Raw genomic sequence first — 72089 nt, forward strand, 5'->3', positions numbered from 1 at the left:
GGACCTTGTCAGGGTCAGTTTTGATGCCATCTGAAGAGACAACATGCCCTGCGAACGAAACTTCTCTCTTTAGAAACCGACAGTAAGTTGGCTTCAGCTTAAGAGCAGCAGTTCGTATCCTGTCAAATAATAACCGTAGGCGATGCAGATGTTCCTCGAGGGAAGGGGCCCAGATAATAATATCATCCACATACGCAAGACAGTGTGGCGAAGTCGGTTGACTGAGTGCTAGATTCATCAATCTGGTAAATCTAGCTGGCCCATTCGTGAGTCCAAAAGGCATAGCCCTCCATTGGAATTGTCCACAATGGGTCGAGAATGCTGTTTTGGGTCTGTCCTCTTCTTTTACTTGCATCTGCCGATACCCAGACGCCAAATACAGACAGGAGAACCATGGGCCACCACCCAGCGCTTCCAAGACATCATCGGTCCTCGCTAACGGTATTGCATCTTTCTATGTACACAAATTCAGCTTGCGGTAATCAATGCACATACGGTAACTTCCATCATGTCTCCTTACCAAAACAACCGGACTGCTCCAGGGGCTCTGCGAGTCTTCAACTCTACCATTCGCTAGCAGCTCGTCCAGCTGTTGCTCTATGATCTCCCCCTGGTGCGGTAGTATGCGACGAGGAAGCTGCTTAATGGGAGCATGCTCACCACCAGTATTAATGTCGTGTTCCATAAGATCTAATCATCCTAAATCAGAATCGTTACTTGCAAATATGTCCTCATATTGGTCTATCAGTAGGGAACATTGACTTTTCTGCCCATCTGAAAGCCCATCTGAACTTGGCTGGATAACTTTTGCCCTTCTATTCTCTCTTTCTGTACTTTCCTGCTTATCATCCTCAATATTTCTGTCTATAACTGAGCAGTATGGATGGTTAGGTGCTGCTGGACTAACGCAAATTTCTGTAGGAGTAGCACTGCCACTTACACCGCTGACGGTATGGTATTAAGCAACAGGGAGAGGTGATCGTAAGGTGAGAGCTTTGTCGGAGAAGTTGGCCACCCGAACAAGAGTCTGTCCTGCCTCTGGCACTTGTAGGGAACGAGCCATACTTATCTTAGAAGTCCCCTGTACTTCTTTTCACCCCTCCAGGATTCTAGAGCCTCCGGAATTCTGTTCGTAACCTCCATCTGTTCTAGTTCTTATCTCTTGTTCATTCCCCGGTTCTAGCTGTACATCTGCACATAAAAAGATTCCACAAACACGTAGGGTTTGCCAAACCTAACCAAACCAAACCCTAAGCCTGACTCAAATCCTAACCCTAACAGTAACCCTAACCCTAACAATAACCCTAAGCAATTACTGTTGTAGCCTTGCAGCATCTGAGTGGAATTTCCGACTTACGATGTTTTGAGCATTATCGAATGGAAAACATATTTTTATTTGTTTGCAATTAAACCGGGCGATTGTGAGTTAAAGCTCACAAAAAAGTGTTTTCGCCTTTTGGTTTCTAAAATACGCTGCTTTCAGCTGTATAGCACCAAAAACATGTTTCCAGCGTAACTGCATCGAAGAAATGTTTCTGCCTCTTTGTAGCTAGTCAACCTAAGTAGAACTTGATTTCACTAAACCAGCGTTTTCGTTTGTTTTCGGCTAAGTTACCACTGTCCTCAGCATTATCTTTCTGCGAACAATGCTTTGTACTCTTTTGTAACTAGACTACGGTTTTTCACGGTTTATCGCAGGAAAGACATGTTTTGGTCTGTTGGCAACTAAATTAAACTGCTTTAAGCTTTATCTTACGGCAAAGTAGCGTTTTCCCTCTTTTAAATGCTAAAATACGCTGCTTTCAGCTTCATTGCACCATAAACATGTGTTCGTTTGTTTTCTGTAAAATTGCCCTGTTTCCAGCGTTATTGCAACGGGAAAAGATGTTTTGCAAGGCTGCAGCGAGTCACAGTCATTTTTACTTGATTTTACTTAAAACTACGTTTTTGCTTGTTTTTTGCTATGGTAAGCTGTTTTCAGCATTATGTTTCTGAGAGCAGGCTTTTCCTTTTTTTCCGAGTTAAACGTCGCTTTTGACCCTTTATCATACGGAATACATGTTTTGGTTTGTTGGCAACGAAATTGGAAGCTTCGAACTTTATGTCAGAAGAAGCAGCGATTTAGTTTTTCGCCAGAAAACACGCTGCCTTAAGCTTCATAATACCGAAAATATGTTTTGGCTAGATGGCACCAAAATTGGGTTCTTTGAGCTTTATATCGCAAAAAGCAGCGTTTTTGCGGTCTCCTTGCCATAAAGTTGTGTTGTTTCCATGGTTATTGCACGGGAAAAAGGTTTTCTTCCAGTTTGCAGCGAGTAACCCTGCTGTTCTCTTGATTTTACTCAAAACCACGTTTTTTCTTGTGATGGGCTGAGTGACAACAGTTTTACTAGTTTTTGGCTAGGTTACGTTGTTTACAGCATCATCTTTGTGAGAAGAGTCTCAATAGCGTTTTCTTTTTTTAATTGCTAGAATACGCTGTTTTCAGCTTTATTGCACCAAAAACATGTTCTTGCTTTGGTTACCGTCAAATTGGGCTTTTTCCAGCGTAATTGCACCGGTAAATGGATTTCTTTTCCAGTTTTTTGCGAGTGACGCTGATTTTTACTTTAGGGTACTCAGAACAACGTTTTGACCTGTTTTAGTTTAGTTACCCTGTTTTGAGCATTATTTTACTGAGAGCAACCATTTTCTCGGTTTTGTAGGTAAACTACACTTTTGACTTTTTATCTTACTAAAAACATGTTTTGGTTTAGTTGCAGCTAAATTGGAAGCTTCCAGCTTTATGTCAGAAAAAGCAGCCATTAGTGTTTCGTTGGAAAACACGCTGCTTTGAGTTTTATAGCACCGAAAATATCTTTTGGTTAGTTGGCAACGAAATTGAGCTTCTTTGAGCTTTATATCGCAAAACCCAGCGTTTTTGCTTTTTCTTGGCTACAACACGTTACACTCAGCTTTATAGCACAAAAACAAATGTTTGGTCTGTTTGCCGTAAAGTTGTGTGTTTTGTGTGTTTTGCAGTGGTATTGCACCGGAAAAAGGTTTTCTTTCAGTTTGCAGCGAGTCCGCCTAGTTTTTCCTTGATTTTACTCAAAACAACGTTTTTACTCGTGTTTGGCTAAGTTATGCTGCTCCAGAATCCTCCTTCTGAGAACAACCTTTTCCTCTTCTTTCGTGAGCAGACTACACATTTGACGCTCTATATTACCGGAAAAATGTTTCGGTTTGTTGCCAACTAAACTAGGCTGCTTTGAGCCTTATGTCACAGAAAACAGCGTTTTTTCCTTGCTGTGTTTAAAATACGTTGCGTTTAGCTTTATTGCAGGAAAAAGATGTTTTGGTTTGTTTGCCGAAACAGAGGGCTGTTCCCAGCGTTATTGCAACGGAAAAAGGTTTTCTCCCAGTTTGCAGCGAGTCACGCTGATTTTTACTTGATTTTACTCAACAAATCGTATTCGCCTCTTTCCGGCTAGGTTACGCTGTTTTCAACAATATGTTTCTGAGAACAGGTTTTTCCTTTTTTTCCTACCAAAACCGCGCTTTTGACCTTTTATCTTACCAAAACCATCTTTTGGTTTGGTTGCAACTAAATTAAAAGCTTCGAGCTTTATGTCACAAAAAGCAGCGATTTAGTTTTTTTGCGAGAAAACACGCTGTTTTAAGTTTCATTCAGACGGAAAATATGTTTTGGTTATGTTATATGTTGACAACGAAATTGGGCTTCTTCTTGAGCTTTACATCACAAAAAACAGCGTCTTTACATTTTTGTTGCTAAAAGTTGCTACATTTTTGTTGTTAAAAACTCAACTTTATAGCACAAAAAATATGTTTTGGTTTGTTTGGCGTCAAACTGGGCTCTTTCCAGCCAGCGAGTGACCTTGATTTTTATTTAATTGCCTTCAAAAGAACGTTTTAGCCTGTCATTGGCTCAGTTACACTGTTTTCAGTACTATCTTTCTTAGAGCAACCCTTGCCACATTTTCCTACATTAAATACGTTTTTGAGGCTCTACCTTATCAAAAATATGCTTTGGTGCGTTTGGAGCGAGTTGGGGATGGTTTGAACTTTTTGTCACATCGAAAGAGTGTTTTTTTGCGTGTGTGTTTAAATAAGCTTCTTCTAGCTATATTGCAGGAAACATGTTTTGGTTTGTGTGCCGTAGAATTGCGCTGTTTCCAACGATATTGCACGGGAAAAAGGTTTACTGCTAGTTTGCGGTGAGTCACGTAGATTTTTACTTGATTTTAATAAAAGCAACGTTTCTGCTCGTCTTCTGCTAAGTTACGCTGTTTTCAGCATTATCTTTTTGAGAGCAACCATTTTCTCTGTTTTGTAACTAAACTGCACTTTTGACGCTCTCTCTTAGAGAAGACATGTTTTGTTTTTTTTTTGCAACTAAATTAGAAGCTTCGAGCCTTATATCAGAAAAAGAGAGCAATTTGATTTTATCGTTGCAAAATGCGCTGCTTCAACCTTCATAGCACCGAAAACATGTTTTGCATCTTTTGCTAACCAGAAAATTGGGCTTCGTTGAGCTATACATCACCAAAAAAAGCGTTTTTGCCTGCTTGTTGCTAAAACACGCTGGAATCAGCTATATAGCATAAAAAGCATATTTTGGTTTGTTTGCCGTAAAATTGTGTTGTTGCCAGCGTTATTGCACCTGAAAAAGTTTTTCTTCTTTTCGACTCACCCTGGTTTTTACTTTATTTTACTCAAAACAACGTTTTTACTTGTGTCTGGCTAAGTGACGGCGTTTTAGAATCCTCTTTCTGAGGAAAACCTTTACCATTTTCTTCTTTTCGACTCACCCTTGTGTTTACTTCATTTTACTCAAAACAACGTTTTTACTTGTGTCTGTCTAAGTGACGGCGTTTTAGAATTCTCTTTCTGAGAACAACCTTTACCTCTGTTTTCGTAACCAAACTACACTTTTGATGCTCCATATTACTGGAAAAATGTTTTGGTTTGTTGGCAACTAAATTAGATTATCTTTGAGCCGTATATAACAAAAACCAGCGTTTTTGCCTTTCTGTGTTTAAAATACGCTGCGTTTAGTTTTATTAGAGAAAAAACATGTTTGGGTTTGTTTGCCGTAAAATGGGGCTGTTTCCAGCGTTATTGCACCGGGAAAAGTTTTTCTGCCAGTTCTCAGCGAGTCATGCTGATTTTTATCTCATTTTGCTCAAAAGAACCTTTTCGTTTGTTTTGGGCTAAGTTACGTTGTTTTCAGCATTATGTTTCTGAGAAGAGGCTTTTCCTTGGCTTCCTACGTAAACTGTGCTTTTGACCCTTTATCTTATCGAAAACATGTTTTGGCGTGTTGGCAATGACATCGGATGTTTCGAGCATTTTGTTACAAACAAACAGCGATCTCGTTTTTCGTTTTTGAATGCCGTTTTACGACTCTCATAGTAACGAAAATACGTTTTTGTATGTTGGCAACAAAATCGCGCTGCTTTGATTTTTATATCACAAAAGAAAGCGTTTTTGCTTTTTCGTTGCTAAAACACGTTGGACTCAACTTTATAGCACAAAAAACATTTTGGTTTGTTTGCTGTAATATTGGGTTCTTTTCACTCTTATTGCACCAAAAAAAGGTCTTGCAGTATGCAGCGAGTCACCCTGATTTTCACTTGATTTTACTCAAAACAACGTTTTTGCTTGTGTTTGGCTAAGTTACAACGGTCTTGCTAGCTTTTGGCTAGGCTGCGCTGTTTTCAATATCATCTTTCTGAGAACAACATTTTCTTCTTTATTTTTGTTACCAAACTGCCCTTGTAAATTACGATGCTTCCAGTTTGATCGCACCAAAAACATGCTTTTGTTTGTTGGCAACTAAATTGGGCTGCTTCGAGCTTTATGTTGCTGGCTCCTTGCTAAAATACGGTGTTCTCAGCTTTGTAGAACCAAAAACATGTTTTGCTTAGTTTGCGGTCAAATTGGGCATTTTTCAGCATTATTGCAGCGGTTAATGGATTTCTTTTCTAATTTTTAACGAGTGACGCTGAGTTTTACTTGATGGCGCTCAAAAGAACGTTTTAGCCTTTTTTTGGCTAAGTTACGCTGTTTTAAGCATTATCTTTCTAAGAACAACCTTTACCACTTTTTCCTACATGAAATACGTTTTTGACGCCCTAACTTACTAACTTACATGTTTCGGTTCCTGTGCCGTAGAATTGCGCTGTTTCTAGCGATATTGCATGGGGAAATGGTTTCCTGCTAGTTTGTAGTGAGTCACGTAGATTTTTAGTTGATTTTATTGATTTTACTAAAAGTAACGTTTCTGCTTGTCTCCTCCTAAGTTACGCTGTTTTCTCGGTTTTGTAACTAAACTACACTTTACACGCTCTATCTTACCGAAAACATGTTTTGGTTTGTTCGCAACGAAATTGGGCTGCTTTGAAATTTAGATCACAAAAAACAACCTCTTTCCTTTTCGTTTGGTTGCTAAAATACGTCACTCAGCTTTATAGCACAATATACATGTTTTTATTTGTTTGCCATAAAATTGAAATTCAGCCTTATTGAACAGAAAAAGGTTTTCATCCAGTTTGCAGCAAGTCACTTTTAGTTTCACTTGGTTTTAAGCGAAACAACGTTTTCGTTGGCTTTCGTACCTTAAACGCCCAGTTTAGGTACGAAAAAAAAACGAAGAGGTTGTTCTGGCAAACATAATACTGAAAACAGCGTAACTTACCCGAAAATAAACGGAAACGTTGTTTTGAGTAAAATCAAGTAAAAATCGAACTGACTCGCTGCAAACTGGCAGAAAACAGCCCAATTTTACGGCAAACAAACCATAACATGTTTTTCCTGCAATAAAGCCAAACGCAGCGTATTTAAAACACAGAAAGGTAGAAATGCTCTTTTTTGTGACGTAAGGCTCAAGGTAACCTAATTAAGTTGCCAACAAGCCAAAACATTTTTCCGGTAATATAGAGCGTCCAAAATGTAGTTTGGTTGCGGAAACAGAGAACAAGGTTGTCCTCAGAAAGACGATTCTGAGACAGCGTAACTCAGCCAAAAGAAAGCAAAACCGTTGCTTGAGTAAAATCTACTGAAAATCAGGGTGACTCGCTGCATACTAGAAGAAGACCTTTTTACGCTGTTTTCACTATTATGTTTGCCAGAACAGCCCAGAACAGCCCCTTCCCCCTTCGTACCTAAACTGGGCGTTTAAGGCACGAAAGCCAACGAAAACGTTGTTTCGCTTAAAACCAAGTGAAACTAAAAGTGACTCGCTGCAAACTAGAGGAAAACCTTTTTCTGTTCAATAAGGCTGAATTTAAATTTTACGGCAAACAAATAAAAACATGTATTTTGTGCTATAACGCTGAGTGCAACGTATTTTAGCAACCAAACGAAAAAGAAAGAGGTTGTTTTTTGTGATCTAAATTTCAAAGCAGCCCAATTTCGTTGCGAACAAACCAAAACATGTTTTCGGTAAGATAGAGCGTGTAAAGTGTAGTTTAGTTACAAAACCGAGAAAACAGCGTAACTTAGGAGGAGACAAGCAGAAACGTTACTTTTAGTAAAATCAATAAAATCAACTAAAAATCTACGTGACTCACTACAAACTAGCAGGAAACCATTTCCCCATGCAATATCGCTAGAAACAGCGCAATTCTACGGCACAGGAACCGAAACATGTTTTTGCTGCAATAAAGCTTAAAGCAGCTTATTTTAAACACAGAAAAGGAAAAACGCTCTCTTTTGTGACACAAAGCTCAAACCAGCTCAAATTCGCTGCAAACAAACCAAAAGATGTTTTGGTAAGTTAGGGCGTCAAAAACGTATTTCATGTAGGAAAAAGTGGTAAAGGTTGTTCTTAGAAAGATAATGCTTAAAACAGCGTAACTTAGCCAAAAAAAGGCTAAAACGTTCTTTTGAGCGCCATCAAGTAAAACTCAGCGTCACTCGTTAAAAATTAGAAAAGAAATCCATTAACCGCTGTAATAATGCTGAAAAATGCCCAATTTGACCGCAAACTAAGCAAAACATGTTTTTGGTTCTACAAAGCTGAGAACACCGTATTTTAGCAAGGAGCCAGCAACATAAAGCTCGAAGCAGCCCAATTTAGTTGCCAACAAACAAAAGCATGTTTTTGGTGCGATCAAACTGGAAGCATCGTAATTTACAAGGGCAGTTTGGTAACAAAAATAAAGAAGAAAACGTTGTTCTCAGAAAGATGATATTGAAAACAGCGCAGCCTAGCCAAAAGCTAGCAAGACCGTTGTAACTTAGCCAAACACAAGCAAAAACGTTGTTTTGAGTAAAATCAAGTGAAAATCAGGGTGACTCGCTGCATACTGCAAGACCTTTTTTTGGTGCAATAAGAGTGAAAAGAACCCAATATTACAGCAAACAAACCAAAATGTTTTTTGTGCTATAAAGTTGAGTCCAACGTGTTTTAGCAACGAAAAAGCCAAAACGCTTTCTTTTGTGATATAAAACTCAAAGCAGCGCGATTTTGTTGCCAACATACAAAAACGTATTTTCGCTACTGTGAGAGTCGAAAAAGGCCATTCAGAAACGAAAAACGAGATCGCTGTTTGTTTGTAACAAAATGCTCGAAACATCCGATGTCATTGCCAACACGCCAAAACATGTTTTCGATAAGATAAAGGGTCAAAAGCACAGTTTACGTAGGAAGCCAAGGAAAAGCCTCTTCTCAGAAACATAATGCTGAAAACAACGTAACTTAGCCCAAAACAAACGAAAAGGTTCTTTTGAGCAAAATGAGATAAAAATCAGCATGACTCGCTGAGAACTGGCAGAAAACCTTTTCCCGGTGCAATAACGCTGTAAACAGCCCCATTTTACGGCAAACAAACCCAAACATGTTTTTCCTCTAATAAAACTAAACGCAGCGTATTTTGAACACAGAAAGGCAAAAACGATGGTTTTTGTGATATACGGCTCAAAGATAATCTAATTTAGTTGCCAACAAACCAAAACATTTTTCAAGTAATATGGAGCATCAAAAGTGTAGTTTGGTTACGAAAACAGAGGTAAAGGTTGTTCTCAGAAAGAGGATTCTAAAACGCCGTCACTTAGCCAGACACAAGTAAAAACGTTGCTTTAAGTGAAATGAAGTAAAAACCAGGGTGACTCGCTGCAAACTGGAAGAAAAACTTTTTCAGGTGCTATAACGCTGGCAACAACACAATTTTACGGCAAACAAACCAAAATATGCTTTTTATGCTATATAGCTGATTCCAGCGTGTTTTAGCAACAAAAAAGCAAAAACGCTTTTTTTTAGTGATGTATAGCTCAAGGAAGCCCAATGTTCTGGTTAACAAAAGATGCAAAACATGTTTTCGGTGCTATGAAGGTTGAAGCAGCGCATTTTGCAACGATAAAATCAAATTGCTCTCTTTTTGTGATATAAGGCTCGAAGCTTCTAATTTAGTTGCAAAAAAAAAACAAAACATGTCTTCTCTAAGAGAGAGCGTCAAAAGTGCAGTTTAGTTACAAAACAGAGAAAATGGTTGCTCTCAAAAAGATAATGCTGAAAACAGCGTAACTTAGCAGAAGACGAGCAGAAACGTTGCTTTTATTAAAATCAAGTAAAAATCTACGTGACTCACCGCAAACTAGCAGGAAACCTTTTTCCCGTGCAATATCGTTGGAAACAGCGCAATTCTACGGCACACAAACCAAAACGTGTTTTTCCTGCAATATAGCTGGAAGAAGCTTATTTAAACCACACACGGTTCAAACCGTCCCCAACTCGCTCCAAACTCACCAAAGCATATTTTTGATAAGTTAGAGCGTCAAAAACGTATTTCATGTAGGGAAATGTGGCAAAGGTTGCTCTAAGAAAGATAGTCCTGAAGACAGTGTAACTGAGCCAAAGACAGGCTAAAACATTCTTTTGAAGGCAATCAAATAAAAATTAAGGTCACTCGCTGGCTGGAAAGAGCCCAGTTTGACGCCAAACAAACCAAAACATATTTTTTGTGCTATAAAGTTGAGTGGAACGTCTTTTAGCAACAAAAATGCAAAGACGCCTTTTTTTGTGATGTAAAGCTCAAGAAGAAGCCCAATTTCGTTGTCAACCTATAACATAACCAAAACATATTTTCCGTCTCAATGAAACTTAAAACAGCGTGTTTTCTCGCAAAAAACTAAATCGCTGCTTTTTGTGACATAAAGCTCGAAGCTTTTAATTTAGTTGCAACCAAACCAAAAGATGGTTTTGGTAAGATAAAAGGTCAAAAGCGCAGTTTTGGTAGGGAAAAAAAGGAAAAGCCTGTTCTCAGAAACATATTGTTGAAAACAACGTAACCTAGCCGGAAAGAGACGAAAACGTTTTGTTGAGTAAAATCAAGTAAAAATCAGCGTGACTCGTTGCAAACTGGGAGAAAACCTTTTTCCGTTGCAATAACGCTGGGAACAGCCCTCTGTTTCGGCAAACAAACCAAAACATCTTTTTCCTGCAATAAAGCTAAACGCAACGTATTTTAAACACAGCAAGGAAAAAACGCTGTTTTCTGTGACATAAGGCTCAAAGCAGCCTAGTTTAGTTGGCAACAAACCGAAACATTTTTCCGGTAATATAGAGCGTCAAATGTGTAGTCTGCTCACGAAAGAAGAGGAAAAGGTTGTTCTCAGAAGGAGGATTCTGGAACAGCATAACTTAGCCAAACACGAGTAAAAACGTTGTTTTGAGTAAAATCAAGGAAAAATTAGGCGGACTCGCTGCAAACTGAAAGAAAACCTTTTTTCGGTGCAATACCACTGCAAAACACACAAAACACACAACTTTACGGCAAACAGACCAAACATTTGTTTTTGTCCTATAAAGCTGAGTGTAACGTGTTGTAGCCAAGAAAAAGCAAAAACGCTGGGTTTTGCGATATAAAGCTCAAAGAAGCTCAATTTCGTTGCCGACTAACCAAAAGATATTTTCGGTGCTATAAAACTCAAAGCAGCGTGTTTTCCAAGGAAACACTAATGGCTGCTTTTTCTGACATAAAGCTGGAAGCTTCCAATTTAGCTGCAACTAAACCAAAACATGTTTTCGGTAAGATAAAAAGTCAAAAGTGTAGTTTACCTACAAAACCGAGAAAATGGTTGCTCTCAGTAAGGTAATGCTGAAAACAGGGTAACTAAACTAAAACAGGTCAAAACGTTGTTCTGAGTACCCTAAAGTAAAAATCAGCGTCAATCGCAAAAAACTGGAAAAGAAATCCATTTACCGGTGCAATTACGCTGGAAAAAGCCCAATTTGACGGTAACCAAAGCAAGAACATGTTTTTGGTCCAAAAAAGCTGAAAACAGCATATTCTAGCAATTTAAAAAAGAAAACGCTATTGAGACTCTTCTCACAAAGATGATGCTGAAAACAACGTAGCCTAGCCAAAAACTAGCAAAACCGTTGTCACTCAGCCCATCACAAAAAAAAACGTGCTTTTGAGTAAAATCATGAGAACAGCAGGGTGACTCGCTGCAAACTGGAGGAAAACCTTTTTCCCGTGCAATAACCATGGAAACAACAAGTTTATGGCAAACAGACCGTTGTGTGAGTGCAACGTGTTTTAGCAAACAAAAAGCAAAAATGCTGCTTTTTGCGATATAAAGCTCAAAGAACCCAATTTTGGTGCCAACTAACCAAAACATATTTTTTCAGTAAAATCGAGTAAAATCAAAGTACCTCGCTGCAAACTGACAGACAACCCTTTTCCGGTGCAATACCACTGCAAACAGCCCAATTTTACCGCAAACAAAGCAAAACGTGTTTCTCCTGCAATAAAGCTACACGCAGCGTATTTTAAACACAGAAAGGGAAAAACGCTTTTTTTTTTGTGACATAGGGCTCGAAGCAACTTTATTTAGTTGCCAACAAACCAAAACATTCTTTCGGTAATATAGAGCGTCAAAAGTGTAGTTTGGTAACGAACAAAGCGGAAAACGTTCTGCTCAAAAAGAAAATGCTGATTACAGCAGAACCTAGCCAAAAACAAGCAAAAACGTTGTTTTAACTAAAATCAAGTAAAAATCACTGTGACTCGCTGCAGCCTTGCAAAACATCTTTTCCCGTTGCAACAACGCGGGAAACAGGGCAATTTTACAAAAAACAAGCGAACACCTGTTTATGGTGCAATGAAGCTGAAAGCAGCGTATTTTAGCATTTAAAAGAGGGAAAACGCTACTTTGCCGTAAGATAAAGCTTAAAGCAGTTTACTTTAGTTGCCAACAGATCAAAACATGTCTTTGCTGCGATAAACCGTGAAAAACCGTAGTCTAGTTACAAAAGAGTACAAAGCGTCGTTCGCAGAAAGATAATGCTGAGGACAGTGGTAACTTAGCCGAAAACAAACGAAAACGTTGGTTTAGTGAAATCAAGTTCTTCTTAGGGTGACTACCTGCAAAGAGGCAGAAACGTTTCTTCGATGCAGTTACGCTGGAAACATGTTTTTGGTGCGATACAGCTGAAAGCAGCGTATTTTAGAAACCAAAAGGCGAAAACACTTTTTTGTGAGCTTTAATTCACAATCGACCGGTTTAATTGCAAACAAATAAAAATATGTTTTCCATTCGATAATGCTCAAAACATCGTAAGACGGAAATTCCACTCAGATGCTGCAAGGCTACACCAGTAATTGCTTAGGGTTATAGTTAGGGTTAGGCTTAGGGTTACGGTTAGGGTTAGGGTTTGGGTCAGGCTTAGGGTTTGGTTTGGTTAGGCTTGGCTAACCCTACGTGTTTGTAGAATCTTTTTATGTGCAGATGTACAGCTAGAACCGGGGAATGAACAAGAGATAAGAACTAGAACAGATGGAGGTTACGAACAGAATTCCGGAGGCCCTAGAATCCTGGAGGGGTGAAAAGAAGTACAGGGGACTTCTAAGATAAGTATGGCTCGTTCCCTACAAGTGCCAGAGGCAGGACAGACTCTTGTTCGGGTGGCCAACTTCTCAGACAAAGCTCTCACCTTACGATCACCTCTCCCTGTTGCTTAATACCATACCGTCAGCGGTGTAAGTGGCAGTGCTACTCCTACAGAAATTGGCGTTAGTCCAGCAGCACCTAACCATCCATACTGCTCAGTTATAGACAGAAATATTGGGGATGATAAGCAGGAAAGTACAGAAAGAGAGAATAGAAGGGCAAAAGTTATCCAGCCAAGTTCAGATGGGCTTTCAGATGAGCAGAAAAGTCAATGTTCCCTACTGATAGACAAATATGAGGACATATTTGCAAGTAACGATTCTGATTTAGGATGATTAGATCTTATGGAACACGACATTAATACTGATGGTGAGCATGCTCCCATTAAGCAGCTTCCTCGTCGCATACTACCGCACCAGGGGGAGATCATAGATCAACAGCTGGACGAGCTGCTAGCGAATGGTAGAGTTGAAGACTCGCAGAGCCCCTGGAGCAGTCCGGTTGTTTTGGTAAGGAGACATGATGGAAGTTACCGTATGTGCATTCATTACCACAAACTGAATTTGTGTACATAGAAAGATGCAATACCGTTAGCGAGGACCGATGATGTCTTGGAAGCGCTGGCTGGTGGCCCATGGTTCTCCTGTCTGTATTTGGCGTCTGGGTATCAGGATATGCAAGTAAAAGAAGAGGACAGACCCAAAACAGCATTCTCGACCCATTGTGTATAATTCCAATGGAGGGTTATGCCTTTTGGACTCACGAATGGGCCAGCTAGATTTACCAGATTAATGAATCTAGCACTCAGTCAACCGACTTCGACACACTGTCTTGCGTATTTGGATGATATTATTATCTGGGCCCCTTCCCTCGAGGAACATCTGCATCGCCTACGGTTATTATTTGACAGGATACGAACTGCTGCTCTTAAGCTGAAGCCAACTTAGTGTCGGTTTCTAAAGAGAGAAGTTTCGTTCGCAGGGCATGTTGTCTCTTCAGATGGCATCAAAACTGACCCTGACAAGGTCCAGACTGTCAGAACTTGGCCAACCCCAGTAGACATCAAAGAGCTCCAAAGCTTCATTGGTCTTGCCATTACTATAGGCGGTTTATTTCTGGATTCTCGATCGTCGCAGAACCACTCTACGAATTGTCGAGGAAGGGTGTTTCTTTCCAGCGGCAGATGGAACAAGAAAGTGCCTTCAAGGAACTGAAACATCGCTTGACCATTGCACCCGTCTTGGCATATCCCGATTTTAGTCCTGATTCAGGATTATTCGTAGTTGACACAGATGCCAGCCAACCCTTGGGCATTGGCGTTGTTTTATCTCGATTGCAACGCAATGACACTGAGCGTGTGATAGCTTACGGGAGTCGTTCTTTGAATGAGCAGGAAAAGAACTATTGCGGGACTCGATAAGAGATGCTAGCTCTGGTAAAGAATGTGGACCATTTTCACTATTACTTGGTGGGACAAAAAATTGCGCCTGAGGACTGATAATCACTCATTAGTCTGGCTAATGTCTTTTAAAGAGCCTCAAGGGCAAGTGGCCCGTTGGCTAGGACGCTCACAGTATGATTCTGAGATACGATGTCACCCGGGGAGGTTACACAAGAATGCAGACGCCTTGTCTAGAAGGCCCAGACGAGAACATGGGAATAGTCCTTCGTGTACTCCAACAGGATTATCCAAAGTTACGGTTGTTGCTAGAGACCTTCCGATCGGTGAAACCCCACGTGAAGTGAGAAATTGTTGGTACCCACTTTGTACTTGGTACATACTTTGTCGTTTGTTGAAAGAGTGGAGGAAACCGGCTGTTGAGGAACTTCACGTCGATGCGCTGTGCTGCTCGTGCTGTCTGGGCCCAGTTTGAACTGTTGTTGCTACAACTGCGGGTTCTCTATGTAAAGTCAGCTGCCCACACTACTCAAGCTAAACTGAGGATGATTGTACCGAAACAGTTAGTGGAGCAGGCCCTTGTCGAAGTTCATGATGGCGTTGCTGGCGCCTACCTTGGAGGAATGGAGAGCCTAATGAAGATGAAAGCTAGATTCTGGAGGCCTGGCACGACCAAAGAGGTGCATTGTTACTACGATCTATATCTGACATGTGCCAAGTGTAAGCCAAGGGCGAAACCCACAGCACCACTGTGGTCATTTACCTCTGTCAACCCCATGCAACGTATCCATATTGACATTGTTGCTCCCTTGCCACGGTCTCGGAGAGGAAACCGCTACATTTTAACAGTTGAGTGCAGTCTTACCAACAGGGCTGAGGTGTTTGCAATGTCCAACCAGCGTGCCACAACCTCTGCAAAGGTGATTGTAAGGAACTGGATCTGCAGATCTGGTGTGTGCCTGACAGCATTCATAGCTATCAAGGCCGTAATTTCGAGTCAAGAACATTCTCGGAAATGTGCCAAATCTGCACAAAACCTTAAGGAGCATGTTGAAAGCTAGAGTTGAAGATAATCCAGCTACACGGGATGAGCACCTCGATTTTTGCCTGACGGCCTATCGCAGTAGTGTTCATTCCTCCACGGGGCACAACCCGTCCGAGCTCATGTTCGGTAGAGAGATGAGGATACCTTTGGATGTAATGGTTGGCGGTGCCGAAGACAATGAGTGTTCCTACACTGATTTCGTTGCTGTATAACAAGTTGCACAAGTTGCAGAATACTTAACTGCTTGAGGTAGCTCGAATGGTCAAACTAGCTACACGTTTTCAACTGCACCATGAAGCTGAATTGGTTCCAATAGTTCAAATTGTCTAACTGGGTTAATGTATTCGACTGGCCAAAAGCATGAAAGTAGCGAAGACCGCTAATCTGACAGCCAAAAATGCCAAATATTTCTCGATTCTTTGAAGGAGTTCAACTTGTCAAATTTGCTCAAGTGGTCTAACTGCATAGGATGCACAAAGCTTTATAGGTTCAATCTAGAAATCTCCACAATGTAGCTAAATTTGTCGAAGTGGTTGAAATGGTCCAAGTAGTTGAAATTGTTTCACTGTTTTGGTGGTCAAACTAGTGAACAAAGTTGCAGAATCTATCGTAATTCGTTGAAGTCGTTCAAATTGTGAAAGTAACTCATAATTCTTGAAACTGCAGAGAAACTGTATAATCTAGCTGAATTGTTTCAAGTAGTTAAAATTGTCAAAGTAGCCTCATTGATTCAACTGATTGAAAGGTCAAACCAGCAAAGAGAGTCAAACTGCACAAATTGTTCATTCTATATGAATTGGTTGAAGAAGTTCAAATGGTCAAACTGACCAATGCGGGCTAATCACACATAATCGTTGAAAAGTTAAACTAGTGTGGACAATCATACTCCAAAAAGAGCCCAATCTATCTTAATTGGTTTACGTGCTTGAAATGGTCAAACTAGTTTAACTTGCTCAACTGCATGAGCCGCAAGATTTAACTGAATTTTTTCATGACAAATCAGCTTAATTGCTTCGACTATTGAAATAGTCAAAGTAGCGGAAACGGTTAAACTGCACAAATTGCAGTCTCTATCTCGACTAGCTGAAGTCGGTGAAATGCTCGAACTAGCTTAAATGCTTCAACTGCACAATATGCACACTTAGCTAAACACTTTGAACTGCAGATACGGCACAATCTATCATACATGGATGGAATGGTTAAATAGTCCAACTAGGGAAGACTGGAAAAAAACAGCAACGAGTTAGAACTGTAAAAGCTAGAAATGCAAGGAAGGCTGAAGAGAGAAGAAAAGGAAAGACAAGAAAGAATGGAAGAAAAGGACAGACAAGAAAGGGTGGAAGAGAAGGACAGACAAGAAAGGATGGAAGAAAAGGACGGACAGGAAAGGTGAAATTTGATATCACCGAGTATCTCGAGTTGGTATTTCCATTTCAGGAAGCAGACGCTGATAAATGTTTCTTGCACTTTGAGAAAGTAGCTGGCAATCTTAAGTGGCCCACGGATTCCTGGGTAATTCAGTTACAGAGTGTACTAGTTGGTAAAGCAAGAAAAATTTAAGGACGGTTAGGTGTACAGCAAGCTGCAAATTATGACACTGCTAAGGATATTATTTTAAGGGGTTCTGAAATAGTTGCCGAGGTTCAGAGACCGTGAGAAAGTCAATGGTCAGACTTATGTAGAATTTGCTAGAAGTAAGGAACAGTTATTTGATCGTTGGTGCCATTCGCAGAGGGTAGATGAGAGTCACGATAGGTTAATGACAGCTAGTTTTAATAGAGGAGTCTAAGAGGTGCATTCACAGTGATGTCCGAACGTTGGTCGATGAACAAAAAGCACAAGCCTTAGAGAAAGGTGCACGACTAGCAGATGAGCTTTGGTTAAGGCACAAAGTGAATTTCATGGAAAAACCCCATCAGCTTCACACTTCATCCGCTAGAGTTCTGCCTCCTTCGGTACCACGATGGTTTGCAAAACCAGAGAAGTCGGCAGGACATCCAAAGCAGAATCCTGCTAACAATTATGGGAATCATTTCAGCTCCTCATGGTCAAGACACAACAAGTTTGATCGAGGTAAGCCCATCAAGCCGATTTCTAGCTGCCCGGAAAAGTGGAGAGTGGCGCCTAAGCGTGATGGTTTTCTCGCTAAGACATTGACTTTAACTGCTGTTGGTGAAGATACACCGCCCGCCCCAAGTTCTAAGAGAGAAGACTGGAGCAAGTGCTGTGAGTGAAGTCAGTGGCCCCTTGAAATCTGTCATGGATCTTTTTCAGTCCTTCATCCACCATGGTTCGATGTCATTGTCAACTGATACGTCCAACTCCATACCAATCAAGATCTTGACAGGCACCGGAGCCTCACAGTCTCTATTGCTGAGTGACACTTTGGTGTTTTCTGAGAAGTCGTCCACTTGTGCGAGTGTTCTAATAAGAGGAATCAGTTCCAAGTACACCCCGGTGCCACCGTATACACAGTATACACCAGTAGTCGTCAATGCTATTGTCACCGACAAGCGTGGTTAAGAAAAGTCTACAGAGCCAGTAGAGAGGAGAATTCTCCGTCTGTACCCATAATGTGTTGTGACGCGAGCCATAAGTAAAAGGTTGGAAACCAGAGACAAAAGAGGTAACATTAGCTGACACCGCCATCAGCCAGGTCCTTACGGGTGAGCAACCGAATTCCTCTTTCTCTCAGCCAGTATAAGTACTTTCTGAGAAAAGTTCAATGGAACAGGTCGAAAAGATGTCAACTTCTCAACTCATTGCAGAACAACACGAAGACCCGGAAGTCTCACCTATATTTTCAACAAGTGTTAGTGAAAGCGAAGTATCTCAGAACCCCACCTGTTACTTTACGAAGAATAGAGTGCTAATGAAAGCGTGTAGACCACACCATGTTCCCGCAAAAGAGGAATGGGCTGTCCAGTACCAGATGATTGTCCCAAAGACCTACAGACCGGACGTTTTAAGCACAGCGGATGAGGCCCCCTTGCCTGGCCACCTGGGTGTCAACAAAGCCTGCCAGAGGTTCTTAGACCATTTGTACTGGCTCAGTCTAACAAAAGTTGTGGCGCAATACTGCAAGTCGTTTCACACTTGTTAGATGGCTTTGAAACCGAATCAGATCGTTCCAAAAGTACCGTTACAGCCACTACCCGCCCTTCAAGAGCCATCCAGCAGAAGAATCATTGTTGATTGTTGAGAGCCACTACCTAAGAAGAGGTCTGGACATCAGTATTTGATGACCATCATGTGTGCATCCAGTAGATTTCCTGAAGCCGTGCCCTTGAGAAATATCAGTGCAAAGGTCATAGTCAGAGCCTTAACCAAGCTCTTTACACCGGTAGGTGTCCCAAGTTCTATCCAGTCTGACCAAGGTTCCAATATTGTGTGGCATATTTCAACACGTCGTGCACGAGCTTGGAGTCACACAGTATATGTCAACCGCATGTCACCCTGAAAGTCAAAGAGCTCTCGAAAGATGGCACCAAACACTGAAGAACATGATGAGGATCTACTGTTTCGAAACAGAGGAGGATGGGGACGAGGGTAGCCATCTACGACTGTCTGCTGCAGCTGAGTCAGTACAGGAGTCTCTAGGATTCAGTCCATTCGAGCTTGTATTTGAGCACACTGTGAGAGGACTTCTTAAACTGCTTAAAGAGAAGTTATTATCTAGCAGCACTGAGTCTACGAATCTCTTGCAGTATGATTCAGATTTTTGCAGTAAGCGTTTTAGAGCTTGTGAGTTAACTAAAGCTAATCTTAGTCCTTTCGAGATGCCTTTGAAAGAGAACTAGAGAAAGATTGTGCAATATTTGTACTTTAACTGTCTTCACTGGTTTTGAATATCTGGCCGGTAGAACCAAGTAAGTTAGTTTAATATTTTCTCTTCTTGAACCCATTTAGCTAAATTATGCAGGTTGTGCAGTGGAATAAATGGAGCTAGTTTGACCATTAGAACTACGTCGTCCAACTAGGATAGACTCTTCTCTTTTTTTCGCTCAAATGTCTTCCCAAGTTTGACTATTTAACCAGTTGATCCATTAAATCTAGATTGTACAGTCTGTGCAATTCAACCTATTAATTAGTTGTGGATATTGTCCAGTTGAACTATTTAAGCTAGTCTGACCAATTAAAATACGTCAACCAATTAAGATGGAATAATGATTGTGGATGTATGAAATCATATATGGGCACCGCGGTGAAGAGACGAATATACTGTATTTACTACTGTAAATACTGTACTGACCAATAAGCCGAGACCCCGAAAGCTAGAGCCCTTTTAACAGACTTGTGTTGTCCAAAAGAACAAGCAAAACCATCAGCTATAAGGCGAGAGCAAAATTCTTGATTGTAACAGGCCATTTGAGTAAACGAACTTCACGGAAAACATTAGCAAATGGCTGATATGATAGAACAACAGAAATACACATGGAAATTTTTACAGTAACTTTATAACCATCCTTTCGTCTTTTAAAAGCTAGTGACTCAGTAGGTTCTGTCGTGTCGGTTATTGTTAAAACTGTCTCTGTTTTGATGCTACTTTTCGACATAGAAAAAGTATGTCGGATAAAATTATTCACCAAAGAAGAAATGATTCTTTGCTAGCTTCAATAATGACCGGGGATTAATTTCAAATGATACAACGAAGGATTATGCCGACAGAAATACCGGAGGTCCAGCAAACTCGTTACATGAGGTCACACAACTCGGGTAATAATCAGGGTAAAAATTTGCATATTGTCCCCTGTCATTCTGCCGACTTCTCTGGTTTTGCAAACCATAGTGGTACCGAAGGAGGCAGAACTCTAGCGGGTGAAGTGTGAAGCTGATGGGGTTTTTCCATGAAGTTCACTTTGTGCCTCAACCAAAGTTCATCTGCTAGTCGTGCACCTTTCTCTAGGGTTTGTGCTTTTTGCTCATCCACGAACGTTCGGACATCACTGTGAATGCACCTCTTAGACTCCTCTATTAAAACTAGCTGTCATTAACCTATCGTGACTCTCATCTACCCTCTGCGAATGGCATCAAAGATCAAATAACTGTTCCTTACTTCTAGCAAATTCTACATAAGTCTGACCATTGACTTTCTCACGGTCTCTGAACCTCGGCAACTATTTCAGAACCCTTTAAAATAATATCCGTAGCAGTGTCATAATTTGCAGCTTGCTCTACACCTAACCGTGTTTAAATTTTTTTTGCTTTACCGACTAGTACACTCGCTAATTGAATTACCCAGGAATCCGTGGGCCACTTAAGATTGCCAGCTACTTTTTCAAAGTGCAAGAAACATTTATCAGCGTCTGCTTCCTGAAATGGAAATACCAACTCGAGATACTCGGTGATATCAAATTTCGCCTTTCCTGTCCGTCCTTTTCTTCCATCCTTTCTTGTCTGTCCTTCTCTTCCACCCTTTCTTGTCTGTCCTTTTCTTCCATCCTTTCTTGTCTTTCCTTTTCTTCTCTCTTCAGCCTTCCTTGCATTTCTAGCTTTTACAGTTCTAACTCGTTGCTGTTTTTTTTCCAGTCTTCCCTAGTTGGACTATTTAACCATTCCATCCATGTATGATAGATTGTGCCGTATCTGCAGTTCAAAGTGTTTAGCTAAGTGTGCATATTGTGCAGTTGAAGCATTTAAGCTAGTTCGAGCATTTCACCGACTTCAGCTAGTCGAGATAGAGACTGCAATTTGTGCAGTTTAACCGTTTCCGCTACTTTGACTATTTCAATAGTCGAAGCAATTAAGCTGATTTGTCATGAAAAAATTCAGTTAAATCTTGCGGCTCATGCAGTTGAGCAAGTTAAACTAGTTTGATCATTTCAAGCACGTGAACCAATTAAGATAGATTGGGCTCTTTTTGGAGTATGATTGTCCACACTAGTTTGACTTTTCAATGATTATGTGTGATTAGCCCGCATTGGTCAGTTTGACCATGTGAACTTCTTCAACCAATTCATATAGAATGAACAATCTGTGCAGTTTGACTGTCTTTGCTGGTTTGACCTTTCAATCAGTTGAATCGATGAGGCTACTTTGATACTTTTAACTACTTGAAACAATTCAGCTAGATTATACAGTTTCTCTGCAGTTTCAAGAATTATGAGTTACTTTCACAATTTGAACGACTTCAACGAATTACGATAGATTCTGCAAACTTTGTTCACTAGTTTGACCACCAAACCAGTGGAACAATTTCAACTACTTGGACCATTTCAACCACTTCGACAAATTTAGCTACATTGTGGAGATTTCTAGATTGAACCTATAAAGCTTTGTGCATCCTATGCAGTTAGACCACTTGAGCAAATTTGACAAGTTGAACTCCTTCAAAGAATCGAGAAAGATTTGGCATTTTTTGCTGTCAGATTAGCGGTCTTCGCTACTTTCATGCTTTTGGCCAGTCGAATACATTAACCCAGTTAGACAATTTGAACTATTGGAACCAATTCAGCTTCATGGTGCAGTTGAAAACGTGTAGCTAGTTTGACCATTTGAGCTACCTCAAGCAGCTAAGTATTCTGCAACTTGTGCAACTTGTTATACAGCAACGAAATCAGTGTAGGAACACTCATTGTCTTCGGCACCGCCAACCATTACATCCAAAGGTATCCTCATCTCTCTACCGAACATGAGCTCGGACGCGTTGTGCCCTGTGGAGGAATGAACACTACTGCGATAGGCCATCAGGCAAAAATCGAGGTGCTCATCCCGTGTAGCTGGATTATCTTCAACTCTAGCTTTCAACATGCTCCTTAAGGTTTTGTGCAGATTTGGCACATTTCCCAGAATGTTCTTGACTCGAAATTACAACCTTGATAGCTATGAATGCTGTCAGGCACACACCAGATCTGCAGATCCAGCTCCTTACAAGCACCTTTGCAGAGGTTGTGGCACGCTGGTTGGACATTGCAAACACCTCAGCCCTGTTGGTAAGACTGCACTCAACTGTTAAAATGTAGCGGTTTCCTCTCCGAGACCGTGGAAAGGGAGCAACAATGTCAATATGGATGCGTTGCATGGGGTTGCCAGAGGTAAATGACCACAGTGGTGCTCTGGGTTTCGCCCTTGGCTTACACTTGGCACATGTCAGACATACATCGTAGTAACAACGCACCTCTTTGGTCGTGCCAGGCCTCCGGAATCTAGCTTTCATCTTCATTAGGCTCTCCATTCCTCCAAGGTAGGCGCCAGCAACGCCATCATGAACTTCGACAAGGGCCTCCTCCACTAACTGTTTCGGTACAGTCATCCTCAGTTTAGCTTGAGTAGTGTAGGCAGCTGACTTTACATAGAGAACCCGCTGTTGTAGCAACAACAGTTCAGCACGTCCAGACAGCACGAGCAGCACAGGGCATCGACGTGAAGTTCCTCAACAGCCGGCTTCCTCCACTCTTCCAACAAACGACAAAGTACGTACCAAGTACAAAGTGGGTACCAACAATTTCTCACTTCACGTGGGGTTTCACCGATCGGAAGGTCTCTAGCAACAACCGTAACTTTGGATAATCCTGTTGGAGTAGACGATGGGCTATTCCCATGTTGTCGTCTGGGCTTTCTAGACAAGGCGTCTGCATTGTTGTGTAACCTCCCCGGGTGACGTCGTATCTCAGAATCATACTGTAAGCGCCCTAGCCAACGGGCCACTTGCCCTTGAGGCTCTTTAAAACACATTAGCCAGACTAATGAGTGATTATCAGTCCTCAGGCGCAATTTTTTGTCCCACCAAGTAATAGCGAAAATGGTCCACATATCGAGTCCCGCAATAGTTCTTTTCCTGCTCATTCAAAGAACGACTCCCGTAAGCTATCACACGCTCAGTGTCATTGCGTTGCAATCGAGATAAAACGGCGCCAATGCCCAAGGGTTGGCTGGCATCTGTGTCAACTACGAATAATCCTGCATCAGCAGGACTAACTAAAATCGGGATATGCCAAGACGGGTGCAATGGTCAAGCAATGTTTCAGTTCATTGAAGGCACTTTGTTGTTCCATCTGCCGCTGGAAAGAAACACCCTTCTTCGACAATTCGTAGAGTGGCTCTGCGACGATCGAGACTCCAGAAATAAACCGCCTATAGTAATGGCAAGACCAATGAAGCTTTGGAGCTCTTTGATGTCTACTGGGGTTGGCCAAGTTCTGACAGTCTGGACCTTGTCAGGGTCAGTTTTGATGCCATCTGAAGAGACAACATGCCCTGCGAACGAAACTTCTCTCTTTAGAAACCGACACTAAGTTGGCTTCAGCTTAAGAGCAGCAGTTCGTATCCTGTCAAATAATAACCGTAGGCGATGCAGATGTTCCTCGAGGGAAGGGGCCCAGATAATAATATCATCCAAATACGCAAGACAGTGTGTCGAAGTCGGTTGACTGAGTGCTAGATTCATCAATCTGGTAAATCTAGCTGGCCCATTCGTGAGTCCAAGAGGCATAACCCTCCATTGGAATTGTCCACAATGGGTCGAGAATGCTGTTTTGGGTCTGTCCTCTTCTTTTACTTGCATCTGCCGATACCCAGACGCCAAATACAGACAGGAGAACCATGGGCCACCACCCAGCGCTTCCAAGACATCATCGGTCCTTGCTAACGGTATTGCATCTTTCTATGTACACAAATCCAGTTTGCGGTAATCAATGCACATACGGTAACTTCCATCATGTCTCCTTACCAAAACAACCGGACTGCTCCAGGGGCTCTGCGAGTCTTCAACTCTACCATTCGCTAGCAGCTTGTCCAGGTGTTGATCTATGATCTCCCCCTGGTGCGGTAGGATGCGACGAGGAAGCTGCTCAATGGGAGCATGCGCACCACCAGTATTAATGTAGTGTTCCATAAGATCTAATCATCCTAAATCAGAATCGTTACTTCCAAATATGTCCTCATATTGGTCTATCAGTAGGGAACATTGACTTTTCTGCTCATCTAAAAGCCCATCTGAACTTGACTAGATAACTTTTGCCCATCTATTCTCTCTTTCTGTACTTTCCTGCTTATCATCTTCAATATTTTTGTCTATAACTGAGCAGTATGGATGGTTAGGTGCTGCTGGACTAACGCCAACTTCTGTAGGAGTAGCACTGCCACATACACCGCTGACGGTATGGTATTAAGCAACAGGGAGAGGTGATCGTAAGATGAGAGCTTTGTCGGAGAAGTTGGCCACCCGAACAAGAGTCTGTCCTGCCTCTGGCACTTGTAGGGAACGAGCCATATACTTATCTTAGAAGTCCCCTGTACTTCTTTTCACCCCTCCAGGATTCTAGGGCTTCCGGAATTCTGTTCGTAACCTCCATCTGTTCTAGTTCTTATCTCTTGTTCATTCCCCGGTTCTAGCTGTACATCTGCACATAAAAAGATTCTACAAACACGTAGGGTTAGCCAAACCTAACCAAACCAAACCCTACGCCTCACCCAAACCCTAACCCTAACCGTAACCCTAACCCTAACCATAACCCTAAGCAATTACTGGTGTAGCCTTGCAGCATCTGAGTGGAATTTCCGACTTACGATGTTTTGAGCATTATCGAATGGAAAACATATTTTTATTTGTTTGCAATTAAACCGGGCGATTGTGAGTTAAAGCTCACAAAAAAGTGTTTTCGCCTTTTGGTTTCTAAAATACGCTGCTTTCAGCTGTATCGCACCAAAAACATGTTTCCAGCGTAACTGCATCGAAGAAACGTTTCTGCCTCTTTGCAGCTAGTCACCCTAAGTAGAACTTGATTTCACTAAACCAACGTTTTCGTTTGTTTTCGGCTAAGTTACCACTGTCCTCAGCATTATCTTTCTGCGAACGACGCTTTGTACTCTTTTGTAACTAGACTACGGTTTTTCACGGTTTATCGCAGCAAAGACATGTTTTGATCTGTTGGCAACTAAATTAAACTGCTTTAAGTTTTATCTTACGGCAAAGTAGCGTTTTCCCTCTTTTAAATGCTAAAATACGCTGCTTTCAGCTTCATTGCACCATAAACATGTGTTCGCTTGTTTTCTGTAAAATTGCCCTGTTTCCAAGGCTGCAGCGACTCACAGTGATTTTTACTTGATTTTACTTAAAACAACGTTTTTGCTTGTTTTTGGCTAGGTTCTGCTGTAATCAGCATTTTCTTTTTGAGCAGAACGTTTTCCTCTTTGTTCGTTACCAAACTACACTTTTGACGCTCTATATTACCGAAAAAATGTTTTGGTTTGTTGGCAACTAAATTAAGTGGTTTTGAGCCCTATGTCACAAAAAAAAAAGCGTTTTTCCCTTTCTGTGTTTAAAATACGCTGCGTGTAGCTTTATTGCAGGAGAAACACGTTTTGCTTTGTTTGCGGTAAAATTGGGCTGTTTGCAGTGTTATTGCACCGGAAAAGGGTTGTCTGCCAGTTTGCAGCGAGTAACTTTGATTTTACTTGATTTTACTCAAAACAACGTTTTTGTTTGTTTTTTGCTATGGTAAGCTGTTTTCAGCATTATGTTTCTGAGAGCAGGCTTTTCCTTTTTTTCCGAGTTAAACTTCGCTTTTCACCCTTTATCATACGGAATATATGTTTTGGTTTTTTGGCAACGAAATTGGAAGCTTCGAACTTTATGTCAGAAAAAGCAGCAATTTAGTTTTAAGCAAGAAAACACGCTGCCTCAAGCTTCATAATACCGAAAATATCATTTAGTTAGTTGGCACCAAAATTGGGTTCTTTGAGCTTTATATCGCAAAAAGCAGCGTTTTTGCTTTTTGTTTGCTAAAACACGTTGCACTCACACAATGGTCTGTTTGCCATAAAGTTGTGTTGTTTTCATGGTTATTGCACGGGAAAAAGGTTTTCTACCAGTTTGCAGCGAGTCACCCTGCTTTTCTCTTGATTTTACTCAAAACCACGTTTTTTCTCGTGATGGGCTGAGTGACAACGGTTTTGCTAGTTTTTGGCTAGGTTACGTTGTTTTCAGCATCATCTTTGTGAGAAGAGTCTCAATAGCGTTTTCTTTTATTAATTGCTAGAGTACGCTGTTTTCAGCTTTATTGCACCAAAACCATGTTCTTGCTTTGGTTACCGTCAAATTGGGCTTTTTCCAGCGTAATTGCACCGGTAAATGGATTTCTTTTCCAGTTTTTTGCGATTGACGCTGATTTTTACTTTAGGGTACTCAGAACAACGTTTTGACCTGTTTTAGTTTAGTTACCCTGTTTTCAGCATTATCTTTCTGAGAGCAACCATTTTCTCGGTTTTGTAGGTAAACTACACTTTTGACTTTTTATCTTACCGAAAACATGTTTTGGTTTAGTTGCAGCTAAATTGGAAGCTTCCAGCTTTATGTCAGAAAAAGCAGCCATTTAATGTTTCGTTGGAAACCACGCTGCTTTGAGTTTTGTAGCACCGAAAATATCTTTTGGTTAGTTGGCAACGAAATTGAGCTTCTTTGAGCTTTATATCGCATAAACCAGCGTTTTTGCTTTTTCTTGGCTACAACACGTTACACTCAGCTTTATAGCACAAAAACAAATGTTTGGTCTGTTTGCCGTAAAGTTGTGTGTTTTGTGTGTTTTGCAGTGGTATTGCACTGGAAAAAGGTTTTCTTTCAGTTTGCAGCGAGTCCGCCTAATTTTTCCTTGATTTTACTCAAAACAACGTTTTTACTCGTGTTTGGCTAAGTTATGCTGTTCCAGAATCCTCCTTCTGAGAACAACCTTTTCCTCTTCTTTCGTGAGCAGACTACACATTTGACGCTCTATATTACCGGAAAAATGTTTCGGTTTGTTGCCAACTAAACTAGGCTGCTTTGAGCCTTATGTCACAGAAAACAGCGTTTTTTCCTTGCTGTGTTTAAAATACGTTGCGTTTAGCTTTATTGCAGGAAAAACATGTTTTGGTTTGTTTGCCGAAACAGAGGGCTGTTCCCAGCGTTATTGCAACGGAAAAAGGTTTTCTCCCAGTTTGCAGCGAGTCACGCTGATTTTTACTTGATTTTACTCAACAAAACGTTTTCGTCTCTTTCCGGCTAGGTTACGCTGTTTTCAACAATATGTTTCTGAGAACAGGCTTTTCCTTTTTTTCCTACCAAAACTGCGCTTTTTACCTTTTATCTTACCAAAACCATCTTTTGGTTTGGTTGCAACTAAATTAAAAGCTTCGAGCTTTATGTCACAAAAAGCAGCGATTTAGTTTTTTGTGAGAAAACACGCTGTTTTAAGTTTCATTCAGACGGAAAATATGTTTTTGTTATGTTATATGTTGAGAACGAAATTGGGCTTCTTCTTGAGCTTTACATCCCAAAAAACAGCGTCTTTGCATTTTCGTTGCTAAAAGACGTTCCACTCAACTTTATAGCACAAAAAATATGTTTTGGTTTGTTTGGCGTCTAACTGGGCTCTTTCCAGCCAGCTAGTGACCTTGATTTTTATTAGATTGCCTTCAAAAGAACGTTTTAGCCTGTCTTTGGCTCAGTTACACTGTCTTCAGTACTATCTTTCTTAGAGCAACCTTTGCCACATTTCCCTACATGAAATACGTTTTTGACGCTCTAACTTATCAAAAATATGCTTTGGTGCGTTTGGAGCGAGTTGGGGATGGTTTGAACCGTGTGTGTTGAAATAAGCTTCTTCCAGCTATATTGCAGGAAAAACATGTTTTGGTTTGTGTGCCGTAGAATTGCGCTGTTTCCAACGATATTGCACGGGAAAAATGTTTCCTGCTAGTTTGCGGTGAGTCACGTAGATTTTTACTTGATTTTAATAAAAGCAACGTTTCTGCTCGTCTTCTAAGTTACGCTGTTTTCTTTTTGAGAGCAACCATTTTCTCTGTTTTGTAACTAAACTGCACTTTAGAGGCTCTCTCTTAGAGAAGACATGTTTTGTTTTTTTTTCCAACTAAATTAGAAGCTTCGAGCCTTATATCAGAAAAAGAGAGCAATTTGATTTTATCGTTGCAAAATGCGCTGCTTCAACCTTCATAGCACCGAAAACATGTTTTGCTTTTTTAACCAGAACATTGGGCTTCCTTGAGCTATACATCACCCAAAAAAAGCGTTTTTGCTTTTTTGTTGCTAAAACACGCTGGAATCAGCTATATAGCATAAAAAGCATATTTTGGTTTGTTTGCCGTAAAATTGTGTTGTTGCCAGCGTTATTGCACCTGAAAAAGTTTTTCTTCCAGTTTGCAGCGAGTCACCCTGGTTTTTACTTCATTTTACTCAAAACAACGTTTTTACTTGTGTCTGGCTAAGTGACGGCGTTTTAGAATCCTCTTTCTGAGGAAAACCTTTACCTCTGTTTTCGTAACCAAACTACACTTTTGATGCTCCATATTACTGAAAAAATGTTTTGGTTTGTTGGCAACTAAATTAGATTATCTTTGAGCCGTATATCACAAAAACCAGCGTTTTTGCCTTTCTGTGTTTAAAATACGCTGCGTTTAATTTTTTATAGGAGGAAAAACATGTTTGGGTTTGTTTGCCGTAAAATGGGGCTGTTTCCAGCGTTATTGCACCGGGAAAAGGTTTTCTGCCAGTTTTCAGCGAGTCATGCTGATTTTTATCTCATTTTGCTCAAAAGAAGCTTTTCGTTTGGTTTGGGCTAAGTTACGTTGTTTTCAGCATTATGTTTCTGAGAAGAGGCTTTTCCTTGGCTTCCTACGTAAACTGTGCTTTTGACCCTTTATCTTATCGAAAACATGTTTTGGCGTGTTGGCAATGAAATCGGATGTTTCGAGCATTTTGTTACAAACAAACAGCGATCTCGTTTTTCGCTTCTGAATGCCCTTTTTCGACTCTCATAGTAGCGAAAATACGTTTTTGTATGTTGGCAACAAAATGGCGCTGCTTTGAGTTTTATATCACAAAAGAAAGCGTTTTTGCTTTTTCGTTGCTAAAACACGTTGGACTCAACTTTATAGCACAAAAAACATTTTGGTTTGTTTGCTGCAATATTGGGTTCTTTTCGGTCTTATTGCACCAAAAAAAGGTCTTCTTTTAGTATGCAGCAAGTCACCCTGATTTTCACTTGATTTTTCTCAAAACAACGTTTTTGCTTGTGTTTGGCTAAGTTACAACGGTTTTGCTAGCTTGTGGCAAGGCTGCGCTGTTTTCAACATCCCCTTTCTGAGAACAACGTTTTCTTCTTTAGTTTTGTTACCAAACTGCCCTTGTAAATTACGATGCTTCCAGTTTGATCGCACGAAAAACATGTCTTTGTTTGTTGGCAACTAAATTGGGCTGCTTCGAACTTTATGTTGCTGGCTCCTTGCTAAAATACGGTGTTCTCAGCTTTGTAGAATCAAAAACATGTTTTGCTTAGTTTGCCGTCAAATTGGGCATTTTCCAGCATTATTGCAGCGGTTAATGGATTTTTTTTCCAATTTTTAACGAGTGACGCTGAGTTTTACTTGATGGCGCTCAAAAGAACGTTTTAGCCTGTTTTTGGCTAAGTTACGCTGTTTCAAGCATTATCTTTCTAAGAACAACCTTTACCACTTTTTCCTACATGAAATACGTTTTTGACGCCCTAACTTACCAAAACATCTTTTGGTTTGTTTGCAGCGAATTTGAGCTGGTTTAAGCTTTGTGTCACAAAAGAGAGCGTTTTTCCTTTTCTGTGTTTAAAATAAGCTGCTTTAAGCATTATTGCAGCAAAAACATGTTTTGGTTCCTGTGCCGTAGAATTGCGCTGTTTCTAGCGATATCGTGATCACTGAGACCCATATGCAAATTACCACAAGTTGGATATCGTTCCGGATGGCTAGCGAGAATGACATCGAGTAAAGACTTTGTTTTTTCAGTCACCCTTGTCGGTTCACTAATTTGGTTTTGCAAACAGAACCTATCACAAAGGTCCATGAGTGAGTTATCCTCAGCAACAACACCGTGCTCCCCAACAAGCAAGTCGATATTAAAATCACCAATCAATAATATTTCCTGACGGCTTGTATACATAAGTTCAATAGCTGATGTAAGCGACGACAAGAAATCAGTAATTTTACAGAATCTATCTTACTGAAAACATGTTTTGGTTTGTTTGCAACGAAATTGGGCTGCTTTGAAATTTAGATCACAAAAAACAACCTCTTTCCTTTTCCCTTGGTTGCTAAAATACGTTGCACTCAGCTTTATAGCACAAAATGCATGTTTTTATTTGTTTGCCGTAAAATTTAAATTCAGCCTTATTGAACAGAAAAAGGTTTTCATCCAGTTTGCAGCGAGTCACTTTTAGTTTCACTTGGTTTTAAGCGAAACAACGTTTTCGTTGGCTTTCGTACCTTAAACGCCCAGTTTAGGTACGAAAAAAAAGGAAGAGGCTGTTCTGGCAAACATAATACTGAAAACAGCGTAACTTACCCGAAAATAAACGGAAACGTTGTTTTGAGTAAAATCAAGTAAAATCGAACTGACTCGCTGCAAACTGGCAGAAAACAGCCCAATTTTACGGCAAACAAACTATGAAATGTTTTTTCTGCAATAAAGCCAAACGCAGCGTATTTAAAGCACAGAAAGGTAGAAATGCTCTTTTTTGTAACGTAAGGCTCAAGGTAACCTAATTAAGTTGCCAACAAGCCAAAACATTTTTCCGGTAATAGAGAGCGTCCAAAGTGTAGTTTGGTTACGGAAAGAGAGAACAAGGTTGTCCTCAGAAAGACGATTCTGAGACAGCGTAACTCAGCCAAAAGAAAGCAAAACCGTTGTTTGAGTAAAATCAAGTTAAAATCAGAGTGACTCGCTGCATACTGGAAGAAGACCTTTTTTAGGTGCAATAAGACTGAAAACAACCCAATATTACAGCAAACAAACCAAACATGTTTTTTTTGTGCTTTAAAGCTGAGTCCAACGTGTTTTAGCAAGGAAAAAGCAAAAACGCTTTCTTTTGTGATATAAAACTCAAAGCAGCGCCATTTTGTTGCCAACATACAAAAACGCTACTATGAGAGTCGAAAAAAGGCATTCAGAAACGAAAAACGAGATCGCTGTTTGTTTGTAACAAAATGCTCGAAACATCCGATTTCATTGCCAACACGCCAAAACATGTTTTCGATAAGATAAAGGGTCAAAAGCACAGTTTACGTTGGAAGCCAAGGAAAAGCCTCTTCTCAGAAACATAATGCTGAAAGCAACGTAACTTAGCCCAAAACAAACGAAAAGCTTCTTTTGAGCAAAATGAGATAAAAATCAGCATGACTCGCTGAAAACTGGCAGAAAACCTTTTCCCGGTGCAATAACGCTGTAAACAGCCCCATTTTACGGCAAACAAACCCAAACATGTTTTTCCTCCTATAAAAAAATTAAACGCAGCGTATCTTAAACACAGAAAGGCAAAAACGCTGGTTTTTGTGATATACGGCTCAAAGATAATCTAATTTAGTTGCCAACAAACCAAAACATTTTTCCTGTAATATGGAGCATCAAAAGTGTAGTTTGGTTACGAAAACAGAGGTAAAGTTTGTCCTCAGAAAAAAGATTCTAAAACGCCGTCACTTAGCCAGACACAAGTAAAAACGTTGTTTTGAGTAAAATGAAGTAAAAACCAGGGTGGGTCGAAAAGAAGAAAAACTTTTTCAGGTGCAATAACGCTGGCATCAACACAATTTTACGGCAAACAAACCAAAATATGCTTTTTATGCTATATAGCTGATTCCAGCGTGTTTTAGCAACAAAAAAGCAAAAACGCTTTTTTTTGGTGATGTATAGCTCAAGGAAGCCCAATGTTCTGGTTAACAAAAGATGCAAAACATGTTTTCGGTGCTATGAAGGTTGAAGCAGCGCATTTTGCAACGATAAAATCAAATTGCTCTCTTTTTCTGATATAAGGCTCAAAGCTTCTAATTTAGTTGCAAAAAGAAACAAAACATGTCTTCTCTAAGAGAGAGCGTCAAAAGTGCAGTTTAGTTACAAAACAGAGAAAATGGTTGCTCTCAAAAAGATAATGCTGAAAACAGCGTAACTTAGCAGAAGACGAGCAGAGACATTGCTTTTATTAAAATCAAGTAAAAACTAACGTGACTCACTGCAAACTAGCAGGAAACCTTTTTCCCGTGCAGTATCGTTGGAAACAGCGCAATTCTACGGCACACAAACCAAAACATGTTTTTCCTGCAATATAGCTGGAAGAAGCTTATTTAAACACACACGCAAAAAAACGCTCTTTTGATGTGACACAAAGTTCAAACCATCCCCAACTCGCTCCAAACGCACCGAAGCATATTTTTGATAAGTTAGAGCGTCAAAAACGTATTTCATGTAGGGAAATGTGGCAAAGGTTGCTCTAAGAAAGATAGTACTGAAGACAGTGTAACTGAGTCAAAGACAGGCTAAAACGTTCTTTTGAAGGCAATCAAATAAAAATCAAGGTCACTCGCTGGCTGGAAAGAGCCTAGTTTGACGCCAAACAAACCAAAACATAACTTTTGTGCTATAAAGTTGAGTGGAACGTCTTTTAGCAACGAAAATGCAAAGACGCTGTTTTTTGTGATGTAAAGCTCAAGAAGAAGCCCAATTTTGTTCTCAACATATAACATAACCAAAACATATTTTCCGTCTGAATGAAACTTAAAACAGCGTGTTTTCTCACAAAAAACTAAATCGCTGCTTTTTGTGACATAAAGCTCGAAGCTTTTAATTTAGTTGCAACCAAACCAAAAGATGGTTTTGGTAAGATAAAAGGTCAAAAGCGCAGTTTTGGTAGGAAAAAAAGGAAAAGCCTGTTCTCAGAAACATATTGTTGAAAACAGCGTAACCTAGCCGGAAAGAGACGAAAACGTTTTGTTGAGTAAAATCAAGTAAAAATCAGCGTGACTCGCTGCAAACTAGAAAACCTTTTTCCATTGCAATAACGCTGGGAACAGCCCTCTGTTACGGCAAACAAACCAAAACATGTTTTTCCTGCAATAAAGCTAAACGCAACGTATTTTAAACACAGCAAGGAAAAAACGCTGTTTTCTGTGACATAAGGCTCAAAGCAGCCTAGTTTAGTTGGCAACAAACCGAAACATTTTTCCGGTAATATAGAGCGTCAAATGTGTAGTCTGCTCACGAAAGAAGAGGAAAAGGTTGTTCTCAGAAGGAGGATTCTGGAACAGCATAACTTAGCCAAACACGAGTAAAAACGTTGTTTTGAGTAAAATCAAGGAAAAATTAGGCGGACTCGCTGCAAACTGAAAGAAAACCTTTTTCCGGTGCAATACCACTGCAAAACACACAAAACACACAACTTTACGGCAAACAGACCAAACATTTGTTTTTGTGCTATATAGCTGAGTGTAACGTGTTGTAGCCAAGAAAAAGCAAAAACGCTGGTTTTTGCGATATAAAGCTCAAAGAAGCTCAATTTCGTTGCCAACTAACCAAAAGATATTTTCGGTGCTATAAAACTCAAAGCAGCGTGTTTTCCAAGGAAACACTAATGGCTGCTTTTTCTGACATAAAGCTGGAAGCTTCCAATTTAGCTGCAACTAAACCAAAACATGTTTTCGGTAAGATAAAAAGTTAAAAGTGTAGGTTACCTACAAAACCGAGAAAATGGTTGCTCTCAGAAAGATAATGCTGAAAACAGGGTAACTAAACTAAAACAGGTCAAAACGTTGTTCTGAGTACCCTAAAGTAAAAATCAGCGTCACTCGCAAAAAACTGGAAAAGAAATCCATTTACCGGTGCAATTACGCTGGAAAAAGCCCAATTTGACGGTAACCAAAGCAAGAACATGTTTTTGGTGCAATAAAGCTGAAAACAGCGTATTCTAGCAATTAAAAAAGAAAAACGCTATTGAGACTCTTCTCACAAAGATGATGCTGAAAACAACGTAACCTAGCCAAAAACTAGCAAAACCGTTGTCACTCAGCCCATCACAAGAAAAAACGTGGTTTTGGGTAAAATCAAGAGAACAGCAGGGTGACTCGCTGCAAACTGGAAGAAAACCTTTTTCCCGTGCAATAACCATGGAAACAACACAACTTTATGGCAAACAGACCGTTGTGTGAGTGCAACGTGTTTTAGCAAACAAAAAGCAAAAACGCTGCTTTTTGCGATATAAAGCTCAAAGAACCCAATTTTTGTGCCACTAACCAAAACATATTTTCGGTATTATGAAGCTTGAGGCAGCGTGTTTTCTTGCAAAAAACTAAATCGCTGCTTTTTCTGACATAAAGTTCGAAGCTTCCAATTTCGTTGCCAAAAAACCAAAACATGTTTTCCGTATGATAAAGGGTCAAAAGCAAAAGTTTAACTCGGAAAAAAAGGAACAGCCTGCTCTCAGAAACATATTGCTGAAAACAGCTTACCATAGCAAAGAACAAACAAAAACGTTGTTTTGAGCAAAATCAAGTAAAATCAAAGTAACTCGCTGCAAACTGGCAGACAACCATTTTCCGGTGCAATAACACTGGAAACAGCCCAATTTTACCGCAAACAAAGCAAAACGTGTTTCTCCTGCAATAAAGCTACACGCAGCGTATTTTAAACACAGAAAGGGAAAAACGCTTTGTTTTCTGACATAGGGCTCAAAGCAACTTAATTTAGTCGCCAACAAACCAAAACATTCTTTCGGTAATATAGAGCGTCAAAAGTGTAGTTTGGTAACGAACAAAGAGGAAAACGTTCTGCTCAAAAAGAAAATGCTGATTACAGCAGAACCTTGCCAAAAACAAGCAAAAACGTTGTTTTAAGTAAAATCAAGTAAAAATCACTGTGACTCGCTGCAGCCTTGCAAAACATCTTTTCCCGTTGCAATAACGCTGGAAACAGGGCAATTTTACAGAAAACAAGCGAACACATGTTTATGGTGCAATGAAGCTGAAAGCAGCGTATTTTAGCATTTAAAAGAGGGAAAACGCTACTTTGCCGTAAGATAAAGCTTAAAGCAGTTTAATTTAGTTGCCAACAGACCAACATGTCTTTGCTGCGATAAACCGTGAAAAACCGTAGTCTAGTTACAAAAGAGTACAAAGCGTCGTTCGCAGAAAGATAATGCTGAGGACAGTGGTAACTTAGCCGAAAACAAACGAAAACGTTGGTTTAGTTAAATCAAGTTCTACTTAGGGTGACTACCTGCAAAGAGGCAGAAACGTTTCTTCGATGCAGTTACGCTGGAAACATGTTTTTGGGGCGATACAGCTGAAAGCAGCGTATTTTGGAAACCAAAAGGCGAAAACACTTTTTTTTGTGTAATTGCTTAGGGTTATAGTTAGGGTTAGGGTTAGGGTTAGGGTTAGGGTTACGGTTAGGGTTAGGGTTAGGGTTTGGGTTTGGGTTTGGGTTTGGGTTTGATTAGATCTTATGAAACACGACATTAATACTGGTGGTGAGCATGCTCCCATTAAGCAGCTTCCTCGTCGCATACTACCGCACCCGGGGGAGATCATAGATTAACAGCTGGACGAGCTGCTAGCGAATGGTAGAGTTGAAGATTTGCAGAGCCCCTGGAGCAGTCCGGTTGTTTTGGTAAGGAGACATGATGGAAGTTACCGTATGTGCATTGATTACCGCAAACTGAATTTGTGTACATAGAAAGATGCAATACCGTTATCAAGGACCGATGATGTCTTGGAAGCGCTGGGTGGTGGCCCATGGTTCTCCTGTCTGTATTTGGCGTCTGGGTATCGGCAGATGCAAGTAAAAAAAAGAGGAAAGACCCAAAACAGCATTCTCGACCCATTGTGGACAATTCCAATGGAGGGTTATGCCTTTTGGACTCACGAATGGACCAGCTAGATTTACCAGATTGATGAATCTAGCACTCAGTCAACCGACTTCGACACACTGTCTTGCGTATTTGGATGATATTATTATTTGGGCCCCTTCCCTCGAGGAACATCTGCATCGCCTACGGTTATTATTTGACAGGATACGAACTGCTGCTCTTAAGCTGAAGCCAAGTTAGTGTCGGTTTCTAAAGAGAGAAGTTTCGTTCGCAGGGCATGTTGTCTCTTCAGATGGCATCAAAACTGACCCTGACAAGGTCCAGACTGTCAGAACGTGGCCAACCCCAGTAGACATCAAAGAGCTCCAAAGCTTCATTGGTCTTGCCATTACTATAGGCGGTTTATTTCTGGATTCTCGATCGTGGCAGAACCACTCTACGAATTGTCGAAGAAGGGTGTTTCTTTCCAGCGGCAGATGGAACAAGAAAGTGCCTTCAATGAACTGAAACATCGCTTGACCATTGCACCCGTCTCAGCATATCCAGATTTTAGTTAGTCCTGCTGATGCAGGATTATTCGTAGTTGACACAGATGCCAGCCAACCCTTGGGCATTGGCGCCGTTTTATCTCGATTGCAACGCAATGACACTGAGCGTGTGATAGCTTACGGGAGTCGTTCTTTGAATGAGCAGGAAAAGAACTATTGCTGGACTCGATATATGGACCATTTTCGCTATTACTTGGTGGGACAAAAAATTGCGCCTGAGGACTGATAATCACTCATTAGTCTGGCTAATGTCTTTTAAAGAGCCTCAAGGGCAAGTGGCCTGTTGGCTAGGGCGCTTACAGTATGATTCTGAGATACCACGTCACCCGGGGAGGTTACACAACAATGCAGACGCCTTGTCTAGAAGGCCTAGACGACAACATGGGAATAGTCCATCGTGTACTCCAACAGGATTATCCCAAGTTACGGTTGTTGCTAGAGACCTTCCGATCGGTGAAACCCCACGTGAAGTGAGAAATTGTCGGTACCCACTTTGTACTTGGTACGTACTTGGTCAGTCTTACCAACAGGGCTGAGGTGTTTGCAATGTCCAACCAGCGTGCCACAACCTCTGCAAAGGTGCTTGTAAGGAACTGGATCTGCAGATCTGGTGTGTGCCTGACAGCATTCATAGCTATCAAGGCCGTAATTTCGAGTCAAGAACATTCTCGGAAATGTGCCAAATCTGCACAAAACCTTAAGGAGCATGTTGAAAGCTAGAGTTGAAGATAATCCAGCTACACGGGATGAGCACCTCGATTTTTGCCTGATGGCCTATCGCAGTAGTGTTCATTCCTCCACAGGGCACAACCCGTCCGAGCTCATGTTCGGTAGAGAGATGAGGATACCTTTGGATGTAATGGTTGGCGGTGCCGAAGACAATGAGTGTTCCTACACTGATTTCGTTGCTGTAGTACAAGTTGCACAAGTTGCAGAATACTTAACTGTTTGAGGTAGCTCAAATGGTCAAACTAGCTACACGTCTTCAACTGCACCATGAAGCTGAATTGGTTCCAATAGTTCAAATTGTCTAACTGGCTTAATCTATTCGACTGGCCAAAAGCATCGAACCAGCGAAGACCGCTAATCTGACAGCAAAAAATGCCAAATCTTTCTCGATTCTTTGAAGGAGTTCAACTTGTCAAATTTGCTCAAGTGGTCTAACTGCATAGGATGCACAAAGCTTTATAGGTTCAATCTAGAAATCTCCACAATGTAGCTAAATTTGTCGAAGTGGTTGAAATGGTCCAAGTAGTTGAAATTGTTTCACTTGTTTGGTGGTCAAACTAGTGAACAAAGTTGCAGAATCTATCGTAATTCGTTGAAGTCGTTCAAATTGTGAAAGTAACTCATAATTCTTGAAACTGCAGAGAAACTGTACAATCTAGCTGAATTGTTTCAAGTAGTTAAAATTATCAAAGTAGCAAGTAGAAGTGGTTGAAATGGTCCAAGTATCCGTTCCCTTATTTCTTTCCAACAGAAGTCAGATATTACTTTATACAACTCATCACAAATCATTTTACTGCAATACCTTATATTATAATATTACATAGATATTATGTGTTAAAATATTACCAGGGGTTATCGTTGGTTTCCTTGAGTTCTATTTGATATGATGTAATTCCTTTTCTGCTTCTAAAATATTGCCATCGTCAAAGTATCTTGCATATTTTGAATAAATATTATCTATAAATATTTTGTACAAATATTCTCTAGTCATCAAAGTAATATGCATCATCATCCAGTTCACTATATCACTATCACTAAAGCTATTATCATAACTGTCATTGCTATCTGAATAATAGTTTGGATTATCATATGCATAATCACCATCTTTACTACTATGATAGCTACTATCATCTGGATATACTTGCCGATAATCCATGTATACCAATACATTAGATAAAAATCAAAGATTTTCCAAGAACTGTCATGGCACATGGATTCCAGGAAATGATACATATTATATCAAAAAGCCAGCGCCAAATTACCGCGCAAAAATAACATGAGAAAATCATTGATATCTACTGAATATACCGTATACTACTATCTTAGCTAGTTTAACCACTTGGACTAGATTGTGCAGTTTGCGCAATGGAACCATTTAAGCTAGTTATGCATGGTGTACAGTTGAACCATTTCAACTACCTCAACTAATTAAGAAAAATGATGCAATCTGTCCAGTTGTTTAACCGTCTTCCATGGTTTGACTCTTTAACAAGTCGAATCAATCAAAAAAGTTCACAATTCCAATTTCTTCAAGAAACTTAGCTAGCTTAAATTTTTCAACTGCTTAGAACACAAATAAACTGGATAAATTGCAAAAGTTATTTTAATTGGTGGAAGTGACTCACGTGATCAAAGAGGCCTAAGTAGTTCAATTGGACAAAAATACATAATAAGCTTAATTGGCTTAACTGCACAATCTGAACAATCTAGCTGAAATGGTTTCAACTGCTTAACAGTAAAAGGTCAAGTCAAAAATTGCACAATCTATTTGAACCGGTTGGAGTATTTTTAATGGTCAAATTAACTTCAATGAATGAGTGGCACAAGCTGCACAATCTAGCTGAGTTTCTTGAAGTATTAAAAACAGTCAGACTATTTTAATTGAATGGACTTGTAAAGTGGTAAAACCAGTCAGTCATGCCCATTATGCCCTGTGGCACGTAGGGTGGCTACCAAGGATCGCCACATCTGACACTTCTGGGCCATCTTCTAGATAGAGTCCCTCGTGTGTTCCATGGTCTTGAGCCCTGCCTCCACAGATCGGCGCCAGGTGTTTCTTGGTCTTCCCCTCTTCTGCTTTCCTTCAGGTGTCCAATGAAGGGCTGTGCGAGTGATATTGTCCTGCTCTCTCCTCCTGACGTACCCAATCCATCTCCATCGCCTTCGCATGATGATGGTCTCCACGCTTTCTTGATTGCAGCGGGCGAGAAGCTGTTGGTGGGAGAGGGTGTCAGGCCAAAACATTTGCAGGATTCCCCCGAGGTTCTTTGTGTGGAAGACTGACATCTTGGTGTTCACTCTTTGTCATCCTCAAGTATTCAGTGCCGTATAGTAGGGTGGACATCACACAGCTTTTGTAGACCTTCAGCTTGATCTTGGTGCTGTACTGAAAGGACTTCCACACGTTGTTGAGCATTCTGAGTGCGTTTCTGGCATTGTTGAGACGGTTCTTGATGTCACTCCATGCTCCTCCATCATGGCTTCCTGTGCTGCCCAGGTAAGTGAACTCTTCAGTTGTTGGCAAATCTTCTCCGTTCACTTGACCTGGTTTAGGGTTGGACACGTTCAGCAGCATCACTTCTATCTTCTTTTGGCTAATCTTCAGGCCAACCTACTGTGCGTAAGTGTTGACTCGGGTCGTCTTCTTCTGCACGTGTTGGTGAGCATGGGAGACTAAAGCTAGATCAACTGCAAAATCTAGGTCCTCCAGCGTAGAGAAGACAGTCCTTCTGATGCCCCGTGACTGATCTTCTGTTGTGCACCTCATTACCCAGTCAATGGTCATGGTTGAAGAGCATCGCCGACACCGTACAGGCTTGTCTAACGCCAGCCTTCTGTTGTTGTACAGGCTTGTCTAACGCCAGGATCCGTCTTTCTTTTAAAAATTACATGTGTTTATAAAATGACTGACTTTTGAAAAGAGCGATTTCTCTGGCAAAATGCCATAACACGTGAATAGCGTACATATTGTTTATAGTCTTGTAAATAATAAAGTTCGTCGTCATCAACCGATGATTCACCGTCTGAATCGAGGCCTTGAAATATAAGTTCTAGAGACTCATCGCCATCGTCATATTGATAATCAATTAACAGCAGTGAAAGACTGAATCCAAATTGGGAATGTCATTAAAAATCTCTTGCATTAGCATCATCATCACAATGAGCAAGTTGCTGTCCATGATATACGGTAACAACATGTGACTGCTTCCCATCTCTTCCAGCACGTCCAGTCTGTTGATGTTGATCAAGTAATGTTCTTGCTTGTCCCCAGTTAACAACATATCCAATATCAGGGAAGTCAACACCCATATTGAGAGCAGTAATTGTAATTATAATTCTTTTCTGGTCATCCTCTCTGAGAGATTGAAATATTTTGTCTTTGTTTTGCTTCTAAGACAGGGAATGAAAAACTTCAATCAGTAGGTCTTTTTTATCTGTAGAAGTTCTTGGAAATAGGCACTTTTTCCAACTTTATGCAAAAGTTCACTGAATAAATAGCTATGGCTCCTACCTAAAGTGTTACAAAATATTATCGTCTTTGGCATGTCAGAACCATGTTCTTCCAATAAATTAGCTAGCAAGTTTAGATGACCACTCATTTCCTCTTTCTGTGTTTCAACAATGGAAAACCGAAGGTTCTTCTTGTTTGAGCAGATGAAAACCTTTGTTGGTGAATCCAGCAAGAGTACTTGACATATAATTTGTCGAGTCACCAAATCAGCTGTTTCTGTTAGGGCTAGTACTAGGACATCTGAGGAGGAAAAATCAGAACTAAGGCTCCCTAGTGCACATGTTCTTAAAGCTGTTGCACGCACTAGGTGGAGTTTACGACTCCCACAAAAACTTTCAAATTGATAAATACTTGAATTTCTATCTTTTGAAAACGACAATATTCTACATTGTCCTACTATACTCTAGCAATTTTTGTACTTTCAAGAGAGCAGAATTCTCGCACGTTTTTTTGAAAACAGTCTCAATAAACCATGAATCCTAGTTACGATCCTTGATTAAACTGTCTGCTTATACGCATGATTAGGCTTTCTACTGGGAAGACAACTGAACGTTCTGAAACGACTGTACAGCCTACGATTGAAAATATCATATTAGCTTACTTTCCTCTCAAAGAGATCGAAGCTGGGACAATTTCCCGTTGCACTTCGGAATACTTCTGTTGTTCCTCGTTTGCCCTTTTTCTTTTTTCGCGATCTGCCATGATAAAACAAGGAGAGCTTTGATCGAAATTAGAAAACAAGATAAATTTTACCTTAAACCCAAAAAATCATACGGAATTGATATTTGACGGTCTTTACCTTCCGCCAGTCTACGTCTACGTCTACCGTATTTGTTGCCACGAAGCGCTGTGGGTAGTGTCACTATTTCATCCATTTAATTCAATTCAGCAAATTCGTCCTGTACTCTCGGAACAAAGAAAAATAGCCGCAAAGTAGTTAAAAACATGTTGTTTGTAAGGAGATAAAGTTGAAAAAATGTTTTTCAACTGGAAACAAGCAAAAACTGACTCCGGTGCTGTAAGACTGCAGAAAGCGTTGCTCAAATTCAAAAAAGCGAAAAACAGCCCAGTTGTCGTTGCAAAGGTAAAAAAACATGTTTCTGGTGCAAAATGCTTCAAACAACAAAATTGAGTGCAGAGCAAACCAAACATGCTTTCGGTGCATTAAAAAAGAGCTTAATTTGGACTTAACATCGTTTCGAGTGAAGTAAAGCTAAAATGAGCGTGACCTTCTGCAAACGGGCAAAACACCTTTTTCTGCTGCAGAAACGCTTAAAACAGTGTAATTAAGGAACAAAAAAGGAGAAAACCTTTTTTTTTTTTCTATCCAATAACTGTGAATGAGCGCAATTTTCCCGCAAAGAAACGAGAGTGGGTTTTCGACGCAATAAACCTGATAAAAAAGTATAGTTCAGTTAAAAAAAGCAAAAACGCTCTCAAAAAGACAAAGCCCAGAACAGCGTACTTTACAAAAAATAAGTAAAAACATCGTTTTGAGTGACACCAAGTTAAAGTCCGGCAGACTTGCTGCAATCTGGCAGAAATCATTTTTTTCAGTGCAATAACGCTGAGAGCAGCGCAATTCTTGAATGAATGAATGTGTATTTATATACCGCACATATCACATACTGTCTCAAGGCGGTTTACAATTCTAATTGAGTAAGATCGAACGTCAGCTTGTAAAGGCGCCTCTGGCTGCCGCTATCAGTCCATATTTGATCTCACTCACCCACCCAGCCCATGCATGAAATGTACAATGAAACATCAGATAGACCACCACACCGGGAACTACGTCCCCTACTCTTTTCGACAAGTGTGTGGGTTCTTTAACGTCCCCTGCTGACCATGTAACACTGAAGATGCAGGAGACAGGGCCTACGGTTTATAGTCCTTATCCGAGAAGACTTGAATGTCTCACCATTTGCTGGTACAATTACAAAGGCAGCACATTCTCCTCAGTTATTTTAAGACCCTGAGTGTTGGTCCGGTCTGGGGCTCGAACCCTCGACCTCCCGCACAGCAGACTGGCGCTCTACCAACTGAGCTAACCAGGCGGCGGCGGTCTTCGGCAAACAAGGCAAAATAACAGTAATAACAACCCCATTTTGTTAGAAAAAAACAAAGCAAAACATGTATTCGGTGCGATAAAACTGAAAAAAGCGCAGTTTAGTTACAAAAAGGCGAAAACGTTTTTCTTAAAAAACTGACCTTGAAAAGAGCGTTATTTACCTAAAAAAAAGAAAAAACGTTTCAGGATATCAGAGAAATATTAAGGTGTTTCGCTGCAAAGTAGCAGAAAACCTTTTTTCGGTGAAATGACGCTGGAAAGAGCGCTATTTGGCGGCAAACAAAGTAAAATTTGCTTAAGGCTCGATAAAGGTAAAACGAGCGTATTTTAGGAGAGGGAAAAATTGGTGATTTTCTTTTTAGATAAAGCTTAAAGCAGCCCACTTTAGTAACAAACAAACAAAAATTTTTCTTCCTCCGAGTTTTCATGCAGATTCAGTGGCTGTGGAAATAGAAAGACATCCTTGTTAACTTCCTCGTTTTTTCAGCTCTTCATAAGTAACTGACGTGGTCACAGCTGATGGCACTGTGGATTACATCCAAAATTACCAGATCGAGTTCAGTAGAGGAACATTCCGCACACTTGTTTCGGCAATCGACGATGTCTTAAATTTTAGTGGCAGAGCTTCTTGGATCTCCGTTATTTCGATGAGCACATCCAGATGTTTTTGCCGGAAATGCCTGCACTTTTTATCGCTCATATAAATCACACTCCAAAAAGTCAAAGTTAACATCAGAGTCAATTTCCTGATCAGTTTCACTGCTACTGTCTTAACTGTAGTCGTACAGTTGATCATCTTCCTCCTCTGCTGCTCTGGCGCTAAAATAGTCTTCTAGAGATACTTTTTCGCAGTTCAGGAAGTATGAGAATTCACGACTTTGAAATTGCATTTTGAAACTTGATAATGAAGTATTACGAAGCGTTTGTTTGTTCCTTTGTGGGTGCAAATGTTTTCTGGCGTAAATGACGTAACTAGGGAAACCAAAGCAGATGGCTAGACGCACAAGGTCCAGAGGAGTTTGAAACTTTAAAGTTTTCTCAGTTTGCGAACTAAGAGACTCGTTAATACTTTTGACAATTTTAAGTTTAAGTATGTTTGCGTTGAACTTGCGCTTGGCAAGGTTTAGTGCTAAAGACTAAGAGCTCCTAAAATGCCAAGATCTGCATACAGTAAATAATATGCGGCTTCGCTGAGAAACACTCGTTTTGCGCCGGCTAACTAGGGTGGGGACATTGAGCCGGATATCTGTTGCCAAAGGATTCACAAAGATTCGGCTCGTTAACTTCGTAAAGCGATAAGGATTTCTATTTTGCAAGATAAAGATTGTTTAATAGAAGTAATGCACGTGCTCAAACTGAGCTCCTCTGGAACTTATGAAACACGTCGTGCTCACTGAATTCCTTGTAAAAATAAAATAAAATAAAAAATCCTGAGGGAAAGAGCTGTGATTTTCCGTGAATGTTTCCTTTTTTATAACAACTACCAGATTTCGCTTATATTCCGTAAGAAGTATACTATACAAACACCATTCTCACAATAATTTATTAAGAAGCTGACAAACGCAAATAACAGGGTAAGCTGGATTGTACAAAATAAGCTAGCACCTTAACAAACAAATCTAGCGTGTTCTAGAAGCAAGCCTCTACCGTGTCAGCCAGAAACAACCTATGGCTACAACACGCTATCTAAAATCAATTGTTTTCAAGCGCATATCTGCACCGTAGGTGCGTCATGCCATTAGCGTGTGAGCGTGTTATAGCGTGCAATGTGTGCGCGTTTACCTAGTTTTCTGAAGCCCCGTAGAGGGTCACATTTTAACTAGTTGAACTTAATTAGCTAGTTTGTGCAGTTTTATGTAGGTTAATTCCCTTTGCTAGTCTAAGCATTTTAACTAATAAAACTAATTCCCCTAGTTTGGTGCATTTTGTCCAGTTCAGGCATTTCAGCGATTATTTTAGCCAGTCGAATTATTCAAGTTAGTTTGACCATTTTAACGAGTTCAATTGTTTAAGTTGGTTTTTGTTTATTTCAACGGTTCTGTTCATTTGAAACATTTTCAGCGATTCTGGCCATATAACGAGTTCAAGCGTTTCGGCCAATTCGTGTATTTTGTCCACTTCGACTGTGACAGCTAGGTTGATCTTCCTAACCACTTGAACCGACTCATTTAGTAAGTGCCCCTCGTCCAAATGTATCCTGTGAGCTTATTTGAGCAATTCAAATAGTTTAAACAACTCAGCTGCTTTGTGCATTTTGGCCAGATGTTTTTGCTTTTTTTGACCAATCTAACGAGTTGAACTAATTAAGCTACTTTTACATTTATTTCCACGAACAGTTTTAGCTAGTTTAACCGTCTTATCCAGTAAAACCAATTTGAAAAATTTTTGCTTTACTATAAATGCAGATAAACAGTTTGGTACTCTGTAAATTAGCCGCAAAATACCTAAAACATATTTAGCACTAGGAGATAAAGCTAAAAAAAACATTCAGCAAACAATCGAAAACTGTTCTCCGTGCCTTAAAGCTTAATCAGTGAAAATTAGTCACAAGCGAATTGGCATGTTTGCAATACAATCAAGGTTGAAACAGCGTAATTTACTAAGAAAGGCGATAAAATCCTGTTTACAGTGAGATTAGGTCAAATCACGTGATTAGCTGCAAACAAGCGGAAAATCTTTACCGGTGCGATAAAGCAAGAGACAAGATAATTCAGTGGAAAACAAGCACAAGAGACCAAATTTAAATGCATGGAAGCTTAAAACTTAAATCTCAGTGAGACAAAGCTAAAACTGGTATCATTTAGCCGCAAATAAGTGAAAACAAGTTTTTTTGTACGATCAAGCTTAAAACGGTGTGATCTAGTGGCAAACAAGAAGCGTTTTCATCTAGATAAAGCTAAAACTGACGTCAGTTAGAAGGATTTTAACCAGTTAAGGCAAGTTACCTTGTGCATTTTGTTCACAAGAATCTGGCGAGCTAACTTGACTCTTATAACCAGTTGATCCAATGAAGCTACTCTGTGCACTACGTCTAGAAAAGCCATAGCTAATTTGGTCATTTCTGGTAATAATTTGACCATTTCGACACATGGCTACTTTGTGCAAATGAACGGTACGAGCTAACCTGACTATTATAACCAATTGATCCGAATCAGCTACTCTTTGCAAATCCTCCACATGCGCCGTCTGTTTATTCAAGGAAGGAAGATATAACGATGCCACAATAGCCTCTACGGGCTTACACAGTACAATGACAGCTGATATCCCGGATGCATGCACAGGTGTTATGTTAGGTTTTTTTTTTTAAAAAAGGTCAACTTACGGTTAAATCAAAATCGTTGTGTTGTCTGACTACGTTACAATACCCTCGTCTCAAGGTTTCTCTGTTTCAAAAGAGTAGATAGTCATCATGTTCTTTAGTGATGACCTATACAGTGTGTTCTACTGTGTGATTCCAAGCTTGCGCATGACTTGTTGAAGTACGCCAGACCTAAAAATTTGGAACTTTGGTCAGACTGGATAGAACTTGGAAGACTTATCAGTGTAAAAAACTAGGATTTAGCTCTGCCAATAACCTTTGCTTTCATCCTCCTCTAGCGCTCTAGGAGACATTTTATGGTCTCTTGCCTGCGATAACGGCTGTCATTTCAACAAGTCCATCACTCCACCAGTGGACTCTTGTTCGAAATGTGAAGAGTGCCTTCAAATGCACAACAGCCCTACAAAAGCAATTGTTCGTGGTTCAACGAGCCCTTTCCTACGAGTAGGATAACTCTTGAGTGCAGGAATGTAAAACTACATATGACATTGGGTACTTCACTGACGAAAGTGGAACGGATATTTATCCAAAAACTATTCAGTCGCCTTTCACTGAGAAAGCAACGTGTCCTATATGGATCTTGATTTCTACAGGTGGATACCAAGCCCTGGGTAAGTGTTGTTCCATTGAAGATACACGTTCCCCTAAACTTGAGTAACCAGTTTCATGTACTTGATTGAAATGATTATTTGAGGCAAAAACTAAGATCCTTTGATCTCATCTTTTTTCATAGAAACCACTGTTGGGTCTCATTCAATGGGTTCTTGGAGGCGTATAATGAGGTTTTTTCACGAAAGGTACCAAGTTTACTGATTGCCTATCAGGTGGAAAATGGAGTTTACTTTTTGTACAGGATATTGCATGCGGTAGCATAGGGTTCGGGCTGAGTGTGTGTGTGGGTGGGTGAGGGTGGCAAAAGGCGGGGGGGTTTTCAATAACATATTATGCTGAATTTTTCTATTAAATCATGCATGATTATTTTCTATCCAATCCAAGCTAATACTACAACCCATCGGATGCTTCATTCGTAATTATATTACATCCAAAGTTTTTTTATTCCGGAATGAATAGCGTTCTACTTCTCATATCGCTCTTTGTTACACAAACTGAGACGACCTACTTGTTGAATTAGACGCTTCAAGAGCGTTTACCCGGACTTCATATCGCAATATCAGTTCGTACTCTACAAGTATCGAACACACTCACCCCGGCATGTTTATTTGTTTAGTGTGTTAGTACCGTAGTACTCGGTACAGACGCTAACAACGGCATGTTTATTTTCTTAGTACGTTAGTACCGCAGTACTCGGGACGGACAACTTATCACGGCTTGTTCTTCATCTGTTTAGTGGGCTAGTACGTTGAAGGTGTATTACTTGGCATAGACTCAACTCATCGCGGCTTTTTCTTCATTTTTTTAGGGCGCTAGTACGTTAGTACTGAAGTACTTGGTACAGAAAACTCATCACGGCTCATCTAATGCCTTAGTACGTTACCACCGTAGTACTCGGCACAGACACTCACCACGGCATGTTTATTTAATTAGTACGCTAGTACCGTAGTACTCGGCCCAGACAACACATCACGGCTTCTTCGTCTTACCTTTAGTGTCTTAGTCCGTAAGTGACGTAGCACTCGGTACAGACACTTTCCGTGGCATGTTCATTTGCTTAGTACGTTAGCACCGTAGTACTCAATACGGACAACTCATCACGGCTTGTTCTTCATTTGTTTAGTGCGCTAATTCTTTAGTACTGTAGTACTTGGTACAGACATCTCATCACAGCTTGTTCTTCATTTATTTAGTGCGCTAGTACGTTAGCATTGTAGTACTTGGCACGGACAACTCATCAGGGTTTGTTCCTCATTTGTCTAGTGTCCTAGTACGTTAGTACCGTAGTACTCGATACAGACACTCACCACGGCGTTTATTTGCTTAGTGCGTTAGTACCGTAGCACTCGATACGGACAACTCTTCACGGCTTGTTCTTCATTTGTTTAGTGTGCCAGTACACTACTACTGCAGTACTTGGTACAGACAACTCATCACGGCTCGGTTTTCAATTGGTTTAGTGGGTAAGTACGTTAGTACTGTAGTACTTGGTATAGACAACTCCTCGCGGTCTTTTCTTTATTTGTTTAGTGCGCTACTACGCTTGTACTGATGTACATGGTAAGGACAACTCATCACGGCTGGTTCTTCATTTTTTTAGTGCCTTAGTACGTTAGTACCGTAGTACTCGGTACAAACACTAACCACGGCATGTTTATTTGCTTAGTAGGTTAGTACTGTAGTACTCGATACGGACAAATCATCACGGCTTGTTCTTCATTTCTTTAGTGCGCTAGCACATTCCTACTGTAGTACTGGGTACAGACAACTCATCAGGGCTTGTTCTTCATTTGTTTAGTAGGCTAGTACGTTAGTAATGTAGTACGTGGTATAGACAACTCATCGCGGTTTTTTTCTTCATTTGTTTAGCGTGCTACTACGTTAGTACTGAAGTACTTGGTACGGAAAACTCATCACGGCTTGTTAGTGCCTTAGTACGTTAGTCCCGTAGTACTCGGCACGGAAAAGTCATCGCGGCTTGTTCTTCATTCGTTTAGCGCGTTAGTACGTTAGTAACGTAGTACTCGATACAGACACTCACCATGACATGTTTATTTGCTTAGTATGTTAGCGCCGTAGTACTCCACACGGAGAACTCCTCACGGCTTGTTGTTCATTTGTTTTGTGCGCTAGGACGTTAGTACTGTAGTACTTGGTACAGACAACTCATCACAGGTTGTTCTACCTTTGTTTATTGGGCTGGTACATTAGTATTGTTGTACTTAGTGCGAACAACTCATCACGGCCTGTTCTACATTTGTTTAGTGCCCTTGTACGTTAGCATCGTAGTACTCGGTACAGACGCTAACAACGGCATCTTTATTTGCTTAGTACGTTAGTACCGTAGTTCTCGGGACGGACAGCTCATCACTGCTTGTTCTTAATTTGTCTAGTGTGCTAGTAAACTAATAGTGTAGTACTTGGTACAGAAAACTCATCACAGCTTGTTCTTCATTTGTTTAGTGCCTTAGTACGTAAGTACTGTAGTACTTGATACGGACAACTCATGACGGCTTATTATTCATTTGTTTAGTGCCTTAATACGTTAGTGCTGTAGTACTTGGTACGGACAGCTCATCACAGCTTGTTCTTCATTTGTTTAGTGCCCTAGTACGTTAGTACCGTAGTACTCCATACAGACACTCACCACGGCATGTTTATTTGGTTACTGCGTTAGTACCGTAGTACTCGATAAGGACAACTCCTCACGGCATTTTCCTGCTTTGTTTAGTGCGCTGGTACGTTAGTACCGTAGTGCTCGGTACAGACACTCACCACAGCAGGTTTATTTGCTTAGTACGTTAGAACCGTAGTACTTGGTACGGGCAACTCATCGCGGCTCGTTTTTTATTTGTTTAGTGCGCTAGTACGTTCATTTCCTTTATCTATTTAAGTTGGTTCAAGTAGATCAAATGGTCAAACTAGCTTTAATGATTTAGCTCGACAAAAGGCATAACTAGCTCAATTGGATCAACTGCAGAAACTGTACGATGCAGCTCAAATGCTTCCACCGGTTAAATAGTCAAACTGGCAAAAGCAGTAAAACTGCACAAGTTGCACAATATATCTGATAAACTGCAAAATTAAACTGAATTGCCGAATTAAACTGAATTACCGCACAGGATGCATTAGAAATCTCCACAATGTAGCTGAAATGGTTGAACTGCTTTGGTAGTCAATCTAGCAAACAAACTTAAACTGGGAAACTTACACAGTCTATCTTGATTGGTTGAAGTCGTTGAAATCAGAGGCGCTGAACCTCCTTTTAACGGACTTTAGGGACTGGGGAAGGCAGTGACACCAATGACTCGGACCCAGAACTGAGCAGATCATCTGAAAGCACCTCGGAGGGCCGTTTCTGTAGGCTAAGGCATAGGACATCTCAATGTCAGGGGGCCAGGGGTCCCCAAGAGCACGATCATTATCGCCAACGGTTGAACTGTCATTTACACTATTAACTAATTCACCAATTTCCACACTTTGATTATTTGGCATAATTACCACAGCATAGCTAGAATTACCTATGTCATCGCTTAAGTTATCTAATGAGGCATTACAAGCATCACATGTGTTGCTGCTTAACATATTTATTGCAGCAATATTACTAGCATTATTTACATTACCATTGCAATTACTACCAGATGCATTGCTTAAATTATCAGCTCAATCAGAAGAGCCAACACTATCTGGATCCACTGGGCCCACCTCAAAAGGGTCCCCGCCACCCAAAGGAGTCTCGACCTGAGCGGAAACACAGTCCGGAGCTGGACCCTCCCGGGCGTGGACGTTCCCCCACAGTTGACAACATTCACTGAGTAAGTGCCCCACCTCCTTACAGCACCGGCATCTACCCTTGTTCACAGTCCCCACCATTTAAGATCACATAACCCTGCTCTTCAAAGAAAGCCTGAGAGTCCTCACCACCCTTTTCAAAATTTACCTTTGCGACACGGTTAGAGCACACTCGGATAACACGACCTTATGTTGAGACTCAGCATTTAATTACGATTTAATATATCGAACATTATCCATATCCAACGTGCCAGCAGGAAAAAGAGCAACGAGGACGTTAATGTTACGACCAAACAGCTTATCCAAAAAAGGAGAAAAAACAGGAAAAAAGGGGAAACAGAACCCGTAAGAGTCACACCCCAAAGGGCGGAAGCACGAGGGTAACTGAGCCCAAAATGGGATGGGTGACCAAACAGACAACAAAGCTCAAAGGAAATATGCTGACATAAAACACCACAAAAAAGAAAACCAGAAAAAAATGCGGCAATACTTACCGCAATAGCTCACCGAAATTTTCTCTCCAAAAGGATAGGGCATCCGGCCATACACTCCCGCATCAGAAAGGCTGCAGAAAGAGAGACTGGCATTACAGCATGAAGCAATCAGAGGAATCAGTTCCGGGTATCCCTCGGGGCTACTTCATACAGTTTAACTTGTGTCTGGGCTTGTGAAAGTTGGAATACAGCCTATGTTATCATTTGAGGGAGTGCACCATATTCCCAGGAAACGACCTTGCAGGAGACAAAGTAGGTGTTAATGCTAATGTCACCAAGAAGCCCAGTTCAGAAGAGTCTCCAGATCCAATCTGTACCCAGCATGTGTAATGATACGAGCCAGGAGTAAGAAGAAAGAATAACGTGACGAAGAAGTAACATTAGCGGACACTGTCATCAGCCAAGTCGATAAGGGTAGAGCAACCGAATTCCTCTGTTTCTGAGCCACCACAAATCCTTTCTAGGAAAAGTTTACTGAAACAGCTTGAAAAGATGTCAACCTCTCAGCTCATTGCAGAACAACATGAACATTCGGAAGTTTTACCCAAATTTTCAAGACGTTTTACCCCACCTGCTACTTTACAAAAATGGAGACCACCTGATGTTCCCGCCTAACATGAGTGGGCTGTCAGGTACCAGGTTTTTGTCTCAAACACCTAAGGACCGGAGATTTTAAGCAAAGCGCAGAGACCCCTTTGGCTGACAACCTCTGCGTCAAAAAAACCTACCGGAAGATCTTAAACAATTATTACTGGCCTAAACTAGGATAAGATGTACCGGAATTCTGCAAGTCGTGTCACCCCTGCCAGGTGGTTGGGAAACCGAGCCAGACCATTCCAAAAGCGTCGTTACAGCCACTACCAGCCGCTCAAGAGCCATTCAGCAGAATCGTTGATGATCGTGTGGTGCCACTAGCCAAGACGCGGTCTGGAAACCAGTATTTGTTGACCATCATGTGTGTGTACGCCAGATTTCCTGAAGCCGTGCCCTTGAGAATATTATCAAAGCAAAGGCTATAGAAAGAGCTTTATCCAAGTTCTTTACACTGATAGGTCTTCCAGGTTCTATCAAAGATTCCAATTTTATGTCTGACATATTTTAATAAGTCATGCATGAGCTTCGAATGACGGTTCGTGTATTGTTCCTGGAAACACTCATAATTCTAGATTTTTTGGTCCTTACGTTATTAAGATGTTAGATGACCTTAAATATATCATAGGCATTCCAGATGAGCGTAAGCAGTCACAGTTATAGCATGTAAACATGCTAAAGCCTTATTTGGGTGGAAGTAGTAATTTAGTTAAACAGGTTGCAGGTTCTAATGGAGTTGTTTCTGAGCCCAAAGAACTGGGTCCAGTTGCATCAAGGGTGAACGGATAAATTGGCCGACGGATAAATTGCTCTCCAGTGGATAACTTTGACGAAATCTACTCTACAATTCACTGGATACTGATTTATCCAGCGGATAGCGTTATCCGGCATTCGAACAGCCAGGGCCTAATTGGTAAACTTAGGAGTAGTCATCCTCGTCCCACTGAGGCAGGACCTGAAGAAGCTACTGCAAGAGTATGAAAACCTGTTCCCTGACCTACCTTCCAGGACAGGTGAGATTTCTCATGATTTGGATGTCCGTGATGCTCCTCCGGTAAAACAACATCCATACAGGGTAAATACAAGTAAGCAACAACATCTCACAATTGAAATAAAATATTTGTCAGAGAACAACCTTGTTGGACCAAGCTGCAGTAGTTGGAGTTTTCCATGTCTACTTGTTCCCAAGCCAGACAGAAGTTATCGTGTGTGCACAGATTACAGAAAAGTGAACAACGTGACTACGACAGACACCTCTCCTAACACAAGAATGGACAACATTGATACAGGTTCTTTCCCTTCAGTGTAGAAAACCGCCAGAGTTACACCCATTTACAAGGGGAAAGGAAGCAAAGATGACAAGAACAATTATCGCCCAATCTCAGTGCCCCCTATACTCTCCAAAATATTTGAAAAAGCATATTACCAAGCCCTGTGTAGCTATACGAGAAATAACAAATTGCTATACGAGAAAAAGCAAAAACGCTGGTTTTTGCGATATAAAGCTCAAAGAAGCTCAATTTCAATGCCAACTAACCAAAAGATATTTTCGGTGCTATAAAACTCAAAGCAGCGTGTTTTCCAACGAAACATTAAATGGCTGCTTTTTCTGACATAAAGCTGGAAGCTTCCAATTTAGCTGCAACTAAACCAAAACATGTTTCCGGTAAGATAAAGCGTCAAAAGTGTAGGTTACCTACAAAACCGAGAAAATGGTTGCTCTCAGAAAGATAATGAAGGAAACAGGGTAACTTAACTAAAACAGGCCAAAACGTTGTTCTGAGTGCCCTCAAGTAAAAATCAGCGTCACTCGCAAAAAACTGGAAAAGACATCCATTTACCAGTGCAATAACGCTGGAAAAAGCCCAATTTGACCGTAACCAAAGCAAGAACATGTTTTTGGTGCAATAAAGCTGAAAAACAGCGTATTCTAGCAATTAAAAAGGGAAAACGTTATTGAGGCTCTTCTCACAAAGATGATGCTGAGAACAACGTAACCTAGCCAAAAACTAGCAAAACCGTTGTCACTTAGCCAATCACAAGAAAAAACGTGGTTTTGAGTAAAATCAAGAGAACAGCAGGGTGACTCGCTGCAAACTGGAAGAAAAAGTTTTTCCCGTGCAATAACCATGGAAACAACACAACTTTACGGCAAAGAGACCGTTGTGTGAGTGCAACGTGTTTTAGCAAACAAAATATAAAAACGCTGCTTTTTGCGATATAAAGCTCAAAGAACCCAATTTTGGTGCCAACTAACCAAAACATATTTTCGGTATTATGAAGCTTGAGGCAGCGTGTTTTCTGGCGAAAAACTAAATCGCTGCTTTTTCTGACATAAAGTTCGAAGCTTCCAATTTCGTTGCCAAAAAACCAAAACATGTTTTCCGTATGATAAAGGGTCAAAAGCAAAAGTTTAACTCGGAAAAAAAGGAAAAGCCTGCTCTCAGAAACATAATGCTGAAAACAGCTTACCATAGCGAAAAAAAAAAAAAAACGTTGTTTTGAGTAAAATCAAGTAAAATCAAAGTAACTCGCTGCAAACTGGCAGACAACCCTTTTCCGGTGCAATAACACCGGAAACAGCCCAAATTTACCGCAAACAAAGCAAAACGTGTTTCTCCTGCAATAAAGCTACACGCAGCGTATTTTAAACACAGAAAGGGAAAAACGCCTTTTTCTTTTTTTGTGACATAGGGCTCGAAGCAACTTAATTTAGTTGCCAACAAACCAAAACATTCTTTCGGTAATATAGAGCGTCAAAAGTGTAGTTTGGTAACGAACAAAGAGGAAAACGTTCTGCTCAAAAAGATGATGCTGATTACAGCAGAACCTAGCCAAAAACAAGCAAAAACGTTGTTTTAAGTAAAATCAAGTAAAAATCAGCGTGACTCGCTGCAGCCTTGCAAAACATCTTTTCCCGTTGCAATAACGCTGGAAACAGGGCAATTTTACAGAAAACAAGCGAACACATGTTTATGGTGCAATGAAGCTGAGAGCAGCGTATTTTAGCATTTAAAAGAGGGAAAACGCTACTTTGCCGTAAGATAAAGCTTAAAGCAGTTTAATTTAGTTGCCAACAGACCAAAACATGTCTTTGCTGCAATAAACCGTGAAAAACCGTAGTCTAGTTACAAAAGAGTACAAAGCATTGTTCGCAGAAAGATAATGCTGAGGACAGTGGTAACTTAGCCGAAAACAAACGAAAACGTTGGTTTAGTAAAATCAACTTCTACTTAGGGTGACTACCTGCAAAGAGGCAGAAACGTTTCTGCGATGCAGTTACGCTGGAAACATGTTTTTGGTGCTATACAGCTGAAAGCAGCGAATTTTAGAAACCAAAAGGCGAAAACGCTTTTTTGTGAGTTTTAACTCACAATCGCCCGGTTTAATTGCAAACAAATAAAAATATGTTTTCCATTCGATAATGCTCAAAACATCGCAAGTCGGAAATTCCACTCAGATGCTGCAAGGCTACACCAGTAATTACTTAGGGTTATGGTTAGGGTTAGGGTTAGGGTTAGGGTTAGGGTTAGGGTTTGCTTTGGTTAGGTTTGGCTAACCCTACGTGTTTGTAAAATCTTTTTATGTGCAGATATACAGCTAGAACCGGGGAATGAACAAGAGATAAGAACTAGAACAGATGGAGGTTAGGAACAGAATTCCGGAAGCCCTAGAATCCTGGAGGGGTGAAAAGAAGTACAGGGGATTCGCAGAGCCCCTGGAGCAGTCCGGTTGTTTTGGTAAGGAGACATGATGGAAGTTACCGTATGTGCAATCATTACCACAAACTGAATTTGTGTACATAGAAAGATGCAATACCGTTAGCGAGGACCGATGATGTCTTGGAAGCGCTGGGTGGTGGCCCATGGTTCTCCTGTCTGTATTTGGCGTCTGGGTATCGGCAGATGCAAGTAAAAGAAGAGGACAGACCCAAAACAGCATTCTCGACCCATTGTGGACAATTCCAATGGAGGGTTATGCCTTTTGGACTCACGAATGGGCCAGCTAGATTTACCAGATTGATGAATCTAGCACTCAGTCAACCGACTTCGCCACACTGTCTTGCGTATTTGGATGATATTATTATGTGGGCCCCTTCCCTCGAGGAACATCTGCATCGCCTACGGTTATTATTTGACGGGATACGAAGTGCTGCTCTTAAGCTGAAGCCAACTTAGTGTCGGTTTCTAAAGAGAGAAGTTTCGTTCGCAGGGCATGTTGTCTCTTCAGATGGCATCAAAACTGACCCTGACAAGGTCCAGACTGTCAGAACTTGGCCAACCCCAGTAGACATCAAAGAGCTCCAAAGCTTCATTGGTCTTGCCATTATTATAGGCGGTTTATTTCTGGATTCTCGATCGTGGCAGAACCACTCTACGAATTGTCGAAGAAGGGTGTTTCTTTCCAGCGGCAGATGGAACAAGAAAGTGCCTTCAATGAACTGAAACATCGCTTGACCAATTCAGTCGTCTTGGCATATCCCGATTTTAGTCCTGATGCAGGATTATTCGTAGTTGACACAGATGCCAGCCAACCCTTGGGCATTGGCGTTGTTTTATCTCGATTGCAACGCAATGACACTGAGCGTGTGATAGCTTACGGGAGTCGTTCTTTGAATGAGCAGGAAAAGAACTATGGCGGGACTCGATAAGAGATGCTAGCTCTGGTAAACAATGTGGACCATTTTCGCTCTTACGTGGTGGGACAAAAAATTGCGCCTGAGGACTGATAATCACTCATTAGTCTGGCTAACGTCTTTTAAAGAGCCTCAAGGGTAAGCGGCCCGTTGGCCAGGACGCCTACAGTATGATTCTGAGATACCACGTCACCCGGGGAGGTTACATAACAATGCAGACGCCTTGTCTAGAAGGCCCAGACGACAACATGGGAATTCTCCATCGTGTACTCCAACAGGATTATCCCAAGTTACGGTTGTTTCTAGAGACCTTCCGGTCGGTGAAACCCCACGTGAAGTGAGAAACTGTTGGTACCAACTTTGTACTTGGTACGTACTTTGTCGTTTGTTGAAAGAGTGGAGGAAACCGGCTGTTGAGGAACTTCACGTCGATGCGCTGTGCTGCTCGTGCTGTCTGGGCCCAGTTTGAACTGTTGTTGCTACAACAGCGGGTTCTCTATGTAAAGTCAGCTGCCCACACTACTCAAGCTAAACTGAGGATGATTGTACCAAAACAGTTAGTGGAGCGGGCTCTTGTCGAAGTTCATGATGGCGTTGCTGGCGCCCACCTTGGAGGAATGGAGAGCCTAATGAAGATGAAAGCTAGATTCCGGAGGCCTGGCACGACCAAAGAGGTGAATTGTTACTACCATCTATGTCTGACATGTGCCAAGTGTAAGCCAAGGGCGAAACCCAGAGCACCACTGTGGTCATTTACCTCTGGCAACCCCATGCAACACATCCATATTGACATTGTTGCTCCCTTGCGACGGTCTCGGAGAGGGAACTGCTACATTTTAACAGTTCAGTGCAGTCTTACCAACAGGGCTGAAGTGTTTGCAATGTCCAACCAGCGTGCCACAACCTCTGCAAATGTGCTTGTAAGGAACTGGATCTGCAGATCTGGTATGTGCATGACAGTATTCATAGCTATCAAGGCCGTAATTTCGAGTCAAGAACATTCTCGGAAATGTGCCAAATCTGCAAAAAACCTTAAGGAGCATTTTAAAAGCGAGAGTTGAAGATAATCCAGCTACACGGGATGAGCACCTCGATTTTTACCTGATGGCCTATCGCAGTAGTGTTCATTCCTCCACGGGGCACAACCCGTCCGAGCTCATGTTCGGTAGAGAGATGAGGATACCTTTGGATGTAATGGTTGGCGGTGCCGAAGACAATGAGTGTTCCTACACTGATTTCGTTGCTGTATAACAAGTTGCACAAGTTGCAGAATACTTAACTGCTTGAGGTAGCTCAAATGGTCAAACTAGCTACACGTTTTCAACTGCACCATGAAGCTGAATTGGTTCCAATAGTTCAAATTGTCTAACTGGCTTAATCTATTCGACTGGCCAAAAAGCATCAAACCGGCGAAGACCGCTAATCTGACAGCAAAAAATGCCAAATCTTTCTCGATTCTTTGAAGGAGTTCAACTTGTCAAATTTGCTCAAGTGGTCTAACTGCATAGGATGCACGAAGCTTTATAGGTTCAATCTAGAAATCTCCACAATGTAGCTAGGTTTGTCGAAGTGGTTGAAATGGTCCAAGTAGTTGAACTTGTTCCACTGGTTTAGTGGTCAAACTAGTGAACAAAGTTGGAGAATCTATCGTAATTCGTTGAAGTCGTTCAAATTGTGAAAGTAACTCATAATTCTTGAAACTGCAGAGAAACTGCACAATCTAGCTGAATTGTTTCAAGTAGTTATAATTGTCAAAGTAGCCTCATCGATTCAACTGATTGAAGATAAAACCAGCAAAGACAGTCAAAGTGCACTAATTGCTCATTCTATATGAATTGGTTGAAGAAGTTCAAATGGTCAAACTCACCAATGCGGGCTAATCACAAATAATCATTGAAAAGTCAAACTAGTGTGGACAATCATACTCCAAAAATAACCCAATCTGTCTTAATTGGTTCACGTGCTTGAAATGGTCAAACTAGTTTAACTTCCTCAACTGCATGAACCGCAAGATTTAAATGAATTTTTTCATGACAAATCAGCTTAATTGCTTTGACTATTGAAATAGTCAAAGTAGCGGAAACGGTTAAACTGCGCAAATTGCAATCTCTATCTCGACTAGCTGAAGTCGGTGAAATGATGGAACTAGCTGAAATGCTTCAACTGCACAATATGCACACTTAGCTAAACAGTTTGAACTGCAGATACGGCACAATCTATCATACATGGATGGAATGGTTAAATAGTCCAACTAGGGAGGACTGGAAAGAAAACAGCAACGAGTTAAAACTGTAAAAGCTAGAAATGCAAGGAAGGCTGAAGAGAGAAGAAAAGGAAAGAAAAGAAAGGATGGAAGAAAAGGACAGACAAGAAAGGGTGGAAAAGAAGGAGAGACAAGAAAGGATGGAAGAAAAGGACAGACAGGAAAGGTGAAATTTGATATCGCCGAGTATCTTGAGTTAGTATTTCCATTTCAGGAAGGAGACGCTGATAAGTGTTTCTTGCACTTTGAGAAAGTAGCTGGCAATCTTAAGTGGCCCACGGATTCCTGGGTAATTCAATTACAGAGTGTACTAGTCAGTAAAGCAAGAAAAATTTAAGGACCGTTAGGTGTACAGCAAGCTGCAAATTATGACACTCCTAAGGATATTATTTTAAGGGGTTCTGAAATAGTTGCCGAATTCGCAGAGGGTAGATGAGAGTCACGATAGGTTAATGACAGCTAGTTTTAATAGAGGAGTCTAAGAGGTGCATTCACAGTGATGTCCGAACGTTGGTCGATGAACAAAAAGCACAAGCCTTAGAGAAAGGTGCACGACTAGCAGACGAGCTTTGGTTGAGGCACAAAGTGAATTTCATGGAAAAACCCCATCAGCTTCACACTTCACCCGCTAGAGTTCTGCCTCCTTCGGTACAACGATGGTTTGCAAAACCAGAGAAGTCGGCAGGACATCCAAAGCAGAATCCTGCTAACAATTATGGGAATCATTTCAGCTCCTCATGGTCAAGACACAACAAGTTTGATCGAGGTAAGCCCATCAAGCCGATTTCTAGCTGCCCGGAAAAGTGGAGAGTGGCGCCTAAGCGTGATGGTTTTCTCGCTAAGACATTGACTTTAACTGCTGTTGGTGAAGATACACCGCCCTCCCCAAGTTCTAAGAGAGAAGACTGGAGCAAGTGCTGTGAGTGAAGTCAGTGGCCCCTGCAAATCTGTCATGGATCTTTTTCAGTCCTTCATCCACCATGGTTCGATGTCATTGTCAACTGATACGTCCAACTCCATATCAATCAAGATCTTGACAGGCACCGGAGCCTCACAGTCTCTATTGCTGAGTGACACTTTGGTGTTTTCTGAGAAGTCGTCCACTTGTGCGAGTGTTCTAATAAGAGGAATCAGTTCCAAGTACACCCCGGTGCCACCGTATACACCAGTAGTCGTCAATGCTATTGTCACCGACAAGCGTGGTTAAGAAAAGTCTCCAGAGCCAGTAGAGAGGAGAATTCTCCGTCTGTACCCATAATGTGTTGTGACGCGAGCCATAAGTAAGAAGTTAGAAACCAGAGACAAAAGAGGTAACATTAGCTGACACCGCCATCAGCCAGGTCCTTACGGGTGAGCAACCGAATCCCTCTTTCTCTCAGCCAGTATAAGTACTTTCTGAGAAAAGTTCAATGGAACAGGTCGAAAAGATGTCAACTTCTCAACTCATTGCAGAACAACACGAAGACCCGGAAGTCTCACCCATATTTTCAAGAAGTGTTAGTGAAAGCGAAGTATCTCAGAACCCCACCTGTTGCTTTACGAAGAATAGAGTGCTAATGAAAGCGTGTAGACCACACCATGTTCCCACAAAAGAGGAGTGGGCTGTCCAGTACCAGATGATTGTCCCAAAGACCTACAGACCGGACGTTTTAAGCACAGCGGATGAGGCCCCCTTGCCTGGCCACCTGGGTGTCAACAAAACCTGCCAGAGGTTCTTAGACCATTTGTACTGGCTCAGTCTAACAAAAGTTGTGGCGCAATACTGCAAGTCGTTTCACACTTGTTAGATGGCTTTGAAACCGAATCAGATCGTTCCAAAAGTACCGTTACAGCCACTACCCGCCCTTCAAGAGCCATCCAGCAGAAGAATCATTGTTGATTGTTGAGAGCCACTACCTAAGAAGAGGTCTGGACACCAGTATTTGATGACCATCATGTGTGCATCCAGTAGATTTCCTGAAGCCGTGCCCTTGAGAAATATCAGTGCAAAGGTCATAGTCAGAGCCTTAACCAAGCTCTTTACACCGGTAGGTCTCCCAAGTTCTATCCAGTCTGACCAAGGTTCCAATGTTATGTGGCATATTTCAACACGTCGTGCACGAGCTTGGAGTCACACAGTATATTTCAACCGCATGTCACCCTCAAAGTCAAAGAGCTCTCGAAAGATGGCACCAAACACTGAAGAACATGATGAGGATCTACTGTTTCGAAACAGAGGAGGATGGGGACGAGGGTAGCCATCTACGACTGTCTGCTGCAGCTGAGTCAGTACAGGAGTCTCTAGGATTCAGTCCATTCGAGCTTGTATTTGAGCACACTGTGAGAGGACCTCTTAAACTGCTTAAAGAGAAGTTATTATCTAGCAGCACTGAGTCTACGAATCTCTTGCAGTATGATTCAGATTTTTGCAGTAAGCGTTTTAGAGCTTGTGAGTTAACTAAAGCTAATCTTAGTCCTTTCGAGATGCCTTTGAAAGAGAATTATGGCTAAATAGTCAAACTTGGGAAGACATTTCAGCGTTCAGAATGCTGCTGTCGCCTCTTAACAGACAAGCAACCAATAACCTGAGCTACCTACAGGAAGAGTTTTAGCTGCGACTCGGTACCTTGTCTTTTTGCTCTTTCACCATTGCTGTTAGACAGTTGAATTGGTTTAACTGGATATAATGGTTAAACTTACTAAAACTCTACCTGGAAACAAATGCACAAGGTAGGTAGAATGGTCAAATAGGTGTATTTCATGCTCATCAACCGTTTCAGCTAATTTGACTATTTTAACGACATTAAACCGATTCAGCTACCATGTGCATTTCGTCCAGATAAACCGTTTATGCTAGCTTGAGACATTTTGAGGGGTCCAATCGATTAAGCTAGTGTGTGCATTTCGTCAAGTTGTACCGTTTCAGCTAACTTTCAGGAGTTAAGATACATTGCGCAATTTTGCAGGTAAAGAGTCCTCACTAGTTTGACTACTTAATCGAATGAATCATATAGGCCAGATTGTGCATATTTTGCTATTCAGATAGATTGTGTAGTTTATGCAGTTGAACTGTCCTCGCTGCGTTGACTATTTAACCAGTTGAGCCAATTAAGTTAGTTTGACTATTTAAAGTACTTGAGTCAATTCAGCTAGATTGTGCGGGTTGTACAATTCAATAATCGAAGCCAGTTAGACCACGGGAGATAGATTGTGCCTTTTTTCCGATTGACTGTCTTTCCTAGTTTGACTTTTTAACCATTCGATCCATCAAAGCTAGATCGTGCAGTTTATGCAATTCACCATATTAAACCTCTTGCGCATATTGTCCAGTTGGCTAGAGCATATAAACTACTTTGTCCAGTGGAGAAAGATTGTGCAATATTTGCACTTTAACTGTCTTCACTGGTTTTGAATATTTGGCCAGTAGAACCAACTAAGTTAGTTTCAATATTTTCTCTTCTTGAACCCATTTAGCTAAATTATGCAGGTTGTGCAGTGGAATAAATGGAGCTAGTTTGACCATTAGAACTACCTCGTCCAACTAGGATAGACTCTTCTCTTTTTTTCGCTCAAACGTCTTCCCAAGTTTGACTATTTAACCAGTTGATCCATTAAATCTAGATTGTACAGTCTGTGCAATTCAACCTATTAAGCAGTTGTGGATATTGTCCAGTTGAACCATTTAAGCTAGTCTGACCAATTAAAATACGTCAACCAATTAAGATGGAATAATGATTGTGGATGTATGAAATCATATATGGGCACCGCGGTGAGGAGACGAATATACTGTATTTCTTGACCAATAAGCCGCGACCCCAAAAGCTAGAGCCCTTTTAACAGACTTGTGTTGTCCAAAAGAACAAGGAAAACCATCAGCTATAAGGCGAGAGCAAAATTCTTGATTGTAACAGGCCATTTGAGTGAACGAACTTCACGGAAAACATTAGCAAATGACTGATATGATAGAACAACAGAAATACGCATGGAAATTTTTACAGTAACTTTATAACCATCCTTTCGTCTTTTAAAAGCTAGACGCTCAGTAGGTTCTGTCGTGTCGGTCATTGTTAAAACTGTCTCTGTTTTGATGCTACTTTTCGACATAGAAAAAGTATGTCAGATAAAATTATTCACCAAAGAAGAAATGATTCTTTGCTAGCTTCAATAATGACCGGGGATTAATTTCAAATGATACAACGAAGGATTATGCCGACAGAAATACCGGAGGTCCAGCAAACTCGTTACATGAGGTCACACAACTCGGGTAATATTCAGGGTAAAAATTTGCATATTGTCCTCCGTCATTCTGCCGACTTCTCTGGTTTTGCAAACCATCGTGGTACCGAAGAAGGCAGAACTCTAGCGGGTGAAGTGTGAAGCTGATGGGGTTTTTCCATGAAGTTCACTTTGTGCCTCAACCAAAGTTCATCTGCTAGTCGTGCACCTTTCTCTAAGGTTTGTGCTTTTGCTCATCGACCAACGTTCGGACATCACTGTGAATGCACCTCTTAGACTCCTCTATTAAAACTAGCTGTCATTAACCTATCGTGACTCTCATCTACCCTCTGCGAATGGCATCAACGATCAAATAACTGTTTCTTACTTCTAGCAAATTCTACATAAGTCTGACCATTGACTTTCTCATGGTCTCTGAACCTCGGCAACTATTTCAGAACTCTTTAAAATAATATCCGTAGCAGTGTCATAATTTGCAGCTTGCTCTACACCTAACCGTGTTTAAATTTTTCTTGCTTTACCGACTAGTACACTCTCTAATTGAATTACCCAGGAATCCGTTGCCAGCTACTTTCTCAAAGTGCAAGAAACATTTATCAGCGTCTGCTTCCTGGAAATGGAAATACCAACTCAAGATACTCGGTGATATGAAATTTTACCTTTCCTGTCTGTCCTTTTCTTCCATCCTTTATTGTCTGTCCTTCTCTTCGACCCTTTCTTGTCTGTCCTTTTCTTCCATCCTTTCTTGTCTTTCCTTTTCTTCTCTCTTCAACCTTCCTTGCATTTCTAGCTTTTACAGTTCTAACTCGTTGCTGATTTTTTTCCAGTCTTCCCTAGTTGGACTATTTAACCATTCCATCCATGTATGATAGATTGTGCCGTATCTGCAGTTCAAACTGTTTAGCTAAGTGTGCATATTGTGCAGTTGAAGTATTTAAGCTAGTTCGAGCATTTCACCGACTTCAGCTAGTCGAGATAGAGACTGCAATTTGTGCAGTTTAACCGTTTCCGCTACTATGACTATTTCAATAGTCGAAGGAATTAAGCTGATTTGTCATGAAAAAATTCAGTTAAATCTTGCGGCTCATGCAGTTGAGCAAGTTAAACTAGTTTGATCATTTCAAGCACGTGAACCAATTAAGATAGATTGGGCTCTTTTTGGAGTATGATTGTCCACACTAAATTGACTTTTCAATGATTATGTGTGATTAGCCCGCATTGGTCAGTTTGACCATTTGAACTTCTTCAACCAATTCATATAGAATGAACAATTTGTGCAGTTTGACTGTCTTTGCTGGTTTGACCTTTCAATCAGTTGAATCGATGAGGCTACTTTGACAATTATAACTACTTGAAACAATTCAGCTAGATTGTACAGTTTCTCTGCAGTTTCAAGAATTATGAGTTACTTTCACAACTTGAACGACTTCAACGAATTACGATAGATTCTGCAACTTTGTTCACTAGTTTGATCACGAAACCAGTAAAGCAATTTTAACTACTTGGACCATTTCAACCACTTCGACAAATTTAGCTACATTGTGGAGATTTCTAGATTGAACCTATAAAGCTTTCTGCATCCTATGCAGTTAGACCACTTGAGCAAATTTGACAAGTTGAACTCCTTCAAAGAATCGAGAAATATTTGGCATTTTTTGCTGTCAGATTAGCGATCTTCGCTGGTTTGATGCTTTTGGCCAGTCGAATACATTAAGCCAGTTAGACAATTGGAACTATTGGAACCAACTCAGCTTCATGGTGCAGTTGAAAACGTGTAGCTAGTTTGACCATTTGAGCTACCTCAAGCAGTTAAGTATTCTACAACTTGTGCAACTTGTTCTACAACAACGAAATCAGTGTAGGAACACTCATTGTCTTCGGCACCGCCAACCATTACATCCAAAGGTATCCTCATCTCTCTACCGAACATGAGCTCGGACGGGTTGTGCCCCGTGGAGGAATGAACACTACTGCGATAGGCCATCAGACAAAAATCCCGTGTAGCTGGATAATCTTCAACTCTAGCTTTCAACATGCTCCTTAAGGTTTTGTGCAGATTTGGCACATTTCCGAGAATGTTCTTGACTCGAAGTTACGGCCTTGATAGCTATGAATGCTGTCAGGCACACACCAGATCTGCAGATCCAGTTCCTTACAAGCACCTTTGCAGAGGTTGTGGCACGCTGGTTGGACATTGCAAACACCTCAGCCCTGTTGGTAAGACTACACTCAACTGTTAAAATGTAGCGGTTTCCTCTCCGAGACCGTGGCAAGGGAGCAACAATGTCAATATGGATGCGTTGCATGGGGTTGCCAGAGGTAAATGACCACAGTGGTGCTCTGGGTTTCGCCCTTGGCTTACACTTGGCACATGTCAGACATAGATCGTAATAACAATGCACCTCTTTGGTCGTGCCAGGCCTCCGGAATCTGGCTTTCATCTTCATTAGGCTCTCCATTCCTCCAAGGTAGGCGCCAGCAACGACAAGGGCCTGCTCCACTAACTGTTTCGGTACAATCATCATCAGCTTAGCTTGAGTAGTGTGGGCAGCTGACTTTACATAGAGAACCCGCTGTTGTAGCAACAACAGTTCAAACTGAGCCCAGACAGCACAAGCAGCACAGGGCATCGACGTGAATTTCCTCAACAGCCGGTTTCCTCCACTCTTCCAACAAACGACAAAGTACGTACCAAGTACAAAGTGGGTACCAACAATTTCTCACTTCACGTGGGGTTTCACCGATCGGAAGGTCTCTAGCAACAACCGTAACTTGGGATAATCCTGTTGGAGTACACGATGGACTATTCCCATGTTGTCGTCTGGGCCTTCTAGACAAGGCGTCTGCATTGTTGTGTAACCTCCCCGGGAATCATACTGTAAGCGCCCTAGCCAACGGGCCACTTACCCTTAAGGCTCTTTAAAAGACAATAGCCAGACTAATGAGTGATTATCAGTCCTCAGGCGCAATTTTTTGTCCCACCAAGTAATAGCGAAAATGCTCCACATATCGAGTCCAGCAATAGTTCTTTTCCTGCTCATTCAAAGAACGTCTCCCGTAAGCTATCACACGCTCAGTGTCATTGCGTTGCAATCGAGATAAAACGGCGCCAATGCCCAAGGGTTGGCTGGCATCTGTGTCAACTACGAATAGTCCTGCATCAGCAGGACTAACTAAAATCGGGATATGCCAAGACGGGTGCAATGGTCAAGCGATGTTTCAGTTCATTGAAGGCACTTTCTTGTTCCATCTGCCGCTGGAAAGAAACACCCTTCTTCGACAATTCGTAGAGTGGTTCTGCGACGATCGAGAATCCAGAAATAAACCGCCTATAGTAATGGCAAGACCAATGAAGCTTTGGAGCTCTTTGATGTCTACTGGGGTTGGCCACGTTCTGACAGTCTGGACCTTGTCAGGGTCAGTTTTGATGCCATCTGAAGAGACAACATGCCCTGCGAACGAAACTTCTGCCTTTAGAAACCGACACTAAGTTGGCTTCAGCTTAAGAGCAGCAGTTCGTATCCTGTCAAATAATAACCGTAGGCGATGCAGATGTTCCTCGAGGGAAGGGGCCCAGATAATAATATCATCCACATACGCAAGACAGTGTGGCGAAGTCGGTTGCCTGAGTGCTAGATTCATCAATCTGGTAAATCTAGCTGGCCCATTCGTGAGTCCAAAAGGCATAGCCCTCCATTGGAATTGTCCACAATGGGTCGAGAATGCTGTTTTGGGTCTGTCCTCTTCTTTTACTTGCATCTGCCGATACCCAGACGCCAAATACAGACAGGAGAACCATGGGCCACCACCCAGCGCTTCCAAGACATCATCGGTCCTCGCTAACGGTATTGCATCTTTCTATGTACACAAATTCAGCTTGCGGTAATCAATGCACATACGGTAACTTCCGTCATGTCTCCTTACCAAAACAACCGGACTGCTCCAGGGGCTCTGCGAGTCTTCAACTCTACCATTCGTTAGCAGCTCGTCCAGCTGTTGATCTATGATCTCCCCCTGGTGCGGTAGTATGCGACGAGGAAGCTGCTTAATGGGAGCATGCTCACCACCAGTATTAATGTCGTGTTCCATAAGATCTAATCATCCTAAATCAGAATCGTTACTTGCAAATATGTCCTCATATTGGTCTATCAGTAGGGAACATTGACTTTTCTGCTCATCTGAAAGCCCATCTGAACTTGGCTGGATAACTTTTGCCCTTCTATTCTCTCTTTCTGTACTTTCCTGCTTATCATCCTCAATATTTCTGTCTATAACTGAGCAGTATGGATGGTTAGGTGCTGCTGGACTAACGCCAATTTCTGTAGGAGTAGCACTGCCACTTACACCGCTGACGGTATGGTATTAAGCAACAGGGAGAGGTGATCGTAAGGTGAGAGCTTTGTCGGAGAAGTTGTCCACCCGAACAAGAGTCTGTCCTGCCTCTGGCACTTGTAGGGAACGAGGCATACTTATCTTAGAAGTCCCCTGTACTTCTTTTCACCCCTCCAGGATTCTAGGGCTTCCGGAAATCTGTTCGTAACCTCCATCTGTTCTAGTTCTTATCTCTTGTTCATTCCCCGGTTCTAGCTGTACATCTGCACATAAAAAGATTCTACAAACACGTAGGGTTAGCCAAACCTAACCAAACCAAACCCTAAGCCTGACTCAAATCCTAACCTTAACCGTAACCCTAACCCTAACAATAACCCTAAGCAATTACTGGTGTAGCCTTGCAGCATCTGAGTGGAATTTCCGACTTACGATGTTTTGAGCATTATCGAATGGAAAACATATTTTTATTTGTTTGCAATTAAACCGAGCGATTGTGAGTTAAAGCTCACAAAAAAGTGTTTTCGCCTTTTGGTTTCTAAAATACGCTGCTTTCAGCTGTATAGCACCAAAAACATGTTTCCAGCGTAACTGCATCGAAGAAACGTTTCTGCCTCTTTGTAGCTAGTCACCCTAAGTAGAACTTGATTTCACTAAACCAACGTTTTCGTTTGTTTTCGGCTAAGTTACCACTGTCCTCAGCATTATCTTTCTGCGAACAATGCTTTGTACTCTTTTGTAACTAGACTACGGTTTTTCACGGTTTATCGCAGCAAAGACATGTTTTGGCCTGTTGGCAAGTAAATTAAACTGCTTTAAGCTTTATCTTACGGCAAAGTAGCGTTTTCCCTCTTTTAAATGCTAAAATACACTGCTTTCAGCTTCATTGCACCATAAACATGTGTTCGCTTGTTTTCTGTAAAATTGCCCTGTTTCCAAGGCTGCAGCGAGTCACAGTGATTTTTACTTGATTTTACTTAAAACAACGTTTTTGCTTGTTTTTGGCTAGGTTCTGCTGTAATCAGCATTTTCTTTTTGAGCAGAACGTTTTCCTCTTTGTTCGTTACCAAACTACACTTTTGACGCTCTATATTACCGAAAGAATGTTTTGGTTTGTTGGCAACTAAATTAAGTTGTTTTGAGCCCTATGTGACAAAAAAAAAAGCGTTTTTCTCTTTCTGTGTTTAAAATACGCTGCGTGTAGCTTTATTGCAGGAGAAACACGTTTTGCTTTGTTTGCGGTAAAATTGGGCTGTTTGCAGTGTTATTGCACCGGAAAAGGGTTGTCTGCCAGTTTGCAGCGAGTAACTTTGATTTTACTTGATTTTACTCAAAACAACGTTTTTGTTTGTTTTTTGCTATGGTAAGCTGTTTTCAGCATTATGTTTCTGAGAACAGGCTTTTCCTTTTTTTCCGAGTTAAACGTCGCTTTTGACCCTTTATCATACGGAATACAGGAATACATGTTTTGGTTTGTTGGCAACGAAATTGGAAGCTTCGAACTTTATGTCAGAAGAAGCAGCGATTTAGTTTTTCGCCAGAAAACACGCTGCCTTAAGCTTCATAATACCGAAAATATGTTTTGGCTAGTTGGCACCAAAATTGGGTTCTTTGAGCTTTATATCGCAAAAAGCAGCGTTTTTGCGGTCTGCTTGCCATAAAGTTGTGTTGTTTCCATGGTTATTGCACGGGAAAAAGGTTTTCTTCCAGTTTGCAGCGAGTCACCCTGCTGTTCTCTTGATTTTACTCAAAACCACGTTTTTTCTTGTGATGGGCTGAGTGACAACGGTTTTGCTAGTTTTTGGCTAGGTTACGTTGTTTTCAGCATCATCTTTGTGAGAAGAGTCTGAATAGCGTTTTCTTTTTTTAATTGCTAGAATACGCTGTTTTCAGCTTTATTGCACCAAAAACATGTTCTTGCTTTGGTTACCGTCAAATTGGGCTTTTTCCAGCGTAATTGCACCGGTAAATGGATTTCTTTTCCAGTTTTTTGCGAGTGACGCTGATTTTTACTTTAGGGTACTCAGAACAACGTTTTGACCTGTTTTAGTTTAGTTACCCTGTTTTCAGCATTATCTTACTGAGAGCAACCATTTTCTCGGTTTTGTAGGTAAACTACACTTTTGACTTTTTATCTTACTAAAAACATGTTTTGGTTTAGTTGCACCTAAATTGGAAGCTTCCAGCTTTATGTCAGAAAAAGCAGCCATTAGTGTTCCGTTGGAAAACACGCTGCTTTGAGTTTTATAGCACCGAAAATATCTTTTGGTTAGTTGGCAACGAAATTGAGCTTCTTTGAGCTTTATATCGCATAAACCAGCGTTTTTGCTTTTTCTTGGCTACAACACGTTACACTCAGCTTTATAGCACAAAAACAAATGTTTGGTCTGTTTGCCGTAAAGTTGTGTGTTTTGTGTGTTTTGCAGTGGTATTGCACCGGAAAAAGGTTTTCTTTCAGTTTGCAGCGAGTCCGCCTAATTTTTCCTTGATTTTACTCAAAACAACGTTTTTACTCGTGTTTGGCTAAGTTATGCTGTTCCAGAATCCTCCCTCTGAGAACAACCTTTTCCTCTTCTTTCGTGAGCAGACTACACATTTGACGCTCTATATTACCGGAAAAATGTTTCGGTTTATTGCCAACTAAACTAGGCTGCTTTGAGCCTTATGTCACAGAAAACAGCGTTTTTTCCTTGCTGTGTTTAAAATACGTTGCGTTTAGCTTTATTGCAGGAAAAATATGTTTTGGTTTGTTTGCCGAAACAGAGGGCTGTTCCCAGCGTTATTGCAACGGGAAAAGGTTTTCTCCCAGTTTGCAGCGAGTCACGCTGATTTTTACTTGATTTTACTCAACAAATCGTTTTCGCCTCTTTCCGGCTAGGTTACGCTGTTTTCAACAATATGTTTCTGAGAACAGGTTTTTCCTTTTTTTCCTACCAAAACCGCGCTTTTGACCTTTTATCTTACCAAAACCATCTTTTGGTTTGGTTGCAACTAAATTAAAAGCTTCGAGCTTTATGTCACAAAAAGCAGCGATTTAGTTTTTTTGCGAGAAAACACGCTGTTTTAAGTTTCATTCAGACGGAAAATATGTTTTGGTTATGTTATATGTTGAGAACGAAATTGGGCCTCTTCTTGAGCTTTACATCACAAAAAACAGCGTCTTTACATTTTTGTTGCTAAAAGACGTTCCACTCAACTTTATAGCACAAAAAATATGTTTTGGTTTGTTTGGCGTCAAACTGGGCTCTTTCCAGCCAGCGAGTGACCTTGATTTTTATTTAATTGCCTTCAAAAGAACGTTTTAGCCTGTCATTGGCTCAGTTACACTGTCTTCAGTACTATCTTTCTTAGAGCAACCCTTGCCACATTTCCCTACATTAAATACGTTTTTGACGCTCTACCTTATCAAAAATATGCTTTGGTGCGTTTGGAGCGAGTTGGGGATCGTTTGAACTTTGTGTCACATCAAAAGAGTGTTTTTTTGCGTGTGTGTTTAAATAAGCTTCTTCCAGCTATATTGCAGGAAACATGTTTTGGTTTGTGTGCCGTAGAATTGCGCTGTTTCCAACGATACTGCACGGGAAAAAGGTTTACTGCTAGTTTGCGGTGAGTCGCGTAGATTTTTACTTGATTTTAATAAAAGCAACGTTTCTGCTCGTCTTCTGCTAAGTTACGCTGTTTTCAGCATTATCTTTTTGAGAGCAACCATTTTCTCTGTTTTGTAACTAAACTGCACTTTTGACGCTCCTTTTTAGAGAAGACATGTTTTGTTTTTTTTTTTGCAACTAAATTAGAAGCTTCGAGCCTTATATCACAAAAAGAGAGCAATTTGATTTTATCGTTGCAAAATGCGCTGCTTCAGCCTTCATAGCACCGAAAACATGTTTTGCATCTTTTGTTAACCAGAAAATTGGGCTTCCTTGAGCTATACATCACCAAAAAAAGCGTTTTTGCTTTCTTGTTGCTAAAACACGCTGGAATCAGCTATATAGCATAAAAAGCATATTTTGGTTTGTTTGCCGTAAAATTGTGTTGTTGCCAGCGCTATTGCACCTGAAAAAGTTTTTCTTCCAGTTTGCAGCGAGTCACCCTTGTGTTTACTTCATTTTACTCAAAACAACGTTTTTACTTGTGTCTGGCTAAGTGACGGCGTTTTAGAATTCTCTTTCGCAATTCTGAGAACAACCTTTACCTCTGTTTTCGTAACCAAACTACACTTTTGATGCTCCATATTACTGGAAAAATGTTTTGGTTTTTTGGCAACTAAATTAGATTATCTTTGAGCCGTATATCACAAAAACCAGCGTTTTTGCCTTTCTGTGTTTAAAATACGCTGCGTTTAGTTTTATTAGAGGAAAAACATGTTTGGGTTTGTTTGCCGTAAAATGGGGCTGTTTCCAGCGTTATTGCACCGGGAAAAGGTTTTCTGCCAGTTCTCAGCGAGTCATGCTGATTTTTATCTCATTTTGCTCAAAAGAACCTTTTCGTTTGTTTTGGGCTAAGTTACGTTGTTTTCAGCATTATGTTTCTGAGAAGAGGCTTTTCCTTGGCTTGCAACGTAAACTGTGCTTTTGACCCTTTATCTTATCGAAAACATGTTTTGGCGTGTTGGCAATGAAATCGGATGTTTCGAGCATTTTGTTACAAACAAACAGCGATCTCGTTTTTCGTTTCTGAATGCCCTTTTACGACTCTCATACTAACGAAAATACGTTTTTGTATGTTGGCAACAAAATCGCGCTGCTTTGAGTTTTATATCACAAAAGAAAGCGTTTTTGCTTTTTCGTTGCTAAAACACGTTGGACTCAACTTTATAGCACAAAAAACATTTTGGTTTGTTTGCTGTAATATTGGGTTCTTTTCACTCTTATTGCACCAAAAAAAGGTCTTGCAGTATGCAGCAAGTCACCCTGATTTTCACTTGATTTTACTCAAAACAACGTTTTTGCTTGTGTTTGGCTAAGTTACAACGGTTTTGCTAGCTTTTGGCTAGGCTGCGCTGTTTTCAATATCATCTTTCTGAGAACAACGTTTTCTTCGTTAT

General features: G+C 40.9%; 1 protein-coding gene across 1 annotated transcript; it reads right to left on the reverse strand.

Moving 5' to 3' along the window:
• Positions 1-39445: 39445 nt before the first annotated feature.
• LOC149034343 (uncharacterized) lies at positions 39446-39790 on the reverse strand. The gene has a single exon (XM_089194848.1). The coding sequence runs from the start codon at positions 39788-39790 to the stop codon at positions 39446-39448; it is 345 nt and encodes a 114-aa protein (XP_089050974.1).
• Positions 39791-72089: the final 32299 nt, after the last annotated feature.

This window comes from Pocillopora damicornis, chromosome 14 (assembly GCF_964200805.1).
Source record: "Pocillopora damicornis chromosome 14, jaPocDami1.2, whole genome shotgun sequence".
NCBI classification, from domain to species: Eukaryota; Metazoa; Cnidaria; class Anthozoa; order Scleractinia; family Pocilloporidae; genus Pocillopora; species Pocillopora damicornis.

Coding starts and splice junctions, on each gene's coding strand:
- LOC149034343 (XM_089194848.1), bottom strand. CDS start 39,790: ATGCTGCTGAACGTGTCCAACCCTAAACCAGGTCAAGTGAACGGAGAA.